The sequence below is a fragment of the Paracoccidioides lutzii genome, assembly GCF_000150705.2.
Source record: "Paracoccidioides lutzii Pb01 unplaced genomic scaffold supercont2.40, whole genome shotgun sequence".
Taxonomy (NCBI): domain Eukaryota; kingdom Fungi; phylum Ascomycota; class Eurotiomycetes; order Onygenales; family Ajellomycetaceae; genus Paracoccidioides; species Paracoccidioides lutzii.
In genome coordinates this window covers 92,703-154,569 of record NW_015440986.1, presented here as the reverse complement: position 1 = coordinate 154,569, position 61,867 = coordinate 92,703, and the positions used below count along the sequence as shown (strand labels likewise).

At 34.3% G+C, this 61,867-nt stretch overlaps 2 protein-coding genes across 2 annotated transcripts; both read left to right on the top strand.

The window, feature by feature from the left end:
- Positions 1 to 1,121: 1,121 nt before the first annotated feature.
- On the top strand, positions 1,122 to 2,074 carry PAAG_12602 (hypothetical protein; the record flags this gene model as incomplete). The annotated part of the gene is made up of 2 exons (XM_015848075.1): positions 1,122 to 1,479; positions 1,739 to 2,074. Coding segments are annotated over 2 exons (694 nt in total), but the record flags the coding sequence as incomplete, so codon positions are not given.
- Positions 2,075 to 32,162: 30,088 nt separating this feature from the next.
- On the top strand, positions 32,163 to 35,702 carry PAAG_08605 (histone deacetylase HosB; the record flags this gene model as incomplete). Its single annotated transcript, XM_002789455.1, has 1 exon — positions 32,163 to 35,702. One exon carries the CDS (start codon positions 32,163 to 32,165, stop codon positions 35,700 to 35,702), a length of 3,540 nt encoding a protein of 1,179 aa, XP_002789501.1.
- Between the last annotated feature and the right edge of the window lie 26,165 nt (positions 35,703 to 61,867).

Below are 61,867 nucleotides of genomic sequence, written 5' to 3'. Positions count from 1 at the left end.
AAGAGCAAGAAAAATGTTTAATTTTAGTATTATATTATAACTTCAATCTAAATATAGATAAACAGATGTTTAATTGTTAACTAAATAAACTATATAAGTGAATACTAAAATAATTTCTAAAAGGTAAGTTCAGAGAAAATTTTGTTTATATAGCTTTTTTTTCTTAGTACAGTTCTTAGACAATTGCTATATTATGTTATTTGTATGTAAGGTAATTATGAGATTGACTACTATGTCATTGTCTAGATAGTTGCAATTTCTGATCATTTTAGCCTGTGAAGATTACACTATTGAGAAGATTGAATATAAACTTATTTTACATCATTACCATAGTAATACTTATTAATAAGTTTAAATTTTTATTTAATAATAGAGTTTATTATAATTTATATTTTTCATATTTAAAGTTAATAGTTAATATTTAATCATAGTACATATTTTATATAGTTGAGAAGATAATATTTTCTTTAAATTTTTATAGTTTTTATTTTAATCTAGAAAATTTTCTATATTTATATCTTTTTTAGATATATATATAAAATATAAAGTAAATACTTTTATTTAAATTGAATGATTTGCATTTATTATAATAATTTTTAAAAGATAATTTATATATTTTTTATCAAATCTAATAACTAATAGTGGATTTTATATTTTTATTTTCATAGCTTTAATAGAAAATATTTTAAAAGCATTTAAAATTCTTCTTAAAGCTTTATTTTAAAATAATTAAAAATAGTTTATATGTTAGACTTAGTGCTGAGGCTAGGTTTATCCCTATCATGTGATCACACCTCACATAGAATCTAGTGGATCAGCTGTGACCCAGTCACATGATCATGTGAGCTGTTTTGTGTAGCGGCGCCCGCCTGGGTGGCGCTGCCCTAACGACCGCCCCGCTCACACGTGATTGCTTGTATGTAATATAGCAATAACCTAGCTAGCTCCTCTGAATAAAAGGTTCAATCATCCCACAGGTTATAGCTCAGATAGCTGATTTATAACAAAAATTGTGTTAAGAACAGCTGTGTACATGTCTGAATGAGTTCATCCTCTGATCTAATGACTGAACTATCTACTTCTTTAACAGAGAGAAAGTGATCTTTACAATCACATTCTAGAGCTGTTGGAGTATTCTCATCACTAGATGAGAACAAAGAATTAGAAGGCCTGGAGCAGGAATCAAGTTCAAACTGCATCATGAATGCATCAAGTCATGAGTCTGATGAAACATCTGCTTCTGAGTCTATACATGAATCCACAGCAGCTAGTGAAGGAACTTCAAGTCCTCAGTATCAAATATCTACTCCTAACACAAGTGACATGATTACAATGAGTATAGCAGATTTGTTGATCTTTTGTCAACAAATGACACATCAGAACACTTTAAATATCAACAATGATACACCTGCAGATGATTTCAAATCTCAGATCTGTGAATATCAAAAGAATGTCCAAAGAGTTATAGATACTAAGACTGTAACTATATTCAATAACACTAATTATCAAACCTGGTGAATAGAAATTCTTGCAGATGCTGAAGTCATTAGTGGAACTGACATTCTAATCAAGATTCAACATGTCTATCCAGATGATATTAGTCAAAACATGTGATGCTGAAAAATGAAATATTTGAATCAAAGCACTCTATTGACATATGTTGCAATTCTTATTGAGGTCTGTATATACAATCATTAGAGTTTTGGAACTCAACAACACTACTGCATTATGGAAAAAGATTGATGTTGAATATGCAGTGTCTTTGACAGAAGAATGTCTCAATGTCATAAAGAAGCTGACTACTCTACATGTCAACAATGATTATTTGATATTTCAAAGAGGATTCTGCTACTTAGTTACACATTATAAGAAACTGATGAACAACTCAGAGGACTTCTATCATGATCTTTTCCTTATTGATTTGAAAAAACATCAAAAGTCTTTTGTTAAAACATGTTTGAATGATTTCTACATCACTGACCAGGACTCTATTAAAAATAATGATATTGATAATCTCATGAAGCAGTTAATGAATTGTATGAGCAAGTTTAATGAATGTCTCAAACCTTCATGAGTCAATGTGGCTATCTTCTTCATGTCAAACTTCAACTTGTCTGATACTATAAATTTAAATAGTTTCAAATGTAAGATCTGCCACTCAAATCAGCACATTAAGGATTCTTGTTGATGATTACACCCTGAACTTGCCACTAAAGAATGGAGGAAGACAAATAAGGATAATATTGTCAAGTTCATAGAAAATAGCAACATCAGCAGTCATAATAAATGAAAGGACAAAAAGAAGAATAAAAATGATAAAAAGAATGAATCTTCTGATCTTCTAGCAACATAATTTACTGCTGTCAATGCTGCAATTGCTCTGTCAGCAATCACTGATATTATCTTCAAGTCTTGGTTTCTTGACACATGTGCAAGTTTTCATATGACAGGAGAAAAGCAGTCTATTATTCAATGAAAAATCTATAACAGCAACCTTAAGGTTCATACAGCAGATGGCAGATATGATCATGTCAAAGAGATTGGGAATCTCATTCTAGAATTTGATGAAGGGGATATATTTATATGTGATGTTTATTATGTTTCAAATCTTACTGTCAACTTAGTGTCTTTTGCTAAGTTGAAGAACTAGGGTTTTTGATATGAACTTTCAAATTCAAACACCCTGTCCTATTTCATCATCAAGGTCTTCAATAGTGTTATTTTCACTGTGATTCACACAGCTCAGAGTTTGATTTATAAAATAGTTGAAAGGATGTTGGAAGTTGATACTCATCATGAGTTAAAAGTGATCTATTTCACAGCAAAATCACATATATACAATAATGATTATGCTAAGGCCTTGACCATCACTGGTGACAACAATCCTGTCAATGCTTAACTCCAACCTCAAGAATCACCTAGAGTTATGAAAACACTTGCTGAGTGGCATGTTGACCTGAGGCATATATACGTGGGAGTCATTATAGCTTTGACAAAGAATCCACTATCTGATATCTGCATCAAGGGCCTCAAGACTAATTTCTTCTGTGACACCTGTGTCAAAGCAGATATGACACATAAATACTCAATCACCCCTATGCCACAGGCTGTAAGGCCAATAAAATGAATTCATATTAATCTGATAAGTGGTGACTGCACATTGAGCAATACAGACAATCATTTTATAGAATCTCACCAAGGCACAAAATATTTCATGTTAATCACAGATGACATAATATGATTCAGATGAATCTATTTCCTACATAGCAAAGACCAAGCATTTGATTATTATTTTTATTGAGTTAAGTTCATTAAGAACCTCAGTTTTTCAGCCTCTGCCTACATTAGGACAGATGTAGATGAGGTTTTTCAATTGCAAAAGATGACAACATTAATGATTGCTGACAGCACAGTGTGGGAATCAACTACTTCTCAATCATCTCATCAAGATGATGTATCTGAATATGGCATCTACATTATTATGACGTGAGCCAGAGCAATCATTATAGAAAAGAAAATTCTAAAGAAGTTCTGAGCAGATGTTCTAGAAACAGTTGTTTTAATCATGAATAATACACCCACATCTACAATCTTATATAATGAGAAGTATTAGCCTGTAATCGTAAATGGTGACAGCAAAGAGTCCACTCATAGTCCTCATACAATTCCTTTTTCAGCATTGACAAATATGCTACTGCAGATTACCCACTTCTGTGAGCTTGAATCTAATATTTTTATCCACCTTCATGGATTGCAGAAGCTGGTGAATAAGCTGTTCACTCAGACTGAATTGTGCAAACTTATTGAATTCTGTGGCCAGTCAATCTATCACATGTGGAGTCCTACCTTTGATAAGATTTTTGATATGTCTGATGTGGTTTTCCCTACAAAAGTGCAGGAAATACAAAAGAATTCTACCACTACTACAACAATTGAAGTTGAAAACACCCTGACCCCTATTATCTATTTGATAGAGGATGATTCTGAAGTTCCTGATTTTTCAGAACTACACATTCCATAGATGAGGCCTATGAAAGCCTTCATGATGTACACACTTTCCTCAATTACAAGCAGCTTGCTAAAAAGCTTCAAGAATGCAATTAATCATTCACAGGTGAGATCATATTGAAGGAAATCTATATATTATAAAATTGACAATCTTAAACATCAGAAGACTTGAACATTAATTTCATATTCTGATGTCCTTCATGATGAGCTAGTAGCACCTGGCCACTGGGTCTTTGTTGAAAAGGACTGCCTCAGTGACCTCAATGCTGATGAAGATGACATATTGTAAAAGTTCAGACGAGTAATTTGTGACAATTGACTCAAAAAGAGAACACACCAAGAAACATATACCTCTGTAGTTACAGATATCATGAATCACATATTGTTTATGATCACTGCAAAACATGGTTAGACCCTATGGCAGGTGAATATAGTGATGGCATACTTACACAGAAGACTTGGAAAAACAGTCTATATGAGACAATCTACTGGCTTTGAAGAAGGAGCTCCACACATGCTTGTTTGTGCAATTGAAGGATCTATATGAGTTGGATTCAGCTGTCAAAATATAATATAATTACTTGACAGCTCTGCTACAGGAGAATAGCTTTATCTCAAGTCTTTATGATCTTACCCTTTGGCAGCATTCAGCCTGAAAACACCTATATATGACCATATACATTGATGATCTTCATATTTTTGCAGACGCCCTGAAGGATACTGATTGGCTAGTTGATGTTCTACACCAGAAGCTTGAGATCAAAGATTTGAATGAACTCACAAAATATCTAGACATGAAAGTAAAATATATAAATGACAGTATCAAATTGACCCTCCAACATTATATTGATTGATTGGTAGAAGATTTCTACCTGGGTGATGCAACTACTGTCTGAATACTCATGGATGAGAGTCTATATTTGGATGACTTCTCTATTCCTAAAAAAGAGGCTGATTTTACAAAACAGTAATTTCAACACAGTGTTGACTGCTTGCAGTATTTGGCAATTAAACTGCAGCCAGATATCATCTGCACAGCTTCCCTATTAGTACAGAAGAATGTCACTCCTACCTCTAAGACATGAAAAACCTTATTACATATCATTCAATATTTGAAAGACACGCGTGAAATCAGCATATTTTACACGAAGGATGATGATGATGAAGGACCTGAGAATGAGTTCCTGAACATGGCATATATGTCAGTTGGATACACAGATTCCGACTGGGCTGGCCTATTGAATGGTGATTGGAATTCTATATCTGATTATGTTTTTATGCTTGCCAGCACATCAATTTCATGGTGATCAAGCAAGCAGCTGTGCATCTCTTTGAGTTCCAATGAGACTGAATATGTGGCATTGAGTGAGGCTGTATGTGAAGCAATGTGGTTAAGAAGCATGATGATGGATCTAAGCTTTATAGTAGATGACCCTTTATCAATCAAGACAGATAATAAAGGTGTGATCAATCTAATCACTGTAGTCGCAATCACTGCTAGAAGCAAGTATATTGACACACAATTTCATTATACCTGTAGCCAATTGAACAATGGCATTATCTCAATTGAATACATCTCAACTGAAGAAATGGCAGCAGATGGATTGACTAAACCTCTGAACACAGTGGCATTTCAATAATTCTTTGATTTACTTGATTTTACAGGCAGAAAAGGCAGAAATATCAAAACTTAATATATGTAGCATGATTTGAATGAATTTGAGGATGACATAGTTAGTTTTTTCTTTTTCACATATGGCATTTGAGATCCTGCATGGTGATATGAGGAAGGGTGTAGCAGTACCTGTCTGGATGGCGCTGCCCTAACAACTGCCCCACTCACACGTGATCACTTGTATGTAATATAGCAATAACTTAGCTAGCTTCTCTGAATAGAAGGTTCAACCATCTCACATTTTGTGATTCAGTTATATAATCACATGGGCTGTTTATAATCTGAGCAGACTCTGATATTTTTTTTTCTCATTAATGATAGTATTTTGTTATATAGCAGTTAGCAACACAGAGAGCTTTGTTCTTATGCATTTTGCATTCACTTCTTAATATAATATTAAAATTTCTCTTACCTTTCCACTCAGGTTTTAGTAAAAAAATAAAAAATTTAAGTGTTTCAATTAAATTAAAATCTGCTAGTTGAAAGTCTTACAATATGTCAGATCAACTGTCAAAGACAACAGCTCAATTCAATATCAAATAGCCACTGCAGGCTCTCAATCTCTTAAAAGAGGTCAAAAGAACTGATAATACATTCTAACAAGATTAATTGATCAATTATGTATTTCAGTTAAGAAATTCAGAGAGATAATTTACTTAGACAAGAATCATGTCTACAATAAGTTAGCAGTAATCTTTGACAGCATTTTTGATAATGAGAAGGTACTGAGAAACACAATTACATGTCTGTAAATGAAATAAAATGATGCTGCAGCTCAACAGTTATCAAACAGAGTTAAATTAATGAGTTTATAATAGAATATGATGAGCTTAGTTACATTTTAATTCAAATGATAATTAGCAATCAAGCAATAGATCAAGATACTATCTTCTCAGAGAACATAAGAAAATTCATCAAGATTAATGATTTAAAATATCTCACTGATAATAAAAAGTCAAAATTGAAGTACTAACTCTTCTGCATGAGAAATAACTTTTAAAAGAATATCAATCACTACTCTACAGAACATATGAAGATTGTATACATTGAGAATCAGACAGATGAAAATACAGTATATCATATTATATCTCATATGAAAGAGAATCACTCTGAGTGATATCAGACTGCAGAGGAGATATTTAAACATCTCAAGTCAATATATGAGAATGTTAACAAGCTGCAAAATGTTAAAAAAGAGTATTATAAGCTGATTATATGTAATGAAAATAATTATTATAAATTTATCACAAAATTCTTATATTTAATGAGTAAGATCAAGATTATCAAGAAGAACTACAAGATAAACCCTTATTGACAAGCTGTTCTTTAATCTTCAGAGGATGATAGCAGTAGTCAATGCAATCACAAATACATATGCTGAGTTTCAGAAGATCTGTACTTAGACAGCTCACATTTCTCAGACAATCAATATCATTCAGAAGTCAAAAAGCTTGCAGAGAAATGAATTTAATACTTTCAAGTAAAATATTTTATGGACCTTCAACAATCAAACTCCCTTTAGTATCTCTGCTACAAAATCCTTTATCATGAAGAAAACTGTGAGCATTCATTCAGACATTCAGTATTACTACTGCAAGAAGAAAAATCATATTACAAAAAACTGTCTCATGAAATAGAAATTTCAACAGATAATTACTGAGCTCACAGAGAATGATGCTTTTGAGCCTTCAGTGAATTTAAGAAAAGAGTAAGTCTGAAAGAAGACTTCACCTCAGGTAGTTCAATAGTCTGTAAGAAGTTTGATATGGAGAACTTGATTGAGAGAAAAAGTTTTAATATATCAATCAAGTTAATTTATAATGAAATTGCTACTTCTACAAATTCTCTTGCTGATACTGAAGTAAATGATGTAAATTTTATTGATATCTAATATGCTATAGAATTAGTGAGATTCTTCAATAAGAAGTTTCAAGAACTCTTATTCAAATGCTGCATAAAGAGATACAATGATGTCTCTAATGAGGTGATAAATCATACATTGACTTTAAACCTCTGAATAGATGACTGGAGATTTTAGAATATTCTTCTGCTGATAACAGACCTAGATCAGCACTCTGTCATCCTGGAACAAAAGTGATTAGCAGCACAGGATATATAGCTTAATGTTAAAAATCAACACTTGATTTGACTAAGTAAATGATGTATCCCTGAATAAATGGCAGAGCTGATATTGAAGATAGTACTTTAGTCAATACTAAAGTACTCAGATCATAAGCCTGAGCATCAGATGAATATAAAATGAAGAAAGATCAAACTAAACAAGAAGATTAGACAGAAGCATCAGACTTAGCTTTATAGATTAAAAGGAATCAGCTCAGTCATAATATCTAAGATGAGATAGAGACTAGTCTGAGAGAAAACAGTATCACAGATAATAAATATAAACTTCATTAAAGCTACTTCCTTTTATAATTATTTAAAGAAAAGAAATTTAACAGTCTTCATAATCAGTATATATGAAATTGATAGATAGTTTGAGAAGAAGCAGATTTTATTGAGAGTTAAAAATAAGTTTAATAAGAAGCTGATCTGCAACTTATCAGAATGATTGAAGAATTAGAAGAACTATTTCTCAAAGAAAGTATCAGATAAATTACTCCCTCTACAGAAGAATATTGATTTTAAAATAAGGCTTTAGTCTAATATTGACCTCATCTAAAGTATTGGATATATACCTCTTTATAAGATAAATCTAAAGAAACTAGAGATAGTGAAGATCTATTTTAAAATCAATCTAGCAAAGAGCTTTATCATTTCAAGTTCAGTTCTCTACACCTTCTTAATTCTGATTGTTTGTAGTAGGAAGAAGTTACAATTCTGTGTCAATTTTCATAAGTTGAATGCTATAATCAAACAAGATTAGTATTTTTTACCTCTAATAGATGAGCTGATAGACTGATTCAACAGAGCAAAATACTTTACAAAGCTAGACATTCAGCAGAGATTCTATCACATTCATATGAACCCTGAGTCTGAGGATCTGACCACATTTAGAACCTGCTACAGGATGTATAAATATTAGATAATTTTTTTTAGCCTTATGAATGCTCTTGTCTGCTTTCAACAATTTGTTAACAGTATCTTCTTTGACTATTTGAAGAAGTTTATAACAGCATTTATAGATAATTTTTTAATTTATAGCAAGAATCTGAAGAAGCACAAACAGCAGATAAATTCAGTACTAGACTGATTAAAGGCAGTTGATTTGCAAGTCAGTATTCAAAAATGTGAATTTACAGTCTAGAGGACAAAATATTTAGAGTTCGTTATTAGTACAGAAGGAATTGAGATAGACTCAGAGAAAACACCTGTCATTATGAGATGATAGATTCTCATCACAGTTAAAGAAGTTCAATTATTTCTAGAATTTGACAATTTCTACTGATGATTCATAAGAAACTACAGTTGAATTATAAAATCACTGTATCAGTTGATGAAGAAGACAACTTCATTTGTGTAAATATCAAAATGCAAATCAGTCTTTGAAAAACTGAAGAGACAGCTGGTGATGACTTCAATACTATATTACTATGACTCTGAGTAAAAGACTCATATTAAAACTAATATCTCTAATAGAGTAGTAACTGAGATACTAAGTCAAAGATTTGAAAATGATCTTTGACACTCAGTAGTCTTTTATTCAAAGTTAATAAATGATGTGGAGCTTAATTATGAAGTTTATGATAAGAAAATACTGACAGTGATTCAGATCTTATAAAAATGATGAGCAAAGCTTGAGAAACTATAACAGAAGAAATAATTTAAGATTCTCACTAATTATTATGTACTGAAATACTTTATGACTATCAAAAAGCTGAATGTATATCAAGTCTGCTGAGCAGAATTCCTTTTTCATTTCTACTTTAAGATCAAATATTGATCAGACAAAGTTAAGCTGCTAGCAAACACACTGAGTAGGTCTGAGTAGATTAAAAGGTAACAGAATAGCTGTATACAGATTCTCAAGTCTCAGATCATTTCTTCTACAGATATTGCTAGCATCAACTTCTCAGAGAAAAAGAACATTGTTGAATGCATAGTGTCTTTAAATAAAATAGTCATCTCAATTGAGTATCTGCAGCAGCAGGCAGATGATGAGAATAGTCTTTATACAATAAAAGATAATGTACTACAGTACAATGAAAGACTAATGATATCTGTTTAGAAAAAAAAATTCTAATAGCTGAGCTACTATAGAAAATTTATAATCAAACTTCAACAGCACACTCTGAAGAATAAAAGACTCTGACCCTGGTGCAATCACACTATTAATGAGTGACCTGGCAGACAGATATTCTACACTATATTTGAAACTGTCATATATACTGAATCAGTAAAATTTTAAGAGATAAGACTTCTAATTTACTAAAATCATTATTATTACCAGAATGAGCATGGCAGCATATTGCAATGGACTTCATGAATGTGCTGAAAAGCAAAACAGATTACAATATTATTTAAATTATAGTATGCTGACTAAGTAAGAAGATAATCTCTATTTCAATTATTTAGGAAGTTATAGTCTAGAAACTGGCTCAATTATTTATTCAATTCTACTATTCATACAATGAGGTGCCTAACTCAATTATCTCTGACCAAGGTTTTCAGTTCATATCAAGCTTTTAAAATAAGTTTATACAGATTTTGAATATAAAACTGAAACTCTCAACAGCATATTACACACAAACTGATAAACAGACAGAAGTGATGAATTAATACATTATCACTTATCTTTACTTCTATATCAGTTACTATCAAGATGATTGAGATAATTAACTACTCATTATAGATCATGCCTCTGCAGCTACTTCAAATGCTTTTACAGAGATCTTTTTCTTCCTCATAGTAAATAAATATGAACTCTAAATATCATTTGACTGACAATTACTAATGAAAAAATTAGATATAAATGAAAAAAGAAATTGAAAAGCAGCAAGAAGCTTCATTTACTGAATAAAAGAGATCTGAAATCAGATAAGTAAAGATATAAAAACAGCATAGAAACAGATATAGAGACAGATTAACAAGTATTATTAAAAATCTGACTTTATAGTAGAAGATTTTGTTTATTTAACATTAAAATTATACTAGATAAATTGATCAAGTTATAAATTAACAGAGCAGAATATTAGTCTCTTCAGAATTCTGAAAAAGATGAGCAATATTTACAAACTGAATCTTTTTGTAACAATGAAGATTCATTCAATCTTCTTCTCAGACAAGCTACATAAGGACTTCAGAAACCTTCTACCTAATTAAACTATTAGATCACTAGACTCAATTGAAATAAATAATTAGAATAAATAAGAAATAGATTATATACTGATTAGTCAAATAAGCTGGAGCAAGCTGCAGTATCAGATATACTGAAAGAGATTTGATAAGAATTCTTCATGATATCTCATCTGTGACTTCAAGAAATTATCATATGCAATATAAGATTTCTATGAGACTAACTCTACTAAAGCTAGACTACTGAAATGTTTAAATGAATGAGTAAGAGCATGAGAGACAAGCAGTTATCTGAAAGATAAAGATAATGATGATCTTCTGACATGAGAGCATGTCTGTTTCTAGATTAGAAAGTGATATTAGACTCAGCACCAGGGTTAGATTTATCTCCATCACATGACCACACCATACATGTAACTTAGTGAATCGGTCGTGATCCAGTTATGTGATCATATAGGCTGTTTATAATCTGAGCAGATCTTAATATCTTTTTTTTCTCATCAATCTTAGAATTTTATTATATAGAAGTTAGCAATGCAGAGAGTTTCCTTCTTATATAGCTCACATTCACTCTTTAACAAAATATCAACAGTTGATAATAAGAAATAAAGATGATTATCATATTATTATGATTAAGTTCTTACATCTAACTAGTGAAGCTCAAGTCTAGAAAAAAGATTATAAAGTAAACTTTCTTTATAAATTGTTCTTTAATCTTTAATAGATAATTACAATGATCTATAATAGTTGTAGTATTTTTTATAAGATTCATAAGATCTGCACCTGAATCACTTATTATCTTAAGAGCATATTTAATTAAAATAGTCAATAAGCAAACTGTGAAGGAACTTCTATAACTTGAGCAAATCATAAAAAAACTTTTACAATCTAAGTTAACTATAAAAGTACTTTTGTAAAACTGAGTAATCATAAATCAACTTCATTTATATTAGTATAAACAACTGAGAATTAAAAAAAATAAAAAAATACTTTAACTGCTGAAGTAATGATTATATAATATAAAATTACTCATAAAAGCAAAAGACTGAATTGAAGAAAGTAGATACTGAGGCTGCTATTATCAAGTTCAGAAAAGATTATATCTGAGAGAAATCTTCTTCTCAAATAAGATGATTATACTAGAAACTTTGAATATGAATAAGCTGATGAGTGAAAATCTTTTTATTATATATATTAAAATAGCTTTTAATAAATATATTAATTTTATAAGATTATTAGTAAATTTTAAAGCAAATTATTATATTTTTATCAACTCAAGTTTTGTATAAATATACATTAAAGCATTAAAAGCAAGCTTTAAAAATATAAAAGAAAGTTATCAGATTATGAGCTTCAATGATTAGAGAAGAATTTCAATTATGAAAGTTATATTTTTACACTTATAAATAGATAGAAGAATGTTTCTAAATATGCTAATACTAATGACAGATCTGAAAAGCACTGATATGATTTTAAAACAAATTTAGCTGATAAAGTAAAAAATATAACTAGATATTAAAAATCAATATTTAGTTTAATTAAATATACAGATATTTGTAGATGAGATATCAAAAGAGTGTAGTATAGTGATCTCAAAAAAAAATTTTGAAAAAATCAATAATAAAGTCAGAGCATTAACAAACTATAAATTATTGTGATAGACTTATTAATAAAAAATTTAAGTATATAACTACTGAAAGAAGTAAGATTAGAGAATTAAATAATTTATAAAAAAAATTAATCTCTAGTTTTGAAAAAATAATATTTATTGAAAATATTATCTTTTATTACTATAAGAAAAATAAGAAGTCAAATGTCTTCATTTCAAGTGTTTATAAGATAGACAGAATCATTAAAAAAAAAAATATTGTTGAAGTAGAATTGAAAAATGAAGAGCTAATTAATGAATAGCTGCTAGAGAATTATAAAAAATTTCAAGATACTTTCTCAAAAGCTATCTCTGATCAATTACTTCTTTTTCAAAAGAAAGTAAATTATAAGATTATTAATTATATATTATTATATTAAATGAGTTTGAAAGAGCTTGAGATAATTAAACAGTATTTTAAGATTAATTTAAAAAAAAGATTTATTTTATCAGTTACTTCTCTCTTCACATCTTCAATTCTTATAGCTTATACAGTGGGCAAATAGAGATTTTATATAAATTATTATCAGCTCAATATTATATCAAAGAAGAATTGATATTTACTTCTATTGATTAATGAGTTTATAGAGTAGTTAAATAAAATTAAGTTCTTTATGAAGTTAAATATTTATTAAAACTTTCATTAAATACACATACACTTTGAAATGAAAGATTTGACTGTCTTTAGAATGTATTATGAGATCTACAAGTATAAGATCATGCTTTTTAGTTTGAGCAATAAACTAGCAATTTTTTAATACTTTATAAACATAATTTTTTTTGACTACTATTAGGCTCAGCGCCAAGGCTAGGTTTATTTCCATCACGTGATCATGCCCCATATATAACCTAGCGGATTGATATGATTCAGTCATGTGATCATGTGAATTGGTTATAATCAGAGCAGACTTCAACACCTTTTTTCCCTCATCAATCTTAGTATTTCATTATATAGCAGTAGCAGTGCAGAGAAACTCTTTTCTATACAGCTCACATTCACTCTCTAATATAATATTAAGATTTCTTCTACTCTTTTTGCTCAGGTTTTAGTAGAAATTTGAGTATTTTAGCTGATTTAGAATCTACTTAATGGAAACTTAATGATGTGTCAAGTCAATTATTAGAGATAACTGTTTAACTCAATAGTTCATCTGACAGCCTATCCCTTTCTAACTACTGAGAATTTGAATCAGAATGACCTTTGCAGATTTTCAATCTTTTGAAAAGAGTCAAAAAAAATTGATAATATATTCTAACAAGACTGATAGATCAGTTATATATCTCAATTATGAAATTCAGATAGATATTTCACTTAGACAGCAACTGTATCTATAATAAGTTGATAGTAATCTTTGATGACATCTTTAATGATGAAAATATATTGAGAGATACAATTACATATCTGAGAATAGAATGAAATAATATTATCAATTAGACTATTATCAAGCAAAGTCAGATTGAGAAACTAATTACTGAACATGATGAACTCAGTCACACTCAAATTTAGATGACAGTCAATAATTAAACAGTGAGTTGAGATGTCATTTTCTCTGAGATTACAAGAAGATCTATTAAGATTAATAATTCAAAACATTTTATAAACAGTAAGAAGTTAAAATTTAAATACTGATTCTTTTATATTAAGAACAAGTTTCAAGAGAATGCTGACCACTACTCCATGAAACATATGAAAATTGCATACATTGAGAATCAGATGAATAAGAACACAGTATATCATATTGCATTTTATATAAAAGAGAACTATTCTGAGTGATATTAAACTACAAAAGAGATATTTAAGTATTTCAAGTCAATATATGAGAATGCTAACAAGCTGCAAAATATCAAAAGTGATTATTATAAGTTGATTATATGCACTAAGAATAATTATCATAAATTTGTCATAAAATTCTTATATCTGATAAAAGAGGCTAAGATTATTAAAAGAGACTATAAAATAGACTTCAATGATAAATTAATCTTTGATCTTCAGAAAATAACAATGATAGTCAATATAATTATTAATATATATACTGAGATTTATAAAATCTATATATCGACAGCTTATATTCTTCAGGTAATCAATATCACTTAGAAATTAAAAAGTTTGTAAGAAAATAAAATCTAATATCTTTAAGCAAAACATCTTATAAACCTTCAATAGTCAACTATTTTTCAGCATCTCTATCTCAAAATCTTTTATCATAAAGACAGTCTTGAACTATTATTCAGATATTCAGTACTACTATTGTAAAAAAAAAGATTATATTATCAGAAACTGCTCTATGAAGCAGAAGTCTCAACAGATGATTACTAAGCTTATAAGAAAAAAAAATTTTCTGAGTTTTCAGCAAATTTGAGAAAAAAAAGAGTCTGAGAGAAAACTTTATCTTAGATAGTTTAATAGTCTATGAGAGATTTGATATGAAGAATTTAATTGATAGAAAAAGCTTTAATATATCAATTAAATTAGTCTATAATAAAATTATTACTTTTATAAATTCTTTAGTAGATACTGAAGTAAATAATGTGAATTTTATTGATATTCAATATATTATAGAATTAATAAGATTTTTTGATAGAAAGTTTTAAGAACTTTTATTTAAATACTATATGAAGGAATACAATAATACTTTTAGTAGAAATAATAAACTGCATATTAACTTTATACCTTTGTGTAAATGATTATAGATTTTAAAATATTCTTTTATTAGTGATAGATTTCAGCTAACATCCTATTATCTTGAGACAGAAGTGATTAATAACATAGAATATATGACTTAATATTAAAAATTAATATTTGATTTGATCAAGTGAATGATTTATCTCTGAACAGATGATGGAGCTGATGCTAAAGATAGTATCTGTAAGAACACTTAGAATGAATAAACTGAGTGTCAAAAGAAAGCATGAGAAGCTTTATAACTAAAATTATAAGAGAATAGATATATAAATATAGTAAGTACTACAAAGAAAAGAGAATATTGATAAATAAAAATATATATATAGAATTAAATAGTAGCTAATCACTAAATCTTTTGAAAAAACTTTAGAGATTCAGAATATTTATATATATAAATAAGTAATAATAGATTTTATCTCTAATCTTTTATAAAATGAGGAATTAGTAATATAGTAATCTGATTCTTTATGAAGTGCTAATTCTATTCTTTAGAAAGTGCTGATTTCAAAAAACTGATTTTTGAGAAGTGCTGATTTGTATTGATTTTAAGTACTAAATCTTGAGATGATGCTAATTCTCTAGAAAATTCTGATTCTAAAATGCTTTGATAAACAGTATGAGAGCAAGAAGCTAATATATAAAGTATTGATATCACAGTATCTCAATTAATATTAAAATATTTAGACTATAAGTCTGAGCATCAGACAAATAAAAAATAAATAGAGATTAAACTAAATAAGAAGATTAGATAAAAGTATTAGACTTAGTTTCAAAGATTGAAAGGAATTAGCTTAGTTATAATATTTAAAATAAGATACAGGTTGATTTTAAAGAAGATAGTATTACAGATAATGAATATGAACTTCATCAGAGTTATTGTAACAGATTGAACTTTTTATCATTCTCAGATTCTGCATCTTCAAAACTTTCTTTATTATTTAACCTAGTGCTATTCTGAGTGATGCATATTTTTTTTTCCTGAATGTATTTGCTGTTTTTTCTTCTTTTCTCTTTCTTTCTCTAAGTGATTCTTATTGTACTAGAGCCACTGTCACAAGCAAACTCTTTGTCATTCTCAGATTCTGTATCTTTAAAACTTTCTTTCTTATTTAGCTTAATGCTATTTTAAATGATATATATTTTTCTTTTCTGAATATGTTTACTATTTTTTTTTTTTTTTTTCTTTCTCTAAGTGATTCTAATGTCAGCGGCTAAATTATCAAGGAGGTTTATTTGTGACAGTAGCTATAGTACAGAAAGAATTGCTTAGAGAGAAAAAGAAAAAAGAAGGAAAAACAGCAAACATATTTAGAAAAGAAAAATATACATCACTCAGAATAGCATTAGACTGAATAGAAAAAAATATTTCAAAAATACAGAGTCTGAGAATGATAAAAAGTTTGCTTGTGATAGTGACTCTAGTATAGGAAGAATCACTTAGAGAAAAAAAGAGAAAAGAAGAAAAAATAGCAAACACATTTAGAAAAAAAAAATATATATCACTCAGAATAGCACTAGGCTGAATAATAAAGAAAGTTTTGAAGATGTAAAATCTGAGAATAATAAAAACTTCAATCTATTATATTATCTCTCTTCTTCTATTCAAATATATTTATTGCTGCTGTATTTGCAAGAATGAAGATCAGCTCTCATGTAGACTTCTCATAATCTACTCATTTTATCAAAACTTGCTGTATTTCATAACTTACTCTTCTCTTAATAATCTTCTAAATGAGAAACTTCTCTTTATCATTCTGTTCTACTATATCTAAAGAGTGTTACACTGAGTTATTCTGCAAAAAAAAGAGATCTGAGAATACAAGTCAAAGAAAATTAATATAAAATATATCTTAAATATCTTTAATATCAAGATAGTATATATGGCTTTTAATCTGCTCAATAACTCTATACTTTATATTCTTCATATTTAGCTTCTTGCTTGACTAATCTGTTTTTATATTTCAGAGATTCAGTCATACTAAGTTTTTAATCTTCAATTGAGTAATCAGCTTCTCTTTTCAGTTGATGTACTTCTTTTACGTGAGAGCTAAAGCTTCAATCAAAACTTAAGATCAATGAGAAAGCTTTATATAATAATGAGGAATGTGCTTAGTATGTGTACTCAAGACTAAAAGAAATGGCAGCAGCTCAAGTTTATCTCTGAGTTGAGAATAATAAGAACAAGATCAACTTCATGGTAGAAAGCTTACTGAAGCAGACACACATGCTCTTTAATGATTCTGCACAACAGAAAAAGGCTATGCAAAAGCTCAACAATCTATAATAGAGTAAAAGAGCTCTCTTTGACTTTCTGCTTGAATTTAATCAGCTACTGCTAGAAGCTGATGGTCATGAATGAGATGATCACATTAAAAAGAGGTATTTAAAATCCACCCTAAGCATGGAGCTGAGAGAAGGTATGATGGATGTAAGAAAATCATCTCTCTACAAAAATTATTGCAAGGAGCTTAGATTAGTTGATCATCAACTCTCTGAGCTTAAGACTTTAAGGCAGTGATCTAAATGTTGTAAGGACAGATCTTCTTCAGATTATATAATATCTAATTCACACTCTTCACTTTGTCATGCTGCTCTTGATTGATGAAAACCAGTTTCAAGCTTCCACTAATGATCTGATAGATCTCTCTTCTAGTGCTGTGACTTCAAGCACTCATCACATCAAATTGATAAATCAGATAGAGATTTATCAATGAAGAGAGCAAGGCCTGTGCCTGAGATGCAGAGTCAGAGATCATATGATTAAGAGCTGTCTGTTCAAACTTCTCAGACACCCTGACACCCCCATGATAGCTAATGTGATTCTCAAGCCAGTACTGAACAACAACAATGTGGATATGAGTGAGAATTTGAGAAAGGAGTAGCTTCAATCCAAAGATACTGAAAGAAGCAAAATAAAAAGCTTATGAATAAGCAATAAAGAAGATTTAAATTTAAGATGATATTCAAACCCTTCACTATTGATACTTTAGTAGATAATACCTTTTCAACTAGAGCAATAATAGACAGTGAATGTAATGTCTATGATCTTATTTCTCAATTTTATATTAACAAGCATAAGCTTCTGTGCATTGAAATTTCCTCTGTTAAAATAACTGGCTTTGAAGACTCTATGGAACTCTCTATGAGCATGGTGTCTGGTATTCAAATTGATATAGATGATCATATAACTGAACAGGCCTTTCTCTACATGGTGAATGAGTTATATAATTATGATATGTATCTAGGTGACCCCTAGCTGGCTCAGCAAAAGACGACTATGATATCTCATCAAAGAATTGTGAGATTTGAAGAGAGTGGCATAGAGGTAGAGTCTAGTTTAAATGCAAAAGCTGATGTGATTCTCATCTCTGCTATAAGCTTTTCTAGGCTTGTGAGCACTTGAGAGAAGTAAAACATCAAGATCTTCACTGTCAGTTTGACTAATATTCAAAAGACTCTAGAAGTGAAACCAAAGATTAACTCTAGAGAAAAGCTGCCTGAACATTATCATGAGTTTTTAGACATATTTGATAAGGAAGCTGCCAACACTCTACCCTCACTTTGTGGCCCAGGTAGAGATCATGGGATTGAACTGATTAGAAAAGCTGATGATAGTATGGAACAACTCCATTGAGGCTCACTATATAATATGTCTTGAGAGGAACTACTGGCTTTGTGAAAGACTCTTACAGATTATCTAGATAAGGATTTTATTAGAGTGAGCAACTCTCCCACAACCGCCCCTGTACTATTCACAAAGAAGCCTGAAGATGAGCTAAGATTCTGTGTAGACTATCAAGCTCTTAACAAAATCATCTGAAAGGATTGATATTCTCTACCATTAATCAGTGAGACTATACAGTGAATTGAATGGGCTAAATGATTCATTAAGCTGGACATTATTGCAGCTTTTCACAAAATTCAAATCACAGAAGATGATGAGTGGATGACAGCCTTTAGAACCAGATACAGACTATTTGAGTGACTGATTACACTCTTTGATTTGGCCAATACTCTGAGCACATTTCAAAAATATATCAACTGAGCATTACATGAATATCTGGATGACTTCTACTCAGTCTATTTAGATGACATCTTGATATTTTCCTCAAGAAGCTTATAGGAGCATCATGAGCATGTATAAAAGATGCTTATATATATACAGAAAGCAAACCTGCAGGCAAATATCAGAAAGAGTGAGTTTGAGATGAATAGATCAAAATATCTTAAATTCATCATTGAAGCAGGCAAGAGTATACAAATAGATTCAAAGAAGATTAAAGCTGTTTTAGAATAGACAATACCTACTACTCTTAAGAGTGTATGAGGATTTTTAGACTTTGCCAATTTCTATAGACAATTCATCAGGAATTTCTCAAAGATCACAACCCCACTGATAATTCTTACATATAAGAATATTCCCTTTTTGTAGATGAACAAGGCTGAGGAAGCTTTTAAATGTCTAAAATCAATATTTATCTCTGCTTCAATCTTGCTTCAATTTGATCTTGACTGTGAGACTATATTAGAAACAGACTTTTCAGATTATATCTTAGAAGAAGTGCTGCTACAATATGATGAGCAGAGTATTCTACACTCATGTGTCTTCTTTTTTCACAAGCATTCACATGCAGAATGCAACTATAAGATTCATAATAAGGAGTTATTAGTAATAATTGAGTATTTAAAGAAATGAGATGCTGAGCTATGAAGTGTAAAGGAATTCAAGATTCTCACAAATTATAAAAATCTAGAATACTTTGTGACTACATGCAGACTAAATGAAAGACAGCTATGTTGGATGAATATTCTCTATTAATTCAACTTCAGAATTGATTATTAGTCAGAGAAGTTGAATGCTGAACCAGATATTCTATTATGAAGAAAGCAGGACATGTCACAGAGTGTTGATGATAAGAGAATCAAGCAGAGGCAAGCTCAACTACTTAAGTTTAATGTACTGACATCTGAAATGAAATCAAGAGTGACTGCTATTAGTGTGAAACCTGAGATATCTCTTCAAGCTCAGTGAAATAAGACTCACAAAAATAATAAGATTCTGCAGTGTCTGAAGCAGACTCTTCATGCAAAAAGATTCAGATTTTCTTCTGAACTCAGCATTAATGTCTCTATCTCTAAGTGCTCTTTAAATGAGAACAAAGAGCATCTCTTTCAAAGTCATAAATAAGTATCAGACTTTAAACCTCTTTAAATCAGATTAGTGTATGAGGCTCATAACTCATCTTTTACTGGTTATCCTAGGTGAGAGCAAACAGCAGAAGTTCTAAAACATGAGTTCTACTGACCAGACTATGTCACTGATGTGAGAAGAATGATCAGGAACTGTCATCTTTGCAGATCAAACACTGCATGAAGAGATCAACATCAGAGACTACTTAAGCCTCTCCTCATTTCCGAACACATGTGACAGGAGCTTTCTATGAACTTTATTGTGAACTTATCAAGCTCTAAAGAATACACAAACATTATGATTATAACAGACAGACTGATCAAGAAAATTATATTAAAAGCAGTTAAGAAAACTGATGTGGAGACAATGACTAGAGTGTTTCTTTATGACATCATCCCTCAATATGGCATTTCTAAGGCAATAGTATCAAATCAATAATTAGCTTTCACAAGCATGTTTTGAATTCAGATATGTGAGAAATTAAACATTAAAAGATGACTCTTCACAGTCTATCACTCAGAGACTGACAGAGCTACAAAGTGAATAAATCAAACTTTAAAAATCTATCTATGCAAGTATGTTAGCTTTCAACAGGATGACTGATGTGAATGACTCTCTCTGGCAGAGCTGACCATCAATAATAGAGATGCTGCCTTAACAGATATGAGCTCATTCTTTTTAACACATCTTTTTTATGTCTTCTTCATTGATATAGCTGATGCATCTTCTGTTAAAACATCATATAATTCCATTGAGTTTGCAGATGATTATATGATGAAGGCCTGTGAAGTGTTGAAGTGAGCTCAAGTAAAAATAACAGATGCTCAGCAATATCAAGAGAACTTCATGAATAAATGAAGAGACTCAGCTCCAAGCTTTCAACTCAGAGATAAAATCTGATTGAGCTTAGAGAATATAAGAACTAATCACCTGTGTAAGAAGCTGAATATGAAATACAATCAATATACTGTGCTAGAAAAGATAGAATCTTATGCTTACTGACTGAATATCTCATCTGACATTCACAATGTCTTTAATGTAAAGCTTTTACATGTGATGACAATAGATTTCTTGCCTAGTCAGACACAAACTGACTAATAGTCATCTGCTATAGAGATCTCAGAAGGATCTGAGTTTGAGATTGAAGAAATTTGAGATGAATGAACCTATCAGAGGAAAAAATAATACCTTGTTAAATGAGTAGGTTGGGCTGAGTCTACATGAAATGACATGAGTCCACTACAAGAAGTGAAGGCTTTAGACATTTGGGAGGCCTCTTAGCAGAAAAAATTAGATATAAAGAGAGCTTTAAATAATTATAAAGACCTGCAACAAAGAGGGAGAAGAGAGGTATTATAAAGGACTGAACCTCTAGATTCACTCTGGCTGGCTGACTCAGCCTAGCCATTATTTGCATATGTGCATATGATCATGCTGCATGTGCGCATGTGATCATGCTATGTGAGCTTGCTTAAGCTTGTATTCTTATCTCATTCTTTTCTTACCTTTTCTAAGTAATTTATCTTTGTTATATAGAAGGACTAGTCTATAGTTCTTAGAGTTTAATCCTCTACATATTTTAACTTAGCTATGTGAGAATAAATAATGATATTTTTTTATCTTCTACTCTATTTCTATAAGTAATACAGAGAAAAACTATGAAATTCATGATAAGAAAATATTAATAATTATGAAAATATTATTGAAATAATATAACTAAACTGAAAAATTTTCAGAAAATAGTAAATTTTAAATTTTTAATTAATTATTAAGCTCTTAAGTATATCATAACAATTAAAAATCTTAATATTTGATAAATATATTGAATAAAATCTCTCTTCTGATTTTACTTTTAATTTAATATTAATCTGAAAATTAGAATATACTAGTAAATATACTGAATTAGTTAAAGATTTAAAATAATAATAAAAGTTTTTAAATATAATTATTTTTTAAATTAAAAAGATTAAACTTAAAAATTATTTAAAAATAATTATATGAGAATACTAAGAATAAATAAACTAAATATTAAAAAAAAGTATAAGAATCTATATAATTAAAATTATAATAGAATAGTAATATAAATATTATAAGTACTATAAAGAGAAGAAAATAATAATAAATAAAATATATATATAAAATTAAATAGTAGTTAATTACTAAATTTCTTAAAAAAATTTTGATAATTTAAAGTATTAATATATATAAATAAGTAATAATAAATTTTATCTTTAATTTTTTATAAAGTATTGATTCTATTCTTTAAAAAGTACTAATTTTAAAAGAATTAATTTTTAAGAAATACTGATTCTAAAGTGCTTTAATAAGTAGTATAAAAGTAAAAAGTTAATATAAAAAGTTTTGATATTATAAATTAATAGTGATAAAAACTTTAAATATAAATACATAAATTCTTTAGAAAATTTTAATAATATAGAGATAAACTTATTGAAATTATAATATGAAAAAGTATAATAAAGAGAATAATTTTGAAAACTAATAAAAAAACTTTTATAACTTAAAAAATATTTAATAATATTAATTGAACAAGATTCAACTCTTTAGATATATTTTTTAAAAAAAATTTATAAGCAGTTATGAATAGTATATTCAGAAAAATAAAAGCTATATTTACTAGTGAAGATGCAAAAGTGATTAAATCAATAATATCAATTATTATATTAATAATTATATAATATATTAATAAATAAAAATCTTTCATAATAAAACTCTAAACTACTGAATCTATTATCAACTTCTAGTAGAATTTAATAGCACATTATATTGATCTTTATAAATAACTCTATGATGAAAAAAAATTACGATATAATATTGATAATTATCTGTTAACAGAGTATAAAGCTCATATTTATCTTCATTATAAGAAAAACTAATATCAAAAAGCTAATGAGACTATTTTTAAAGTATTACTATAGATATTTTAAAATATTAAATTCAATTATATTAGATTAAAAATTATAATTTATTTTAGATTTATGATATAAGTTCATTAAATAATTAAAAGTTAAGCTGAAGCTTTCATCAACTCGTTATATATACATAGATAATCAGATTAAAATTTTTAAAATTTACTTATATATAAACTATTATCAGAACAGTTAAAATAAGTAATTGATAATAATAATAAATTATATAACTAAAGCTCTGATAAATCAATTAACTAAGATAATATTTATTTTAATTATTTATAAATATGAATTTTAAATATTCTTTAATTGAAAATTACTGTTATAAATAAAAGTTTAAAAAAAATATTCAATAATATATTATTCACATAAAAAAAATCTGAAAACTAATAATTAATAATATAAAAAAATATAAAAGATTATAAAATCATAAATTAAAAATATTATTATAAGTTAAACTTTAAAATAAAGAATAAAATTTTTCTATAATTTAAAAATTATAAAAATATAATTAAAAATTAGAACAGATTAATTATTGAAGTAAAGATAATTAAAAATTAAAATAAATCAATTTTTAAATAAAAATAAATCAATCTTAATTTTTATATAAGCAGTTATGCTATAACAATGTATAGTACTACTATATTAGCAAGAGATAATATAGAGCTGAGAGCTATCAACATCAGATAAAAGTGAAATATAAAGAAATTATATTTTTATTCAGCTAAAAAAAAATTATAATAGCTTAAAACATATTAACTAGAACTGTTAAACCTTAGAAGTTTGAATAATATATAGAGAAAGAGATTGAGAATTTAAATTCAGAGATTAGAAAGTGAAAATTCTCAATTTATAGTAAGTATAATATATTTAAACATAATATTATATAGTTTTAATAAATATAAATCTCTATTTTATAAAATTTTTATATAGAATTCCTTGCGATTGTTGCTTAATTTGAAATTTTATAATATAATATGATGAGGATAATCTGATAGATAATATAATCTAGAAGATAATTGATTATATTAAATAATTAATTAGTTAACTAATGTAATTTTACAATATATGAGTCATCATATTAAGTAAATCATTAATTCAAAATATTTTTCAATATAACTAATTATTTATTTCAATATATAATTATATTATTAATTCATAATAAAAAGACTTTAAACTCTTTAGAGTAAAAGAAGAGTTTTAGACTTGTAATAAATACTATTAAAAAGTAAGAAATATTCTTAATTTATAAAGCTATAAGATTATTTAATATATTACATTCAACTCTCATGTATTAACTCTATGATTAATTTATATATGTGAATTTATATATAAACTCATATATATTATCTTCTGCTAAAGAGAATAAACTAGTTCACTAAATATTAAATTTAATTAAATGAGAATTTTTCTTTCAGCTAGTATTTATTAAGAATATAACTAATTATCTTCTTATATTATTATATTTTATTACTATTCTTTCTCAGATCAATAAAAATTAAATTTTAAAATTAATTAAATACTGTAAAAAGCTTTAAAGCTACTATTTTAAATACTATAATTATAATTAAATCAAATATGAAGATAAAAAGATTATTTATATCTAATTTAATATCTTAAAAGATATAATTACTGAGTATGAGATTCTATTAGAAAATATATATAACTTTAATAAAACTGACTTTGCAATAAAACTTTATATAATTACTAAAATTATTATTAATAATGAGTACTATGATCAAACTAAGCTACTATAGTCTGAAAATCAAAAATAAGTTACTGTGATTAAGTTAGTCAATATATCAAAATGAGCTTTATTTTTATATATTATTATTAATAATTAAAATTTGCTGAAGAAGTAATTTAAAAATCTTTGTATAAATTAATAACTTAATATCAGTTTTAATAACTACACTATAAATAAAATATATATATAATAACTTATATAAATATTTATTTCAAAAGCAAAGTTATATTAAATTAACTCTTATATTTTTATTATTATGAACAAATATAACAGTTATTTTATCTTAGAATTTAATTAAATTTATAAGAATAATAAAATTATTATACTTTATATGTCATTTCATTCAATACATTTTTTACAATTATTAGATATGAGTGTTTTTATAATTCTAAAGTAAGTATATAAAAGTCTAATTTAATAGTAAATATGAATTGAAATCAATATTATTAAAAAGTATATTTTCTTAGATATATATTTTACAGCATATACAGAAGTCTTTAAAGCTCAGATTATTTAAAGTAACTTCAAAACTATTGAAATAATATTATTTCAATCTAACTATATTATTTAACAGCTGAATATTCAGCTTTGCACTTTTACATCATTGTTTAGCAAATTTAATACATCATTTTGAATGCTTCAAATATTTAATAATCTGCAGTAATTGCAGAAGCAGGTGAATATGATTAAAAGTCTTATAAGGAAAAGTTAATAGCTATAATGTCAGGCCTATCCGCCTTCTTATATAATTCACACTGTATATAACTTCCGCGTAGCTAGTGATCACTTCATAATCAATCAAGCAATCTATCTTTGACAGGTTATGTGACCTATTTTTGCGTAAATAACTGCCAATTCAGGGAATTCTTGCCAAATATAGCATATATTAATTGCTGCTCACTTCAGTCAATATAATATTGTCTTATTTTATGTCAATTGATCAATTTGACATGCTCTTATATTATTATTATTTTTTTTTTTCTGTGTTCAATCTGTTTGCTTAGTGGGTGAAAAAATCTGCAACTCACTAATTTTTCAGTGACTGATCACACAAGAATGCGCTAATCTGCTCAATCAAGCTTATAGATAAGAATCTCACTGAATAAGATTACTCCATTATAAAGAAGATTAATACAACATGATGAAATGTATGATGACTCACTCATGGTCATGATTGAGTCAATTCAGTCAATCTGATCAATCTGAAAATGATCAGGCGGCTCTGAGCTCACTGACCCCCTCAGAGACATTCAGAAGTTCCAATATTGAACTCCTCAGAATGCTCAATCAGCAAGTCAGGCTGATTACAGTCTTTACCACAGTGAGGCCAATCCACTTACATCATGTTGAATATGCTGACCCAACTTCTTCAGAAGATAGGGTGGAGATGTCTGTAACAACTCTTAACTCATCATCAACAACTGACTCTGAAGAATTGCAACTGAGGAGATTGAATCTTGAATGTCAAAAGATTGATTTAGAACTTCAAAAAGAGAGATGCAAAGAATTGCAGCTTTAACTTCAATTGAAGAGGCTCTGCACTCAGAATGACAGAGCTGCAATGCTCACAAATTCACTGACAGGTCAAATGTCAGCATGAGATCTGAACTTAAGGTTCTGAATGCAATATAACCTCTATAACCTGGATAGCCGCATTGGCAAGGTGATCAGTCAGTTTAAACAAAATACTAAATATGCCATCAAGCTGAACACTCTGGTCAGATCTTTGAATTACCTCTCCTGGCATGCAAATATAAAGGCCAAGCTAATTGATGCTAAATGCTGAGTTATATTGAAGGACAAGCAAGTCAAAAGCCCTGATAAGAACTCTAAATAAGCTTCTTTTTGAGAGGTCAAAAATCACTAGCTTTACACATTCATTTTGAACATGTTAGCAGCCAGCATTAGGCCCCATTTTAATAAGTATGATGAGGGCAGAATCACTTATTCTCTTTGACACATGGTTGAAGAGAAGTTCTTCATTCTGAGAACACAGCTCTGTAGGGAAGCAGTCCTGGTGTTTACATCAATGAGTGGTGTCCAAGTCATCAACATACATATGTTTTTTGATAAGTTCAATGATGTTACTATGAAATTGGAAATACTTGATATCTTACTGTCAAATAATGTGGTATTCCACATGTTCTATTCTACACTTCTCAATATATGATGAAACTATGTGCAAAAGAAAATTGAGGAGGTACAATAGTTCAAATTGAAGTCTGTTATATTGGATGTTTATTCAACCATAGAGAAAATACACTCTTGATTGAATTCTCTCAAAGAGGCTAAGAAGCCCACCCAGGCAGCTAATTCTTCAGCCAATGTGGCTCAGACTGAAAACACAACTGTGGGTTTCAATAATAGCAGCAACATCTAAAATAATTCAGCCTGTGAGGGCTGACCTAGAGGACACAGAGACTATTGAATGAGTGGACATTCAAAGTCTGACTTCTCAATCTGCTCAGAATGCAAGCATCATCATGATGAGCTCTGCTGGGCAGCCAATCTGAATAGTGTCTCTGAAGAATGAAGGACCATCAACACAGTGAGAATAGAGAAATATAATAATAAAAAGAGTAGTGAGGGCAAGAAGACATCATCAACTGTAAATGATAGCTCTGAGATATTTCAAATGATGAATCTAGTGCAGGTCATTGAGGTACTTGTGTACTCTGCTGAATCAATCACCAACTCACTCATCATATAAAATAGTAAGGCTGGATATCATATTGTGTGTGATTGATTGTGATTTTCTCAAATAACAGAGGTTAGCAGCCCTATGATTTAAGTGGTCAATAAGGCTATTTTGAAGATTCAAGAAATCAGAGTCACCTCCATCCTAGTCAGGGAAAGATTAATTAAATTTGATCATATCTATTTGATGTCAGGCTTATTCATCAATTTCATATCTGCTGGTCTATTGGAGTGTCAGAGCTATATTTACCATAGTCTGCAGATGAATGTCAGAAATTACTTTGAGATAATAGCATTTACAGAAAATGACATCTTCTATGTGAATTTAAATTTCAATAATATATATGTTCTATCTGACATCTTCTCTATGTTCAGAGGTATTATGAATGATCTGAAGCTTGAATCACTGGCATACTTGATGATTCTGAAGTCCAGGGTGATTTCAACAGATTATGATCTGAATGCTGTATCACTGAGTCTTTTCAACTGCAATGATATAGAGCAGCTAATTAACCTGAAGGATTCAGATACTGATACCTTCATTTTGTCCTCATCAACCTAACTACTCACTATTATGCTGAAGCAGCTACTGATTGATGAGTGACACTAATGATTGAGCCATATTGATGAGAAGAATCTAATTAAAATATTGTGGGAGCTCTGTTTTGAAATTGTCATTATCAGCTCAAAAAAGCTCTCATTCTGCATCACATGTATTAAAGTCAAGCATAAATGTGCAAGTTATAAAAATGCTCCCCTATACCATGCCACCTGCAAAGGTCTTAAAATCTAGGTGGACCTATTCAGAGATGGAGAAACACTTGATAATAAAGAAGATATACCATCCTATGTGGGAAAGAAGCTCATGATGATGATCACTGACAATGCCACATGAATGTAGTGGACCTTCCTATTGGAGTGCTGCAATGAGACTCTAAAATATATACAGACCTTCAATCAATTTATGAAGAATCTGCTCAATTGTGATATCATGATTATCTACTCTGATCACAGTGAGTTGAATTCAAACATGGCAGTCATCTATATGATGAGTGAGAGTATTAAATGAGAATCAATTCCACCTCATACTCTGCAGCAAGATGGTATGTTCAAACATTCTATTGATCTGATTATTGAAAAAGCCTGAACATTATTAATAGATTCCTCCGCCCCCCTTTAGATGTGAAGTGAGGTGGTAATTGCAGTGATCAAAATGCTTAACATTATGTCAATGTCAGTCAAGCTCTATAATGGTGTAGAGGATTCAGATCTGAAGCCAATTACCTCATATGAAGCTTGGCTCAGGGCCCTGCCCTCCACACACAGAATTCACTAATGGGAGTGCAAGGCTTATTTAAAAATAGTGCTCAAGCTGAATATGAAGATAGCCTCACAATCACAGAAGCTTATATTTACAGACTATGATGGTTTTACTAATTATAGATTGGTCAATCCTTCTAACAGTCACCTTTACACATCAAAAAACATGATATTTCAAGAAGATCTTCATTTGATTGATTCTCTAGTCTCATCTGAGCAAGGTGTCAAGAACCTGCCTTTCACTGCCTGTGTGGCTGCAGTTGTGATCCTCTTCACCCAATATGATTTATCAACAGATGATTTCATGGTGAATGAGAAGTCTCTATCTGCCCCTCTAGTATTTCTACATTCTACAAATAATTAATAGATAGACTATGAGATTACTGTATGAATTTCAACATTTTTGATACAGAATACTACTGCCCTTCCAGGGTTCACTTTAGAGATGGAGAATCCTTCAATGCTCATTGAGAATATTACTTCAGTGAGAGAGGCCTCAGTGAGAGATTTCACTGACAATTCAACTGATGTCTCTGCATACCCTGAGATTGCCAGCTTGTCAGTTCTGAAGAATCTCACCTGAGCTCAGGTGTCTGCAGATTGATAATATTACTTTCATGTCTTCATTAAGAAGATTAATTACCTCAAGCAAATTGGTGCATGGTGGCTAGTTGAAAGGACCTCAGATATGGTGATTCTATATAGCCAATGGATGTTTGATAAAAAGATTAATAATGTGGGTAGAATTGATCAATATAAGGCCTGCTGAGTAGTCTGTGACAATTATCAAGAAAAGAATGTCAACTATTCAAAGACATTCACATCAGTTGTATCAGTCTCCACCTTTTGAGCACTTATGATGATCTCAGTATTCTGAGGATGACATATTCTGCAGATTGACATGATTACAGCATTCTTAAATGCCTGACTTCTCATCAATGAATATATACATATGCATCAATCCACTAGGTTCCGTGAGAGATGTGATGATCTGGTATGTGAATTGATGCAGAGACTATATGATCTGAAGCAAGTAGCACTATTATGATATGAGAAGCTGTGAAAAATACTATTGAAAACAGACTTTCATGTCAGTTCTCATGACACTAGTTTTTTCATAAATGACATCTGCAAGGTCTATATAATCATCTACATAGATGATGTTCATCTATACAGCTCAAATATATTAGATATTGAGTGGACAAAAGCCCAGATCACCACTAATTATGAGATCAAAAATGTGAATGAATCAAACCAGTATTTGAAAATGAAGATTGATTGAGATGTCAAATCTTTATCACTATCCCAGCCACTATTCATAAAGAATCTACTTGAGGAATTCTCAATAGATGACTACCACCCAACATCTTCTCCTATGGAGGAGAATGTTGATTTCATGAGTGATAATGAAGAATCAATTGCTTATACAGCAGAATTTACATTATGTTTTTATCAATCAGAGATTGACTCTCTGCAATATCTCACTGCCAACACATACTCTGATATAAGCTTTGCTGCTGACTTTCTGAGGAGATTCAACTCTTACTCTACCTTGAAGAATTGAGCAGTATTTAAGTGAATTCTTAAATATCTACAAAGCACACCTGACATAAGTGTGTCCTACTGAAAAGACATGAATATAGAATCTATAGTGTTCACTGATGCTGATTGAGTGGGCCATGATCTGGGTTCTCACTTTATCACTGAATATGTTATTTATATGACAGAGGGTTCTGTTGCTTAGTGAAGCAGCAAGCAGACAAGCATTTCAAAATCATCTACTGAGACTGAATATATCACATCCTCAGAGGTCATCTATGAGCTTGTCTGCCTCTGGGAATTGCTGAAGGATGCCAGCTTTGTGCTGTCCTGGCTCAATAATCTTGATGATAATGATAGTCTGATCAAATCACTGATCAATAAACTGATGTATATGATTTAAGCAGATAATAAATCAGTGATTGAACTGATTAAAAGTAAGACTATTTCACACCAATCTAAGTATATAGAGATTCACTTTCATACTTTTTAGGATCTCATCTGCAAGAATGAGATCTTGATTGATTATGTTCTATCCACTGAGAACACAGCAGACAGGCTGACCAAGCTGCTTGAGATGACTAGATATACTCTATGACAGAAGATATTAGAAGATGCAGTAAGTGAGCAGAAATGATTATATAAAGAAAATGACTGATTTTTCAACAATATGGGTTTTCCAGTCAAATTATATACTGATATCTAGCTACAGACTATTTTTTGTATGTAATCTCATATACAGTTACATCAGTGAGTGGAGGTGTCAGATCTATCCATCTTCTTATGTAATTCACACTGTATATAACTTCCATGTAGCTAGTGATCACTTCATAATCAATCAAGCAATCTATCCTTGACATATAAAACTTAATAGAAGATTTTGATCAAATTATCAAGATTTATAAATATGATATGATCAATACTATTATTATAAAAAAGCAATATCAGAATATATTCAATGCAAATGAGATAGAGAAGCAAAAGTGAAATAGATCTAGACATCAAATTCAACATGCAGGGAATCTAACTAGAAATGAAGCTCAGAATCTTATTGTTTCCTCTGCTGCATCTGTTAAACAAACAGTTATTTAATTGTATGAGTCATTACCTTCTAAGTCTATATTATGTGTATGAGCTTCACCACACTGCAACAATTGCAATACTCTTCAGACATACAAGATTAAGATGTTCTCAACTGCATGTAATTTAATTTAATTTAATTGAGTGTTGTGGTGTAGAGATATTTGAATTAAAATCTAATTAGTTGGGATGTGCTGATTTTGGTGGTCCGCTCGGTGTGGAATTACGTTAGTTAGTTAGCTGACTAACCGCTCAATTCGCCAAAACAACACGCACGCGCCCTGACCGCTTGTTGCTCGCATCCACAACATGCGCAGCTCGCTTCGAGGAGCCCACTGTGACGATCGGGAACTGCCGCTGTGCTATGCCACCTAGATAGACATTTACTTCCGCCATGGACCGGTCTCATCGAGACCACCCCGGCAGCCCGTCTCCTGCGGCCAGGCTCCAAGGGAGGCTGTCAACCAAACACGCGGACAAACTGGCAAGCTCCTTTACTCGCCTCCCAATTGCAACAGGTTCTGTTATAGTCGGTCCATCCTCGTCGCCTTCTCCTTCGCCGTACCAGTCACCTTCTCGTTTCGTTGACAGGAACACTCCCTTTTCACGCCATAACTCGCCGTCGAGAGCTCTAGCCAACCACCCGTCCGTTCCCCGAAGGAACCCCAGTACCAGTTCGTTGAGAGAGGAAAGAAGAGGGTCTACCCCGTCTCTCCAGAAAAGATCATCGGTCAGCTCACTACGATCTGTTCAAAACTATAGTAGAAATGGCGTTACCCCCCAGCGACCCAGCCTATCGCGACCCGCCTCTTCAAACTTCCTTTCTACCACCTCTTCTAGCATGCGCCCCAAGTCCCCCTTAGCGGGCCCTGATTCCCCGATCCAGCCTTTGCTGCCAACCGCCTCCTCCATCGCCAATAGCCATTTCAAGAAGGAGTTGGCTTTGCATCAATCCGCGGACCTGCACTCCAAAACTCTCGTCATTGTACAAGATGCCTGTTACGGACACAGGTTTTCGCGCCCAAGAACCTCCAAGGCCAGCTTGGAACAAATTGTCGAACGCCCAGAGCGCTTACTTGCTAGTGTTCTGGGTGTATCAACCGCATATATTCGCATGGGAAGGAGGTATGATGACGGCCAGTTTGCACCACATCCGGACCTAGATCTTCGGTCGCTTCCCATCCCACCCTTTCAAGTCCGGAAGACGACGCGCACTATGCCAATTAATTCCCCTGCGGTTACACATGTCCATGGAATAAAATGGATGGATGAACTACGAGTTATGTGTTATGCCGCCGAATCTCGTCTTGCATTGAATGGAAAGGAGTTGGTTCGCCCCAGCAGTTCAGGGAAGGACAATAATAGCTCATCAAGCCTACCAAAACTCCACGAGGGCGACCTGTATTTGTGTTCGGAGTCCCTGAATGCTTTTGAAGGTGCGTTGGGAGGAGTCTGCGAAGCGGTGGATGTCGTGTTTGGGCCGACGTCGACCACTCGCGCTTTCGTGAGCATTCGACCTCCCGGTCACCATTGTTCAGCAGACTATCCATCCGGGTTTTGCTGGCTTAATAATGTTCATGTTGGTATCACTCATGCTGCAATGTCTCATGGTCTCACTCATGCTGCTATCATTGATTTTGATCTACACCACGGAGACGGATCGCAGGAGATTACTTGGGAGCAGAATCGGAAGGCAAAAACCGCTTCGAAAAACGCCCCTCTGCACAAGAAGATGACCATCGGCTATTACAGTCTGCATGACATTAACTCATATCCTTGTGAAAACGGCGACCTGAACAAAGTTCGTAATGCTAGCCTTTGTATCGACAACGCCCATGGACAGTCTATCTGGAACGTCCATCTAGAACCCTGGAAAAGTTCGGCTAGCTTTTGGGAGCTGTATAATAAAAAATATACAATTCTTCTTGAAAAGGCTCGAAAGTTTCTTCGTTCCCATACCCTCCGTTTGTTAAATTCACAAAATCCGGCACCACCCAAGGCAGCAATATTCATATCAGCAGGTTTCGATGCTAGTGAGTGGGAAGGAGTTGGTATGCAACGACACAAGGTCAACGTACCCACGGACTTTTATGCCAAGTTTACTTCAGATATTGTACGGATGTCAGAAGAGGAAGGCCTAGGTGTTGATGGGAGGGTTATTAGTGTTCTGGAAGGGGGATATTCTGATAGAGCTCTAATCAGTGGTGTACTCAGTCATCTCTCAGGGCTTGCGGACAGCCAGACCAGCATTTATGAAAATGGAGACAACCGCCTCGCTGCTGAGATGTTGGGCCGCCTTGGTTTGAATGATGTTCCCGAGGCGGTTTCAGAGGAAAGTTCTTCATTTGATACTGAATGGTGGAAACTTCCTCTGCTAGAAGAAATAGAACGTCTTGCAAACCCACTACCTCCAGCCCCAACTCGCAAATCTCATGAAAAAAGCCCTCCTACATATTGTTCTCCCACGCAGGCGTCAGCCGCCAAAATCGTCATCCCCTCGCGAGACCGCAGATCAATTTCATCTCAGCTAAGTGCTGGTGACGGAGGCTACATGCGCCCACCCCTCCCGGCCATTGACTGGGCAACGGCGGCGTATGAGATGTCGAAAATCCTCATTCCTACGGACCGCCAGACAGTGAGCTTCCAGCACGCGGAGCTGAAGGCTGAGGGTGCTCGTACACGACCAGACCGGCACTCAACTTCGAATATTTCAGAATTACAGCCTGTTGATGACCGGAGATCTATGCAGTTGAGGGAGAGAAAACTAAAGTCACCCTCGCCGGAGCTACAAATAGCCGGACGGTCTTCTCAAACTTCGCGACGAACCACCATTGCATCAATCAGCGACCTACCCGAAACATCTACCGTCACATCTTCTGCAAGTAGCAACCAAAATTTGAACCATGTTTATTCTCGGAATTCACGACGACTAAGTGTAGCCTCGACCGTGGCATCCACTATCGGTGGAAACCCTAGTAAGGCCAGCGTGGAAGGAACTTCACCAACATCTTCAAATGGGGATTGCGACCGCACGCTAAATTCACGCCCAGGAACTTCAAACGGGAAGCCTGCGGATTTGGTAACAGTTAAAAAATCCCGAGTTACGGGTGTCCGGTCTAGTCCAAGAAAAGCGGCACCACCCCCACAAGCACGAGCGATCGGTGGAAGCCCAATTCCACCCTTCGATTCATCTTCTATCAATACGGATACAGCAGAGCGTGAACTAACTAAACTTTCTGTCGGAATTAAGAAATTAAGCATTAAACTTAAAGTTCCCAGCCCGGAAGAGCATGCTGCCAGAGAAGAGGAGCGACTGAAAGTTAGCGCAAACAAATTCACCTCCAGAAAGACTAGAAAGACCCAGGCACCCAAAAAGTCTGGATCAAGAAGCACAAAATCCAGCGCGAAGACACTACGTCCTGGCACCGCGTTGGGCGAGGCTTCTGCCCCTCCTGTTGTGCTATCTGCTGCTTCGGGTCCTGTTAAGCAAGAAGCGGGTTCCCCTACGGCACTTGCAAACCCTGACATTGAAATGATCCATACCCCAGATTTAACGACTACACCATTCTCCGCCAAGTTGAATAACGGGGCAGCTATATCTGGATGGCCATCCGAATCAGGGATGCAGCAGACTCAACAGAAGCCTTCAAAGCGCTTGTCGCCTGATGGGACCTTCACACCTCATATTTCCCATTCTCTCACTCCTCGATCCCTCGGAAATTCGCAGCAACCCCAAATCACCGTCAAGCCACCGCCTACCTCGAGGGGCTATAAGCCTGCTACCCAACAGCAACAGCAACAGCAACAGCAACAAACTACTAATATACAACTTCCTGTTTTCACGTCCACTTCCGCTATACCTTTCGCTACTTCATCCGCCGTTTCTAGCGCGGCCCCTCCAGGCCCACGCCAGGAAAATCGTCGAGAGCAGTGAGAATTGCCAGCACCACCAATGTCTATGGTTGGGGTTTATGCTGTGTCATTTTTCAATACCCTTGTCTCGTTTGTGGCAATCAACTTGAACTTTTTTTCTTCCATTATATCCCTTCCCCCCTCCTATAACTCCTTGTATGCTTCATTTGCTTACTTCATTTCTTCAATACCCTCTGTGCTGTATATCTTAGTTGTATTATCTTCCCCCCATCTGCTTCCATACTACACCTCTTCTTATTCCTCTTTAATAACCAACTCGGCCTTCTCAGTTTCCTTTTATCCCCCTTGGTTATTCCCATTACCATCCCTGCCTCTTCGCAAGGGCTTGTGTTGTCTTCCTCTACTGTTTTTATTCACTGTGTTCCATATCCCACCTCCGCTGCATCACTATGCTAGTAAAACTGCTGTTGTTATTCATGTATACCCCTGTAAACACAGGCGTTGTGTTCTAATGATCATCTCACTTTATTCGTTTATATCCCCAACATGTTTAACACAAGGAACGAAACAGGGTTATTCTCGCTTTCCTCAGCGGGCGCGTTGCGAAAAAGGCTTTGTGATCGGAACGATTACTTTCTGTCCGGGACCATGTGGATGTACAACAGTTGCTCTTCATTTTTTATTCTCATGCGGCTCGCCGGGGGATGCGAACGGTGTTAATTGCTCGCTGATCTTTGCTATTCAGCGCGAGGATCAAATATACTGCGGTCTTTTGAGTTTTAAATATTCTCAGCAAGTTTTTTATCTAATATCCCTTCCTGTTCAAACTTAAGTGGTCAGAGTGTCTTATTCCTGATGACTATTCAACAAATTTTCACAAAACACAAGCGGGATTCACTCGTTTTTCATACTTGAGAGCACTCACCACGAACGTTAATATGTACTTGTCCTAAATATGCTATAGAATGTGTTCTATATTCTCATGTGCCGGCGATCATTACCCATAAGAATTGAACGCTTTGGCAGGGAGATTGAGGACTGGGTTTCCTTATCGCGGTCATACATATCGGACCAAATGCTATGAGAAAATCCGACAAGGCTTATAAGGAGTGGAAGGACGAATGGAGTGTCAGAGTATTGAACATCAGCTAGGCGATCACATACATGGCCTAAGATCTGGATGAATGTACACAATGTCCACCAGTCCCGGTACCAAAGAGAAGGAGCCTGAAAGAAGTGACTATTGTCCTGAGGAGCCAAAGTCGTCATCTTCTGAGTGAAGCCCTGGCTGATGTGGCTGGGATGTCGAATAGGAATGTGGACGGCCAAGTTCACAAGAAGGCCGTGACACAGAAGGAGGAGTAACATGAGAGGTGATTCAGGTTTGAACCCGTGCTGAGGGCTATCAATGCCATTGTATTTACTCGATAAAATAGATAGCATCCGGTTCAAATATTTCTAGAATGTGATGTGCCGCCTGTTTCGACTCTCTAACAAAACAATATTGGGGAAGCATAACAACTATCAGTTGCTAGGGGGAATAACATACCAATTGTGAGTCTTCAGGAGAGATGGGACGTGACAGAGTGAGGGATTATGTGGGCTACTTCTAGGTATTCAAATTCATCGCCTGTTTAAATCCATCAAAGGTTTCCCGTCATCATCTACTTGGCACGTATTGTAGGAGGATAACGTTATGTGTTGTATTAAGGTGTGTGTGTGTGTGTGTGTGTGTGTGTGTGTGTGTGTGTGTTTTTATTTAACGCCTGGTTAGTCCATGTGCCTTATGGAAACATGATCTAGTAGAGTCTGTGTTGAACTATAGAGTGAGTAGAGCTGTGCCTGTAGGTGAATACCTATCTAGTAGCTATCTTACAAATGAGGCAAAAGGGTTGCATATTGCTGCACTGGTAGAGCCTATGAATCAGTTGTCATAGAGCAGAGGTTTTAAGAGATTTTAGATTTGTGAAAGAGAGGTAGAAGAGACAGATATAGAGAAAGACAAGAAAGAAAAGACAGAAAAGAAAAGAGAGAAAGAAGAAGAAGATGATGAGAAGAACAGAAGCAAGACAGAGAAGAAGATGATCTGTAAGATCTGATCTGAAGATGCATGACAGCACATTGAACAGATATTCTGATAGAAGACTGTTTCTCTTAGTCAGTTATTGAATTCTAGAGTTTCATGTGAGATTGTCAATATCTCATGAAGATTGTATATAGACTGACATCACTTTGCTGCTTTTCTTGCAAGAGTACAATAGTAAAAATATTCAGAGATTTTACTATGATCACACTGACAGTAGCACTCTGCATCTTCATGCTTAAGAAGACTATGATAGACTGTAAAGTTTTCATGATCTGATTGAGCAGCATAGAGCTTTTCTAATGTGAAGTGTGAAAGTTTTATCTCTGTTGAGACTCTCTTTAGTGAGATCTTCAGCTTCATATAGCATTTGAGCTGATTTTTGACTCAGTAGTTCTCAAAGATCTGTGTGATTTGTTTTATAGTGTGTCACTTTATATAAGCTAAAATGTCTATACTGTCAGATTGAGATGTTATGCTTGCACTTGCTGTCTGTGCTACAGCTGCTTTGACTTCAAGATCTGTCTTTTCATTATCAGTCACATCTGTCTAATCTGAGACTCATCTAATGATCACTCTGCTCTGAGTGATCAATGAGAGTCTATTTTTACTCTGTCAGATCTTTATGACTTTCAGAAACTGCATGAAGACCTGCTAGCTAGAGATGTTTGATATAGATTCAAAAGCTCATGCTATCTTCAAATTGTCTAGACAAATGTAGATATTACTGACAAACTTCATCTGAAAAGAGATGATGACTTTCTTTAGATTCTGCAGAGCTGTCATTGTCTCTGTGTCAAAGATCTCTGCTTTATTCATTGATAGATTTTCTGTGAAGATTAGATAGTGTTCACTATTCTAGCATATAGTTCATTCTGCACTAGTCATGCACTGAGAGCATTCTATCTGTGAATTATCAGTAAAGATCATCAGATTCAGAGAATTGCATTATTGTAGTCAGCTCTTAAAGTCTTGTACTGTCTGTTTCTTTATGCAGTCTGTCTCATACTCAATCTGCAGATCTTTTTTTCTGAGAAATCTCATTTAAAAAGATGTGAGTAGAGAATCATGTGCTTCTATCTCATCAGCATGACTGGACACTCTAGACAGACATGTGATATAGAACTTGATGATAGCTACTTTATTAGAGTGTCTCACTAGTGAGTGTCTCTTGTCAAGCTTTTTGATTTTTACTGTAAATGCAGCACACTGATTGTCTAGTGTCTCTTTCATTGACATGATTTCTAGCTCACAATGTAGTGCTGAAATGAGTATGATCTTGTAAACTGACAGTGCTTCTCACAAAGCATCTCTAAGAACTAGATCTAGCTTTCTGACTAGACAATTCATTTGATTGAAGATTTTCTTTCTCTTCTTCATTCATGTGACTTCAGGTCATCAGGCCTCTGCTTCATAGCAGAGCACAGAGAGCACACAGATCTGAATGAATTGTCTAAGCAGTTGTACTGAGATGCCTCTTGCTGTGTTGCTTAGTGTCTGTATATTATTAAACATCTGTTGTGTCTTAGCTGTCATGGTCTTCACATGTTTCTTGAAGCTTAGTTTTCTATCTAGTCAGATTTCTAGATATCTTATGAAGCTTTTCACTGCATTTGCTGTAATAGAGTGAGTGTCAGATGTTGTTTCAAGATTAATTGAGAGGTTTAAAAGAATTCTGCATCATGTGAAGTGTGCTAACTCAGTTTTGACAAAATCAAATATTAGTCCTTCTTTGCTGACTCAATTATTTAGTATTTTGAAATTCTTCTGAAGAGTAACAACATTCTCTTCAAGAGTGATTTCAGCACTAAGCAGTTCTAGATCATCTGCATAGTCTGAGTATGCATATCTTCTTTGTATAGTTTCTAGAAAGAACAGAGACTGAATATATAGCATGAATAGAATAGATGAGACTGATGAGCCTTGTGGAAGTTCTGCTGAGATATCAAAGAGCTCTTTCAGAAGTTCATTCAATCTGATTCTGCCTGTGCATTCTGTCATGAAGCTTTTTATTCATCTAATTAAATTTGATGATCAGTCTTGTTCTTGCAATCTCTGCAGCATTCTTTCTCTGAGTACAGCATCAAAAGCAATCTTGATATTCAGAGTAAGAAGAGAGACTACTTTTTCATGAGCTCAGGCTTTCTCTATATCATGAATCATTACTGTTACTAGATCTGAGGCAGCTCACTCAGAAAGAGCTTCAAAATACTGAGGATGAACAATCTTCTCTTGTATGTCTGTTCAGGCTAGTCTATAGACTATCAGGCATTTCAGTCCCTTCCTCAACATTGAAAGAAGGACTATAAGTCTGTAGAATCACAGAAGTGTTGAATCTCTATTGATCTTAGACAGCACAACCAGTGTGACATCTTAAAAGAAGATTGAGTGTAAGTCAATTCTAAGATAGACACTGAACAGCCTTTTCACTGATATCTTAATATGTGATCATGTCTTTTGTAGCATCTCTGTTAGCACTTCATCAGTTTCTAAAGTGATATTACCTGTGTTCAGCAGAGAACTTTGTATCTCATGTGCTGAGACAACAGGAAATGATAATTTGACAGATGATGAATTGAATCAGCTAACTGAGATATTCTCTTTGCTTGTAGTTTTCTGTAAGAGCACCTGTTGCAGAAGATCTCTTTTCTCTCTAGAAGTTGTCTGTGTTAGCTCAGTCTCTTCATCTACAAAAGAGGAGAAATGAAAAGAGTCAGTTGAATGAACTCATTTGATCATCTTAAAGATATCTTTTTCTGCTGAGATCTCTGCTATCTTGTCTCACCAGTATTCTCTCTTAGCTTTTCTGATGATTCTGACTATGTTGCTTTTTGCTTCTTGTAAAAAACTAGAGTCTAGACACTGTGTCTAATATAGTGTTGTCACTGCTTTCTGACAGTTCTCATTTCATCATGACTGATTTGTGTCTTGCCTGATGCTCTTCTTGATGAAACTTTTCAGAGAAGCTATTAATACATCTGTGATATCTTTAGTCAGAGCATTCAGCTGATCTGTATTGAGGTACTCTGAGATATCACATAGTTTGTCTAGTTTTGACTTATAGGTCTTCAGCATCTGGTTAAAGACCTTCTCATTCATGATGTCAAGACAGAAAAAATGGAGTGGTCTGTCAAGCTTTGTACTCTGTGAAAGACTAATTTTGATGAGAAGAGTCTGATGATCAGAGAAGATATAAAGAGATCTGTCCACCTGTATGTTCACTTCTTTGATAACTAATTTCAGAGTGGCTCAGGCCAGGTCTATCATGTTATACTCACATGTGAAAATGTCTGAGTCCATGGTGAGAGTAAAGTTGAAATTCATGATTCATTACAGGAATGATTCTGCTCACATGCTTGAAGACACTCCTGATTGTCACACAGAGTGCTTAATATTGAGGTCATCAGTGAGAAGCAACAGAAGTGCTGAGACAGATCAGAAGAGAAGACAACTCACATCTTGTTCAGAATTCTCTGCATCTGATGATGCATTGTATATATTGACTGTCTGAAGCTGTAGACCTCATACCTGTATGTGCAGTATGTGAATGTCTCAGTTTTCTGCTCAGAAGCCTGAGACTGCATGAGCATGAATTTGTGAGTGTTAATGCACATAGATAAAGACTTGTGACTTTCTGTCTCACTTTTCAATTGAGACAAAGCAGTTGAATGCTGAATGCTTTTTAGAGATGCATTGACTTAAGTTTCTGTGAATTCAGAGTTCCTGTATGAGAAGGATGTCAATCTTTCTTTCAAATGCTAGATTGAGAGCTGTCTCATGTGCTAAGTTCTCTTTTTCTACATTGACTTGCATAATCTGCAGGAATTGTGGAGATCTAGAGTTCTTCTTCATTGAGTAGCTGAAAGAAGGGTATTGTTGTATGAGATGATATGTTGAGTGTTATATTAGATGTTAAATTGAGTATCATGTCTAATGCTATATCTGATGCTGTGCTCAATACTGTGCTTGATGCTGTGTTTGATGTCAGTGTGAGATTAGATCTACACTCAGTAGAATCATTCAATCTCAGATCTGCTGATGAACCTTGATCACCACATTTGCTGTTATTGGTCTTAGTCAAGTATGTCTTACTCTGTGCATTGCAGATACTTCTCAGCTGATTTCTTGAGTGTCTTTGAATAGTCTCATTCTTTATCTCTGATCTGATGAGACAGGATGAATCATCTGCAGCATGTGATTCAAGACAGTTAGTGCAGCAATTGAGGCATTCACATGCTTCATTCTTCTTATGACAGAATGAATTTTCTTTCACATGATTCTTAGAATTGTATTTTTTGCAGTGAGAAATGTGAAGACAGTATCTCTCTTGATGAAATTCTCAGCATTTGCTGCATTATTGTATTTTGATCTTAGATGTCTTTCTGATCACTGGTCTTTGATATTCATATAGTTCTACTTTTGATGGCAGATTTACTGCTGTCTCTTGTGAAAAGTATAATATAAAAGTGACTATTGAGTTTTCAGAGTGTATTTTTACTCAGTGACTCTGAACAGACTTGATTTTGATTTGAAGTGTGAATTCTTCTGTCATGAATTCTGCTGAGAGACATGAAGTTTCATCATCATAGTCACTAATCTTCATGAGCAGCTCAGAAATCAAACAGATGATTCAATGTTCTTTCTTCTCTATCTGAGCATTGATGAGAGTGGCTGCTAAAACATTCTTTTTGATTAGCAGAGTCTTTATGTCTTGCAAGCTTCTAGAAATGATGACAATGTCTATGAGAATGACTTGAACTGCTGTGATGACTGCTGTCAAAGACTCTGAGAGTTTAGTCTTCAGCTTTCTAAGAGTAGCAATTGAGCTTGCTTTGTGAGCTAGATGATTTGAAAGCAGACACATGAGAATTCATGATGTTTTTCCTTCTCTGAGATTATTTCTAAGCAGGGGTTTCTGTAGTATAATTGCTGATGTTTTTGTTACATTGATACTGTCTGCAGCTGTCTTTGTGTAGATAGAAGCTCTTGCATCATTTGCATCAGTGAAGTCAGCAGACTTGATTGTGATGAACTGCTTAGCTGTTTCTAGACTTTTATTGTATCAGTTCTTGACTAGCACCTTCACAGCAGCTTCAAGAGCCAGTGCTCTTGATAGATCTTTTGTCTTCATGACATCTAAGTCTTCTTCAATCTGATCAAGTATATTTGCAGCAGCTAGTGCTTCTGCATGAGATTTCTATATCTCAGTCTCATGAGTAGCTAGGAGATCACTAGTCATCAGATCATGTAGATTGAGACATATTGATGTGACATTTCTGCTCTTTGAGCTGTCTGCTGATGTAAAGGAGCTTGAAGACTTCATGTCATTCAGTTCACATGTGCAGTGAGTGATTGAGATGAGAAAATGAGATCTCTTGAATGAACAGTGTATGAGAGAGTAGATGTGAGTCAAGACTCAAAACACATTCAGTGATGTTGAGAAACTGAGTGCACTGACAGTGCTGTGTCAGCACATCATCAGACTTGCTGTCTGAGAAGATGAAAGAGAGCTTATAGAAATGTGATCAGAATTGATTAAGATGTTTTTTGATCTCAAATGTGTCATTCAGACTGTTGTATTAAGGTGCTAGCTATGCGAGAGCAGTATAATATGATCGGGCCACGTGATAGATTAATCAAAGAAGGCCTAGCTAGCTAATTGTGAAATGATTGAACCTTCTATTCAGAGAAGCTAGCTAGGTTATTGCTATATTACATACAAGTGATCACGTGTGAGCGGGTTGGTCGTTAGGGCAACGCCAACACCACCCAGGCGGGCACCACTACAGATTGGTCATGATCTGGTCACGTGATCACATGGGCTGTTTATAATCTAAGCAGACTCTAACACTTCTTTGTCCTTATCAATTTTAGTATATTTGTTACATAGCAGTTAGCCATGCAGAGAGTTTTCTTCTTATGTAGCTCATATTCACTTTCTAATATAATATTAAAATTTTCTTCTACTCTTTAACTCTGATTTTAGTGAAAAACTCAAGTGCTTTAGTTGAATTAGAATCTGCTAGTTAAGAGTCTGATAATATGTCAGATCAACTGTCAAAGACAACAATTCAATCTGATATCAGATGATCACTGCAGACTCTCAACCTCTTGAAAGAGATCAAAAGAACTGATGATACATTCTAACAAGATCAATTGACTAATTATATATCTTAATTGAGAAATTCAAAAAGACAATTCACTTAGACAGTGACTATATTTATAAAAACCTGAGTGAAAAGATAAGAGAAATTTTAATATTATATTAAGAAGTGAATGCAAGATGCATAAGAACAAAGCTCTCTGTGTTGTTAACTGCTATATAACAAAATACTATAATTAATGAGGAAAAAAGATGTCAGAATCTGCTCAGATTATAAACAACTCATGTGATCACATGACTGAATCACAAAATGTGAGATGATTGAATCTTCTATTCAGAGAAGCTAGCTAGATTATTGCTATATTATATACAAGTGATCATGTGTGAGTGGGGTGGTTGTTAGAGCAACACCACCTAGATAATTGCTGCTATATCTCCTCTTATATCATCATGCAGAATCTTGAATGCTATATGTGAAAAAGAAAAAACTAGCTATGCCATCTTCAAATCTATTCAAATCATGCTACATACATTAATTTTTAACATTTCTGTCTTTTTCTTCTGTAAAATCAAGTGAATTAAGAAATTGTTGAAATGTCACTGTGCTCAGAGATTTAGTTAATCTGTCTGCTGTCATTTCTTCATTTGAGATATATTCAATCAAAATAATGCCATTGTTCAATTAGCTACAGGCGTAATAGAATCATGTGTCAATATGCTTGCTCCTAGCAGTAATTGTAACTACAGTAGCTAGATTGATTATACCTTTATTATCTGCTTTGATTGGCAAGGGATCATTTACTATAAAGCTCAAATTCATCATCATGCTTCTTAACCACATTGCTTCATGTACAGTCTCACTCAATGCTATGTATTTAATCTCATTAGAACTCAAAGAGATGTACAGCTGCTTGTTTGATCATCATGAAATCAGCATATCAGCAAGTATAAAAACATAGTCAGATGTAGACTTTTGATCATCATTCAATAGATCAGCTCAGTCAGAATCTGTGTATTTGACCAGCATATATATCATGTTCAGGAACTCATTCTCAGATTCTTCATCATCATTATCTTTTGTATAAAATATACTAATTTCACGCGTACCTTTTAAATATTGAATGATATGTAATAAGGTCTTTCATGTCTTAGAGGTAGGAGTGACATTCTTCTATGCTAATAGAGAAGCTGTGCAGATGATATCTAGCTGCAGTTTAACTGCCAAATACTGCAAGCAGTCAACACTGTGTTGAAATCACTGTTTTGTAAAACTGGTCTCTTTTTCAGGAACAGAGAAGTCATTTAAATGTAGACTATCATCTATAAGTGTTTGAATAGTAGTTGCATCATCCAGGTAGAAATCTTCTATCAATTAATTGATATAATGTCAGAGGGTCAATTTGATGCTGCTATTTGTACATTTTACTTCTATGTCTATATATTTTGTGAGTACATTCAAATCTTTGATCTTAAGCTTCTGGTGCAGAACATCAACTAGTCAATTGACATCCTTCAGAGTATCCATAAAAATATGAAGATTATCAACATATATGATTATATATAGATATTTTCAGGCTGAATGTCATCAAAGAGTGAGGTCATAAGAACTCAGAGTAAAGCTGTTCTCCTGTAGCAGAGCTATCAAGTAATCATATCATATTTTGATAGCTGAATCCAACTCATATAGAGATCTTTCAATTGCACAAACAAGTATGTGTAGAGCTCCTTCTTCAAAGCCAGTAGATTATCTCATATAGACTGTTTTTCCAAGTCTTCTGTGTAAGTATGCCATCACTATATTCATCTGCCATAGAGTCCAACCATGTTTTGCAGTGATCATAAACAATATGTGATTCATGATATCTATAACTACAGGAGCATATGTTTCTTGATGTGTTTTCTTTTTGAATCAATTGTCACAAATTACTCATCTGAACTTCTGCAATATATCATCTTCATCAGCATTGAGATCACTGAGGCAGTTCTTTTCAACAAAAACTCAGCAGCTGAGTGCCACTGACTCATCATGAGGAACATCAGAATATGAAATTAATATTTAAATCTTTCAATATTTAAGATTATTAATTTCATATTGTATAAATTTCCTTCAATATGATCTCACCTGTGAATGATTAGTTGCATCCTTGAAGCTTTCAGCAAGCCGCCTATAATTGAGGAAGGTGTGTACATCATGAAGACTTTCACAGCTGTAGGTGATTCTTGAGGTTGGAGTTGAGTATTGGCAGGATTATTGTCACCAGTGATGGCTAAGGCCTTAGCATAATCATTATCATATATATGTGATTTTGCTGTGAAATAGATCACTTTTGACTCATAGTAAGCATTAACTTTCAACATTCTTTCAACTATTTTATAAATTAAACTTTAAACTGTGTAAATCATAGTGAAAATAACACCATTGAGGGCCTTGATGATGAAGTAGAATGAGGTGTTTGAATTTGAAAGTTCATATTGAAAACTCTGATTCTTCAACTTAGTAAAAGATACTAAGTTGATAGTAAGATTTAAAATATAATGAACATTGTGTATAGATATATCCCCTCTATCAGATTCTAGAATGAGATTTTCAATCTCTTTAATATGATCATATTTATCATCTGCTGTATGAACTTTGAGGTCACTGTCATAGATTTTCTATTGAATAATAGACTGCTTTTCCTTTGTCATATAAAAACTTATACATGTGTCAAGAAATCAAGGCTAGAAGGTAATATCAGTGATTGCTGACAGAGTAATTGCAGCATTGACAGCAGCAGATTGTGTTATTAGAAGGTCAGAAGATTCATTCTTTTTATCATTTTCATTCTTCTTTTTGTCATTTCATTTATTGTGACTGCTGATGTTGCTATTTTTTATGAACTTGGTAATCTTATTCTTATTTGTCTCCCTCTACTCTTCAGTGACAAGTTCAGGGTGTAATCACTAACAAGAGTCCTTAATATGCTGATTTGAGTAGCAGATCTCACATTTGAAACTATTCAAATTTGTGGTGTCAGACAAATTGGAGTTTGACATGAAGGAGATAGCTGTGTTGACTCATAGAGATTTGAGATGTTTATTGAACTTGCTCATACAATTTGTTAACTGCTTCATGAGATTATTAATGTCAATATTTTTAATAAAGTCCTGGTTGATCATGTAGAAATCATTCAAATGCATCTTGACTAAAGACTTTTGATGTTCTTTCAAATTAATAAGAAAAAGATCATGATAGAAGTCCTCTGAGTTGTTTGTCAGTTCCTTATGATGTGCAACTAAGTAGTAGAATCTTCTTTGAAATGCCAAGTAATTATTGTTGATGTGTAGAGTAGTCAGCTTCTTCATGACATTAAGACATTCTTTCATTAAAGACATCTCATATTCAACATCAATCTTTTTTCATAATGCAGCAGTGTTGTTAGGTTTCAAAACTCCAATGATTGTACATATAGACCTCAATAAGAATTGCAACATACATCAATAGAGTGCTTTGATTTGAATATTTCATTTTTCAGCATTCAACACATTTTGACTAATATCATCTGAGCAGACATGTTGATTCTTGATTAAAATGTCAGTTTCATCAATGACTTCAGCATCCACAAGGATTTCCATTTGTCAGATTTGATAATTAATGCTATCAAATGTAATTATCATTTTAGTATTCATAGCTCTTTGAACATTCTTTTGATATTCACAGATCTGAGATTTGAAATCATCTGCAGATGTATCATTGTTGATATTTGAAGTGTTCTGATGTGTCATTTGTTGACAAAAGATCAGCAAATCTGCTACACTTATTGTAATCATATCACTTACATTAAGAGTAGATATTTGAGACTGAAGGTTTGAGATTCCTTCACTAGCTGCTGTGAATTCATGTATAGACTCAGAAGTGAGTATTTCATCAGACTCACAGCTTGATGAATGTATGATGCAGTTTGAACTTGATTTCTGCTTCAGGTCTTCTAATTCTTCATTCTCATCTAGTGATAGAAACACTTCAACAGCTCTAAAATGTAATTGTAAAGATCACTTTCTCTCTGTTAAAGAAGTAGATAGTTCAGTCATTAGATCAGAGAGTGAACTCATTCAGACATGTACACAGCTGTTCTTAACACAATTTTTATTAAAAACCAGCTATCCAGGCTATAACCTGTGGGATGGTTGAACCTTCTATGTGTGTGTGTGTGTGTGTGTGTGTGTGTGTGTGTTTTTATTTAACACCCGGTTAGTCCACGTGCCTTAAGGGCACGTGATCTAGTAGAGTCCGCGTCGAACTATAGGGCGGGTAGAGCTACGCCCGTAGGCGACTACCTATCTAGTAGCTATCTTACAAATGAGGCAAAAATGGGTTGCGTATTGCTGCACCGGCAGAGCCCATGGGTCGGTTGCCATAGAGCAGAGGTTTTGAGAGGTTTTTAGGTTTGTGGAAGGAGGTAGGGGAGGCGGATAGGAAGGAAGGCAAGGAAGGAAAGAAAGGAGAGGAAAGAGAGGAAGGAGGAGGAGGTGGTGAGGAAGATGGGGGCAAGACAGAGGAGAGAATGGTCTGTGGGATCTGATCTGGAGGTGCGCGACGGCGCATTGGACAGATATTCTGATAGAAGGCTGTTTCTCTTAGCCAGTTATTGAATTCTAGGGCCCCACGCGAGGTTGCCAGTGTCTCGCGGAGATTGTAGATAGGCTGGCGCCGCTTTGCTGCTTTTCTTGCAAGAGTGCAATAGTAGAAATGTTCTGGAGTTTTGCTATGTCCGCACCGGCAGTAGCACTCTGCATCTTCATGCTTAAGGTGGCTGTGGTAGGCTGCAAAGTCTCCATGACCTGATCGGGCGGCATAGAGCTTTCCTAATGTGAAGCGTGAAAGTTTTACCTCTGTTGAGGCTCTCTTTAGTGGGATCTCCAGCTCCATATAGCGTTTGGGCTGATTTTTGGCCCAGTAGTTCTCAAAGGCCCGTGTGGTTTGTTCCATAGTGTGTCGCTTTATATAAGCTAGAGTGCCTATGCTGTCAGGTTGAGGTACCATGCTTGCACTTGCTGCCTGCGCTGCGGCTGCTTTGGCTTCAAGATCTGCCTTTTCATTACCAGCCACGCCTGCGTGGCCTGGGACCCATCTAATGACCACCCTGCTCTGGGTGGCCAATGGGAGCCTATCCCTGCTCTGCCAGGCCTTTATGGCTTTCAGAAACTGCGCGAAGACCTGCTGGCTAGAGGTGTTTGGCACGGATCCAAGGGCTCGTGCTACCTCCAAATTGTCTAGGCAAATGTAGACGTTGCTGGCAAACTTCGCCTGAGGCAAGGTGGTGGCTTCCTTTAGGCCCTGCAGGGCTGCCATTGCCTCTGCGTCAAAGACCTCTGCTTTATCCATTGGCAGGTTTCCTGTGGAGATTAGATGGTGTTTGCTACCCCAGCATATAGCCCATCCTGCACCAGTCGCACGCTGAGGGTGCTCTATCTGTGAACCATCGGTAAAGACCACCAGATCCAGGGGATTGTGTTGTTGTAGCCAGCTCTTAAAGTCTTGTGCTGCCTGTTCCTTTGTGCGGCCTGCCTCATACCCAATCTGCAGATCTTCTTTCCTGGGAAATCTCATCCAAGGGGGCGTGAGTAGAGGGTCATATGCTTCTATCCCACCAGCATGACTGGACGCTCTAGACAGACGTGTGGTATAGGGTTTGGTGGTAGCTACTTTATTAGAGTGTCTCACTAGCGGGTGCCTCTTGTCAAGCTTTTTGATTCTTACTGCAAATACAGCACGCCGGTTGTCTAGTGTCTCTTTCATTGGCATGATTCCTAGCTCACGGTGTAGAGCTGAAATGGGTGTGGTCTTGTAGACTGGCAGTGCCCCTCGCAAAGCATCTCTAAGGGCTAGATCTAGCTTTCTGACTAGGCAATCCATTTGATTGGAGATTTCCTTTCCCTTCTCCATTCATGTGGCTCCAGGCCACCAGGCCTCTGCTCCATAGCAGAGCACAGAGAGCACACAGGCCTGAATGAATTGTCTAAGCAGTTGTACTGGGGCGCCTCTTGCTGTGTTGCTTAGTGCTCATATGCCATTAGACACCTGTCGTGCCTTAGCCGCCATGGTCTCCACGTGTTTCTTGAAGCTCAGTTTTCTATCTAGCCAGATTCCTAGATATCTTATGGAGCTTTTCACTGCCTTTGCTGTAATAGAGTGAGTGCCAGATGTTGTTTCAAGGTCAATTGAGGGGTTTGAAAGGGTTCTGCGCCGTGTGAAGTGTGCTATCTCAGTTTTGGCAAAATCAAATGTCAGCCCTTCTTTGCTGGCCCAATCATTTAGCAACTTGAAATCCTCCTGGAGAGTAACAACATTCCCTTCAAGAGTGGTTCCAGCACTAAGCAGTCCTAGATCATCTGCGTAGCCTAAGCGTGCACGTCTTCTTTGTATAGTTCCTAGAAAGAACAGAGGCTGAATAAACAGCATGAATAGAATAGGTGAGACTGGCGAGCCTTGTGGAAGCCCTGCTGGGATATCAAAGAGCTCTCCCAGGAGTCCATCCAATCTGATCCTGCCTGTGCGTCCTGTCATGAAGCTTTCCACCCATCTAATTAAATTTGGTGGCCAGCCTTGTTCTTGCAATCTCCGCAGCATCCTTCCTCTGAGTACAGCATCAAAAGCACCCTTGATGTCCAGAGTAAGAAGAGAGACTACTTTTCCATGGGCCCAGGCTTCCTCTATATCATGAACCATCGCTGCCACTAGGTCTGAGGCAGCCCGCCCAGGGAGGGCTCCAAAATGCTGGGGGTGGACAATCTTCTCTTGTATAGCTGTCCAGGCCAGCCTACGGGCTACCAGGCGTTCCAGTCCCTTCCCCAACGTTGAGAGAAGGGCTATAAGCCTGTAGGATCGCGGGAGTGTTGGATCTCTGTTGACCTTAGGCAGCACAACCAGTGTGGCATCTCGAAAGGAGGTTGGGTGCCAGCCAACCCTAAGGCAGGCTCTGAACAGCCTTTCCACTGATACCTTAATATGTGGCCATGCCTTTCGTAGCACCTCTGTTGGCACTCCATCAGTTCCTGGAGTGGTATTACCCGTGTTCAGCAGAGAACTTTGTATCTCATGTGCTGAGGCAACAGGAAAAGGTAATTTGACAGATGGTGGGTTGGACCAGCTGATTGGGATATCCTCTCTGCTTGCAGCCTTCTGTAAGAGCACCCGTTGCAGAAGGTCTCTTTTCTCTCTAGGGGTTGTTCGCGTTCGCCCAGTCTCTTCATCTACAAGAGGGGGGGAATGAAAGGAGCCAGTTGAATGGGCCCATTTGATCATCTTAAAGATATCTTTCCCCACTGAGGCCTCTGCTATCTTGCCTCGCCAGTATTCTCTCTTGGCTTTCCTGGTGGTCCTGGCTACGTTGCTTTTTGCTTCTCGTAAAAAACTAGAGCCTAGGTGCTGTGCACGATGTAGTGTTGTCACTGCTTTCTGGCAGTCCTCATTCCACCATGGCTGACCTGTGCCTTGCCCGGTGCTCTTCTTGGTGGAACTTTCCAGGGAAGCTATTAGTGCATCTGTGATACCTTTAGCCAGGGCATCCAGCTGATCTGTATTGGGGTACTCTGGGAAATCACATAGTTTGTCTAGTTTTGGCTTATAGGCCTCCAGCGTCTGGTTAAAGACCTTCTCATTCATGGTGTCGAGACAGAAAAAATGGGTTGGCCTGTCAGGCCTTGCGCCCTGTGGAAGGCTGATTTTGGTGAGAAGAGTCTGGTGGTCAGAGGAAGTGTAAAGGGATCTGTCCACCTGTGTGTCCACTCCTTTGATAACTAATTCCGGGGTGGCCCAGGCCAGGTCTATCATGTTATGCCCACGTGTGGGAGTGTCTGGGTCCATGGTGAGAGTAAAGTTGAAATTCATGGTCCATTGCAGGAATGGTTCCGCCCACATGCTTGGAGGCACTCCTGGTTGCCACACGGGGTGCTTGATATTGAGGTCGCCAGCAAGGAGCAATGGGAGTGCTGGGACAGACCAGGAGAGAAGACAGCCCACACCTTGTCCAGGATCCTCTGCGCCTGGGGGTGCATTGTATATGTTGACTGTCTGAAGCTGTAGACCCCAGGCCTGTATGTGCAGCATGTGGATGTCCTGGTTTTCTGCCCAGGGGCCTGGGACTGCATGAGCATGGATTTGTGGGTGTTTACGCACATAGGTGAGGACCCGTGGCTTCCTGTCCCACTTTTCAATTGGGGCAAAGCAGTTGAATGCTGGATGCTTTTTGGAGATGCGTTGGCTTAAGTTCCTGTGAATCCAGGGTTCCTGTATGAGAAGGATGTCAGTCTTTCTTTCAAACACTAGATTGAGGGCCGTCTCGTGTGCTGGGCCCCCTTTTCCTACGTTGACTTGCATAATCTGCAGGAATTGTGGAGATCTAGAGTTCTTCTTCATTGAGTAGCTGAAAGGAGGGTGTTGTTGCGTGAGATGACGTGTTGGGTGTTGCATTAGATGTTGGGTTGGGCGCCATGCCTAATGCTGTGCCTGATGCTGTGCTCAATGCTGTGCTTGGTGCTGTGTTTGATGTTGGTGTGAGGTTAGATCTATGCTCAGTAGAATCATTCAACCTCAGGTCTGCTGATGGCCCTCGACCACCGCATTTGCTGTTACTTGCCTTGGCCAAGTATGCCTTACTCTGTGCATTGCGGATATCCCTCAGCTGGTTTCTTGAGTGCCTTTGAACAGTCCCATTCTTTATCCCTGGTCTGGCGGGGCAGGATGGATCATCCGCGGCATGTGGTCCAAGACAGTTAGTGCAGCGATTGGGGCATCCACATGCTTCATTCTCCTTATGACAGGATGGATTTCCTTTCACATGATTCTTAGAACTGCATTTTTTGCAGCGAGGGACGCGGAGGCAGTATCTCTCTTGATGAAATCCCCAGCATTTGCTGCATTGTTGTATTTTGACCTTAGGTGCCTTTCTGATCACTGGTCTTTGATATCCATATAGTTCCACTTTTGATGGCAGGTTTACTGCTGTCTCTTGCGAAAAGTGTAATATAAGAGTGGCTGTTGGGTTTCCAGGGTGTATTTTTGCCCAGCGACTCTGGACAGGCTTGATTCTGGTTTGGAGTGTGAATTCTTCTGTCATGGATTCTGCTGAGAGATGCAGAGTTCCACCACCATAGTCACTAATCTCCATGGGCAGCCCAGGAATCAGGCAGGTGATCCAATGTTCTTCCTTCTCTATCTGAGTATTGGTGAGGGTGGCTGCTAAAACATTCTTTTGGGCTAGCAGGGCCTCCATGTCTTGCAAGCTTCTAGGAATGATGGCAATGCCTGTGGGGATGGCTTGAACTGCTGTGATGGCTGCTGCCAAAGGCCCTGGGAGTTCAGCCTTCAGCTTTCTAAGAGTAGCAATTGAGCTTGCTTTGCGAGCTAGATGATCTGAAGGCAGGCGCACGAGGATTCGTGGTGTTTTTCCTTCTCTGGGGTTATTCCTAAGCAGGGGTTTCTGCAGTATGGTTGCTGGTGTTTTTGTTACATTGGTGCTGTCTGCAGCTGTCTTTGCGTAGGTAGGAGCTCTTGCATCATTTGCACCAGTGGAGCCAGCAGGCTTGATTGTGGTGGACTGCTTAGCTGTTTCTAGACTTCCATTGTACCAGTCCTTGACTAACGCCTTCACAGCGGCTCCAAGGGCCAGTGCCCTTGATAGGCCTTTTGCCTTCATGACATCTAGGTCTTCTTCAATCTGATCAAGCATATTTGCAGCCGCTAGTGCTTCTGCATGGGATTTCTGTGCCTCAGCCTCGTGGGCGGCTAGGAGATCGCTAGCCATCGGGCCACGTAGGTTGAGGTGAATTGGTGCGACATTTCTGCTCTTTGAGCTGCCTGCTGGTGTAGGGGAGCTTGGAGACTCCATGTCATTCAGTTCACATGTGCGGCGGGCGATTGGGGTGAGGAGATGGGGTCTCTTGGGTGGACGGCGTATGGGGGAGCAGATGCGCGTCAAGGCTCAGGACGCGTTCGGTGGTGTTGGGGGGCTGGGCGCGCTGGCGGCGCTGCGTCGGCACGCCATCAGGCTTGCTGCCTGAGGGGATGGGAGAGAGCTTATAGGGATGTGATCAGGATTGATTAAGATGTTTTTGTATAACGATCAGAGAGTTGTTAATGATGTTGCCGGAGCGCCTGTAGAGAATGTAACTGACTATAACTAGTTAACTAATGAACATATACTCATGTGATGTAACGTAATCCACCACCCAACGCCCGTTTACACCCAACGCCCGCCATTTCGCCATCACTATGATGAAATATTTTCAATGTTATTTCAACAACGCAATTAGATTTTAAGATGATATATTATAGGATGAAAAAATATATAGAAAATTACATATAAAAATATATAGCTAATTCAGTAAATGTTTGTTTGGCTTAATAACTCACTCAGAACATGAAATCTTGAGTGGAGGCAGATTCAGTGAGCAAGCAGTCATTAAATCAGTAGAGATTGCAATATCATCATATCCCTCTGGCAGTGGATCTGTGGGCACTCTGGCAGGGCTCTGAAAACATGATTTAGCCACTTTTTACAAAATCAAGGATTTACTTTCCTGATTAGAAAGGTGATTTTTGAATTCTTCAATCATCTTCTTATTCAATTGTGATTATAGCTGTACAGCAGCTTATTCTTCCTTTTCTTTTTGTTTCTGAGTCTTTTTCTCATTTCTAAGCTTCTTATCAATCTGCCATTGAGCAGCTCTTGCAGTTTTATTTATTTTCTTTTGTTGTTTTGTGATCTGATAAGCTGTCTCCTGCTTCATTCTCTGCTAAATGATATTTGTCTTCTTCTGTTCCTTAAGAATAGTGCATTGTAGCTTTGCATCCTTCTTATGAGCTTGCTCATTCTTTTTAGCAATCTCTAAGATTGTCAAATTCTCACAGATACTCTGCATCTTTGCTAGTGAGAGAAACTGCATCAATGATGAATTCAAGAGATATAGCAATCTCATTGCTCTGCCACACTTACAATGTCTTCTCTCTTAAGAGCTTTTTGAAGCTGTCAATTTTCTATTAAAAGAACCTCTTTATCAAGAGCAAGATTTTCCCCTGCACAGATCACCTGTGTTGTGAACCAACAGGAGACTTCCAGGGATTATTGAATAAGAATTGCAGAGAATAACCCTGGGTTCCAGGACTAACCTAAAGAGATGATCACGTGATTGATAGATTGATAGATTAGTATGACTATCTATCAGACATTACCAAGTCTACTGGGTGGTAGATTGATAGGCTGGTATGACTATCTATCAAATGTTACCAAGTCTACCGGGTGGTAGATTGGTAGGCTGGTATAACTATATATCATGAGCTATCAGATCTATCAAGAGGTTTCCATTATGTATATAAACACACTCATTACCTCTAAGATTAATAGGCCTATCTTCTTGATCATGATCAATTTTATATTCTTCATTCATCTACTCAATCTCTACTTCACTCTACTCACATTGTGTCTGTGTTTGTCTGATACATTATCACTTCTATACTTGTCATAGCTTTGACTATCTAACTTTACACTTTCTTAGGTAACTGTCTCATTCAAGCTCTATGTACACCTGACCCCATAGCCATAGCTATCATTGGTTATAAGGATTCTCTAATTGATGTTCTTACTACTCATAATAGTGACACTATCTCCTGTTCTAGTTATCAAGCTTACAGTACTCCTGTTCAGCTTAATCTTACTCTTCAGCTATAGATGAAGCTTGCTAGTGATAGAGGCTCAGTAGCACATTGATCATCTCTAATTCAAGATTACAGAGAATCCTCTGCTTAAAGGAAAGTTATTATCAAGAAGTCTGACAAAGATACAAGAATATAGTTATATCAGATAAACAAAGTAAAGAAGAATCCTGTTCTAAGAAAAAGCTAAAAAGAAAAAGTTATTAGACAATATAATATCTGAATCAATCATAGGTCAATCTACTATGACTGCTTAGCAAATGACAGAGATCAACAGGGCCTTACATGAAAAAATTCAGCAATTAGAACAAACTCTGATGAGAGGTTGACTTAAGATCAACTCACTGACATCCTTTACTGGAAAATGAAGCAAGTTAAGAGTGTTTCTAGCTTAAATGAACTTGTATCACTCAGTCAATACAGCAAGAATGACTAGTGAAGTGGACAAAGTGTTGACAGCAGCTACCTTTCCGAAAGAAGCAGCATTTGATTGATTTGAATCATGCATGTGAGCTTGATTTCATAAAACAGAACAAGAATGAGATAGTGACATCATAGTAATATTCATGAACTCTTACAAGTTTGTGAAAAAGATTAAAATCATCTTTAGAGAAGTTGATGAGAAGCATGCAGTGGCATAGAAGCTGAATCAGCTTCATCAAACTGAATTCACAGCACACTATGTATTAGAGTTTCAACAGATCAGTTCTTATCTGGACTAGGATAACAAGATATTAGCAGATCATTATTACCAGGAACTCAAAGATAGTGTAAAAGATAAGATAGCTCAAATCACTAAAAGACTTGAAGAAGTTGAAGCAATGATCAAAACAGCTGTCAAGATCAATAACTGCTTGTATGAAAGACAAATGAAAAGAAAGAAGATCACACCTCAAAATTAGAACTTTACTCACAGAAAAAAGAAAACAGATCCTTACAGATCAAGACCAATGAAATTGAATATCATATTTATGAGAAACAATCAAAGTGAAGATGAGAAAAAGAAACAATGCAAAGAAAAAAATCCTTGTTTCAAATGTGAAAAATCAGAACATTGAGCAAAACAATGCTGACAAAAGAAGAAACAACTAAGAGCTATTATAAAAGAACATGAAGAATTCAAATAGATACACTATCTAAGAGTCATGAAAAGTCATGATGAGAAAATATCAGAAAAAAATAAAATTAACAATATCAAGAAGGAAATTCCTAATTCACAAGACATAAGTTGACAAGAACACTCAGATCATGAAAATATACACTGGTTTTTTTGTACAAATGACAACTGTTTAACCCACAGAAAAGAGAAAGAAGATTACAGATATTTTTCAAAGCTAAAAAAGAGAAGATACCTACAAGCAACAAAGGCAGAAAGTGTGTGTTTATGAAAATCATGTAAGGAACAGGAGATTGAGAACCTGATCTCAGAGTTTGTGAAAAAAACAGAAAATCTACATGAGAAAGCTAAATGACTAGTTTAATTCATGCTCAGCATCTTTGATCAAGGATTTAAGTATAATTGCAAGGAAATAAAGGCAGTTAAACTCAAGTTGAATGATGTGAAATGCTCTGAGATCATTTGATTTTTGTGCTAAAACAATGCTTGCAAAAAGTATTCATAAAAAAAGAATAACAAAAGATACTTTCCTCACCCATCATGAAAATAGTATAAATCAGATGAGAAGAAAAGCAGAACTTTCTATTTCAATTCTGTGTTTCTGTCTGATCAACTCAAGAACAACTCAAAATTAGAAGAGATTCACTCACAACATTATGAACTCTCTTAAATATATTGTTATCATGATTACTATAAGAAAGAAAATCACACAATGAGAAAAGTCACTTCAGAGTGAAGATATAAAAGACTCATGAAATATTCTAAAGAGGACAGAACTCACTGATACAGCAATTCAGAAAAAACCTTCACAATGTGTTACAACAACAGATGTAATGAATCAAGAGTATTGATATCAGCAAATGAAATGTGAAAAAAAGAAACTCACAAACTACAACAAATGCTGAAAGAATATGACTTTGAAATATGAAAAAATCTGATACAAAAATGAGAGAATGTCTATGATGAAATATCAGAAGAATCTCTACTGATATCTCAAACAAAAAAGTTGTCAAAAAATAGTAACAATACTTTAAATTAGTGTCTAGAGATAGTGAAGAAAACCAGCATCTAGCCATGATAAAAGAAAAATGATGCTTGAAACTAGTGATAGAATTGACAGGGTAAAATGCATATGCACTGATCAGTTCAGAAGTCATAGAAATATTTATTGATAAAAAATTTATAAAGAGAGTGAGACTTTCTTTATGAAGAAAGGCAAGGCTATATTGATTAAATGCCTTCAGAAACACAATCATAGGAGAAGTTGTGAATGAAACACATGAATTAAGAATGATCATAAAAGGTTATCAAGAGGATTTAAGCTTTGATATGATAAATCTAAGAAACATCAATTTGATGTTAGAGGATCCTTGGTTGGAGCAACACAATTCAAACATTGATTGATATGAGAGGATGATTAGACTAGACAGATGTAAATGTCTTTGCAACTTAAATGTTCAAAAGCCCAGCAGTCACAGCAAAGAAAGAACCAGAAGTGAAGCTATAAATAAAAAGATTTGAGCAACACAGGAAGCATGAAAACCAGAAGATTGATCAATGGAAATAGCTTACTCAGATACACAAAAAGAATAAAGTATGCAGATATTAAAAAAATATCAAAAATTCAAATATCTCTTCAGGGAAAAGAAGACTTTGAAAGAATTATCAGAACACAAATCATGAGATCATAAAATATCATTAGAAAAAGAAAAGATACTCACATTCAAACTGACATATAGAATAACAGAAAAAGAACTCATCAAGCTAAGAAAGTATATTAATAAAAATTTAGAAAAAGACTATATATGATTATCAACATCATCAGCTGGTTACTCAGTGATCTTTGTACTCAAAAAAGATAAATCATTATGACTGTATGTGAACTATCAACAACTCAACAACATCACTATAAAAATTGATATTCATTATCACTTATTGAGAAAATCTAGAATAGATTTCAAGGAACCACATGGTTCATAGCACTGAATTTATGAGAAGCCTACAACTTGATCTGAATGAAAAAAGAAGAAGAATGGAAAATAACTTTCAGAACAAGATTTGAACTCTATAAGTACTTGATTATGCTGTTTGAACTTATCAATGCACCAGCAACATTCCAAGTGATGATCAATCACATTCTGTATGAATATTTGGATAAAACAGTAGTTGTCTATTTAGATTACATCTTGATGTTTACAAAAGAAACTCAAAGAGAATATGCAGAAGAAGTCAGAAAAGTGTTGAGGAAACTGCAAAAGAGTAGCTTGCTCTTGAAACTGAAAAAATACAAGTTCTTTTAGAAAGAAGTTCAGTTTCTGAGACACATCATGTTAATGAAAGGAATGAGAATGGACTCTGACAAGATACAAGCAATTCTAAATTAGTCAACACCAATCAACATCACAGAAGTTCAGTCATTTCATGAACTTGCAAACTATTATCAACAATACATTAAAGAATTTTCAGAAGAAGTTAAATCATTAACTGAACTATTCAAGAAAAACACAATATTTGAATAAGGAGAATCACAACAAAAAGTATTTAAAAGAATCAAAGAATTGTTCAAAGAGAATGATATATAAAGTCACTTTGACTCAGAATTACCATGTGTCATAGATACTGATGCTTCAGACTATGTGATAGAAGCAAAACTACAACAGTTGAACTAAAATGAACAGTTATGACTCATTGCTTGCTTTGTAAGAACAATGACATCAGCAGAACAGAATTATAATATACATGACAAGGAACTACTAGTGATAGTAGCAGCAATGAAAAAATGAAGAGTTTACCTTGAAGAAGTAAAACATCAAGTTACAGTGATATTAAATCATCACAATTTGCAGTATTTCACAACAATAAAAAAACTAATTCACAGACAAGTGAGATGGTCAGAAACACTGACAGCATATGATTTTCAGATCAAATACTGCAAAGAAAAAGAGAACTCATGAGCAGATACTCTGAGCAGATAACCAGATCTAATGATCAAAAAGAGGCAGAAACAAATGCTTTTCATCAGAAATAAAGAAAAGAATATAATCTTCAATCATCAGATAATAAGAGTAACTCATGTTGTCATCACAAATTCTCCTCTGATTGACAAAATTTGAAAAGGAATTTGAAAAGATTCTTGACAAAAGAAAGCTTTGAAAGAAGGAAAAATTAAACAATAAGATGAACTAATCATCTATGCTAGACTGATTTATGTATTAAAGGATATAAGACAAGAAGTGATGAAAGAAGGACATGATGCCATTACTTCAGAACACTTTAAAATCAATAAAATCATAAAACAAATCACAAGAACATACTATTGATCAGAAATGTGGACAGATATCTGAAAGTACATGAGGAATTGTGAAGTATGTCAATGAAACAAGACAGATAGACACACATCATATGAAAAGCTACAATCAATATCTACACTATCACAACCTTGAGCATCAATAGCAATGAACTTTATTGTCAAACTGTCAAAGTTCAGAGAATCAAAAACTGAAATGATTTACAATTCAATACTTACAGGTATCAACAAACTTTTGAAATACACTTACTTCTTATCATTCAATGAAGCAACAACAGCATCAGATACAGCATATGTGATTCTGAGAAATGTATTTGCAAATCATGAACTATTAAAGAAAATCATCACTGACAGAGATATCAAGTTTGTGTCAAAGTTTTGATAAATCTTGATGACAAAGATTGAAATCAAAAGCAAAATGTTAACAGCTTATCATTCACAGACAGACAGACAAACAGAAAGACTCAATCAGATATTGAAACAATACTTATAATATTATATCAACTATCAACAAAATAATTGAGTTGAACTATTATCAATGACACAAATGACATACAACAGTTCAAAGAATATGATAATAGGAATAACATCATTCTTTGTGAACTACAGATAAGAACCTGATGTTACTAGAACAGAAATATCTAGGAAAGATATATCACAAGAAGTGGAACAAAAAGTAAAAACAATATGACAACTACATAAATAATTAGTAAAAGACATTGACTTTATTGAACAAAGAGTGAAAGAATATTATGATAAATGATAGCAGAAGTCATCTTGTTTTAAAAAGAGAGAAAAAATGTTTCTGCTACGATGAAATATTAAAATCAAAAGATCATGTGAAAAACTGAATCACAAGAAACTGAGACTGTTCAAAATTTTGTGAAAAACAGAATCAGTCAATTACAAACTTCAACTACCTGAAACAATGCAAATACACTGAAACTTTCATATCTCATTATTGAAAAAAGCACTTTAAAACACTCAACAGTACATGACAGAAGTTGATAAGAAAATACAGAAATATGAGATCAAAATGATTTTGAATAAACAAAAAATCAGTGAACAAGATCACTACCTTGTTAAGTGAAAAGAATATGATATCTTAGAAAATATATGAAAATCTATTGAATACTTGAAGAATGTGAAGAATTTGATTCAACAATTTCAGAATCAGAATCTAAAGGAAAATTCAATGAGACAAGCTGAGACTTGAAAAAGTTGAAAAGAATATTGTTAATGATAGCAAGAAGTTATTTGACTTTGAGCTCCTGAGCAGCCTGCACTTCACACTGCTTCTCTTCTTCCTCTTTCAAGTTTTCTAACTCTTTCAATGATTTGGTATCAGATTCAAGAAATTTGCCAGCACAATCATTAAAAAATTTCTTTTGTTTTTGAAGATGAAGTAGTTATTGAGAGATGCAGATCTGCTCTTCAAGAGCAGCACACTCATTCTCTTCAAGTTTCTATTAAGTCTAATATAGTTTGTTTTAGTCAAAATGAGAAATCTCATCATTAACACATCAACAATCAATTTGAACACATTTACTACATTTGAAGGAACAACTCAACTTAATGCAAGAATGATCAGTTTGTGAACAACAAAGATAGAAAAAAGATATGATAATGTCTAAACACTTAATATCAGCAACAAGTTTATAATGATGAGTCATGAGATCACAAGCTATAATGACAACAAAAGAAGGAAGAACATATAATAGGGAAATCAGAAAATAACAGAATCAGTCTTGCTATTTATATTAGTTACTAGAACAGCTCTGTAAGAAAAGAAGAGGATGATATTGTGAATCAACAGAAGACTTCTAGAAATCATTGAATAAGAATTGCAGAAAATAAAAGAACTAAAGTTTCAGACAGAATAACTCTGAGTTTCAGAATTAATCTAAAGAGATGGTCACATGAT